This window comes from Hyaena hyaena, unplaced genomic scaffold (genome assembly GCF_003009895.1).
Source record: "Hyaena hyaena isolate Hyena2069 unplaced genomic scaffold, ASM300989v1 scaffold_40, whole genome shotgun sequence".
Taxonomy (NCBI): domain Eukaryota; kingdom Metazoa; phylum Chordata; class Mammalia; order Carnivora; family Hyaenidae; genus Hyaena; species Hyaena hyaena.
Window position 1 is genome coordinate 4,888,932 of NW_024080672.1, and position 62,689 is coordinate 4,951,620.

Consider the following 62,689-nt stretch of genomic DNA (forward strand, 5'->3'; position numbering starts at 1 on the left):
TCTACAAACAACTGGACCAAAGGAAAAAGAAGCCAAGACTCAACAGCAAAGCACACGCAACACTCATAGGAGACACTTTCTGAAGTACCAGACCCTGGGGAACAGGGGACACAGCACTTCAGGGCACTATAGGATCTCTTCTTTGTAAGGCTGTATTATTAAGAGCAAGAGAAGTAGCTGACTTTCCTAACACACAGAAACAGACACAGAAAGTCAGAAAAAATGGTGAGACAGAGAAATATGTCCCAAATGAAAGAACAAGACCAAACTATAGCAAGAGATCAAAGCTAAGTGGATGTAAGTAATATGCCTGATAGAGATTTTAAAGCAATGATCATAATAAAGACACTCACTTTATTATGGACTTGAGAAAAAAGTGGGAGACATCAGTGAGACCTTTAAGACAGAGATAAAAAAAGAACCAATCAGAGATCAAGAACACAATAAATGAAATAAGAAATACACTTGATGGAATAGATAGCAGACTAGATGAAACAGAGCAGTGAATGAATGAACTGGAAGACAGAGTAATAGGAAGTAACCAAGCTGAGCAAAGGAAAGAAAATTATGCAAATTGGGATTAGTCTTCCGGAACTTGGTGATGCCATCAACAGTAATAACATTCACATTATGGGGATCTCAGAAGAAGACGAGAGAATAGGGGGCAGAAAAAGTATTGGAAGAATTCATATCTGAAAACTTTCCTAATCTGGGGAAACAGATATCCAGATCCTGGAGGCACAGAGATTCTCCCAAATTTCAACCCCAGGAGGTCCACACCAAGACACATAGTAATTAAAATGGCAAAAAGTAGTGATAAAGAAAACAATTTAAAAGCAGCAAGAGAAAAGGTAGTTACTTATAAGGAAAACCCCATAAGGCTATCAGTGGCTTTTTTAGCAGAAACTCTGCAGGCCAGAAGGGAGTAGCATGATATATTCAAAGTGCTGAAAGGGAAAAATGTGCAGCCAAGAATACTCTATCCAGCAAGGCTATCACTCAGAATAGGAGAGAGAAAGAATTTCTCAGACAAACAAAAACTAAAGAAGTTGCAAACAAAAACTAAAGAAGTTGATGACCACTAAACCAGCCCTACAAGAAATATTAAAGGTGATTCTTTGAGTGGAAAGATCATAAGTGAGAGGATGAAAAATAAGAAACACAAAAGCAGTAAAAATAAATATTTCTGTAAAAGTCAAGGGATTCATAAAATAAAAGGATGTAAAAATATGACACCATATACCTAAAACATGATGAGAAGAGGAGTAAAGAATGGGTTTGAACTTAAGTACCATCCTCTTAATATCAATTGCTATAAGAGAAGATGTTACATACAAACCTAATGGTGACCACAAATTAAAAAACAGTAATAGATATGCAAAGAGTAAGGAGAAAGAACTCCAAATATATTACTAAAGAAAGCCAACAAACCATGAAGGAGAGCAAGAGAAGAAAGGATCAGAGAAAGTCTATAGCAGCAACAACAAAACAAATGATAAAATGGCAATAAATACATATCTATTGATAATTACTTTGGACTAAAAGTTCCAATCAAAAGACATAGGGTGACAGAGTGGATAAAAAATTAAGACCCATCTATATGTTGCTGATGGAGAAACATCATACAAATGCATGTTGAGAGAAAGCCAGGGGGGCAATACATATATCAGACCAAGTAGACTTTTTTAAAAAAAGTTTGTTAAAACTTTTAAAAGTTAAAAAAATTTTTTTTAATGTTTATTTATTTTTGAGAGCGAGAGAAACAGAGAGCAAGCTGGGGGTGGGGGAAGGGCGGGGAGGCCAAGAGAATTCGAAGCAGGCTCCAGGCTCTGAGCTGTCAGCATAGAGCCCAATGTGGGGATCAGACTATGAACTGTGAGATCATGACCCGAGCTGAAATCGGACGCTTAACTGACTGAGCCACCCAGGCACTCCATGTTTAAAAAACTTTTTTAAAAAAGTTTTTTTATTTATTTTGAGAGAGAGGAAGAGAGAGAGGGAGGGACAGAGAGAGGGAGAAAGAGAAAATCCCAGGCAGGCTCCATGCTGTCAGCACAGAGCCCAGCTCGAACCCATGAATTGTGAGATCATGACCTGAGCTCAAGTCAAGAGTCAGGTGCTTAACTGACTGTGCCACCCAGGTGCCCAGACAAAATAAACTTTAAAACTAAGACTGTAACAAGAGACAAAGAAGTGAAATAGTGAAAAACTGAGACCTTTTCCCCTTAAGGTCAGGAACAAGCCAAGGATGTCCACTCTTACCACTTTTACTTAACATAGTACTGGAAATCCTAGCCATAGCAATTAGACAATATAAAGAAATAAAAGGGATCCAAATTAGTAAGAAAGAAGTAAAACTCCCAGTTGTGGATGAGATGATACTATATATAGGAAACCTAAAAACTCAACCAAAAAACTACTAAAACTGATAAAGGAATTCAGTAAAGTTGCAGAATATAAAATCAATGTACAGAAATCTGTTGCATTCTTATACACTAATAATGAAGTAGCAGAAAGTGAAGTCAAGAAAACAGTCTCATTTTCAATTGCACCAAAAACAACAAAATATTTAGGAATACACTTAACCAAAGAGGTGAAAGACCTGTACACTGAAAACTATAAAACACTGATAGAAGAAATTCAAGACAGTGCAAAGAAATGGAAAGACATTCCATGCTCATGGGTTAGAAGAACAAATATTGTGAAAATGTCCACAATGCCCAGAGCAATATACACATTTAATGCAATCCCTTTCAAAATACCAACAGCGTTTTTCACATAACTAGAATAAACAATCCTAAAATTTATGTAGAAACACACACACACACACACACACACACACACACACACACACACCAAATAGCCAAAGTAATCTTGAAAAAGAAAAGCAAAGCTGGAGGCATTACAACTCTGGACTTGAAGTTATATTACAAAGTGGTGGTAATGGAAACAGTATGGTACTGGCATAACAATAAACATATAAATCAATGGAGTAGAACAGAAAACCCATAAATAAATCCACCATTATATGGTCAATTAATCTTAGACAAAGTAGTAAATGAATATAGATGGGAAAAAGACAGTCTCTTCAACAAATGGTATTGGGAAAACTGGATAGCTACATGCAAAAGAATCAAACCAGACCACTTTCTTCCACCATATACAAAAATAAACTCAAAATAGATTGAAAACCTACCTAAATGTGAGACCTGAAACCATAAAAATCCTAGAAGAGAGCATAGGCAGTAATCTCTTAGTGCTCATTGGCCGTAGCAACCTCTTTCTAGATGTATCTCCTGAGGCAAGAGAAATAAACTTTTGGGACTACATCAAAATAAAAAGTTTTGCACAGTGAAAGAAACAATCAACAAAACTAAAAATCAACCTACGGAATGGGATAAGATATTGGCAAATGACATATCCAATAAAGGATTAGTATCCAAAATATATAAAGAACTGATACAACTCAATACCTAAAACTCAAATAATCCAATTTTTAAAAATGGGCAGAGACACGGACATTTCTCCAAACAACACATACAGATGGCCAATAGACACATGCAAACGTTCATCATCAGGGAAACGCAAATCAAAACCACAATGAGGGGTGCCTGGGTGGCTCAGTCGGTTAAGCGCCCGACTTCAGCTCAGCTCATGATCTCATGGCTCGTGGTTCGAGCCACATGACGGGCTCTGTGCTGACAGCTAGCTAAGAGCCTGGAGCCTGTTTCAGATTCTGTGTCTCCCTCTCTCTCTGACCCTCCCCTGCTCACACTATCTGTCTGTCTCTCAGAAATAAATAAAACATTAAAAAAAATAAAACACAATGAGATATCACCTTACCAGTCACCTGCCAGGATGACTAAACTATAAAACACAAGAAAAACAGGAGTTGACGAGGATGTGGGGAAAAAGGAACCCTCTTGCGCTATCGGTGGGGACGCAAGCTGGTGCAGCCACTGTGGAACACAGTATAGAAATTCCTCAAAAAGTTAAAAATAGAAATACCTTATGATCCAGTAATCATGCTATTAGGTATTTACCCCCAAAACACAAAAACGCCAATTCAAAGGGATACATGCACCCCTGTGTTTACTGCAGCATTATTTACAATAGCTAAATCATGGAAGCAGCTCAAGTGTCCATCAACAGATGAATGGATAAGGAAGAGGTGGTATATATACACAATGAAATGTTATTCAGCCACAAAAAAGAATGAAACCTTGCCATTTGTAACAACATGGATGGAACTAGAGAATACAATGCTAAGTAAAATAAGCCAAATACCACATAATCTCACTCATATTTGAAATTTAAGAAACAATACAAAGAAGGAAAGGAAAAATGGAGATAAACCAAGGCTCGTCAAGTTACATAGTAAAAACTGCCTCTTCTTCCAGCTCACATTCTGTTCTGGCCCTCCACCCACTTAGTAGCTGTGTTACCATAGACAAGTAGTTTATATCTTAGTGCCCTGAATCCTGAACCCATAAAATGGGAATTATTATGGAGTCTATCTCATTGGACTGTGAATAAAATGCAGGAGATAATTTAGAATGCTAATTGCTACACAGTAAACCCTCAATGAATATACTCTTATTATTCTCTTGTAGAAACAGTTTTTTAAGGGAAGCCCTTAGGAAATTCTACTAAGGGCCGTGTGGACCTATTGGAGATGCACAGCTTTGCCTTTTAGAAAATAATTACTCGGGCAGCAGTGGGGAGGATGAACTGGAGAGGGGAAAAACGGATTTGGAGACTAGAGCTGAGATAGTCCTCGCATGAAAATCGATGAGGCATTACGGATCTAGAGAATTTAAAAATATATATATATATATATATGTTTTCAAAGTATACAGAATTTGAATTTTTAATAAAAATTCAAATAAAAGTATATGTACAAATTAAAGTTGTTTTTCATGTTTAAAAATATTAAGATAAATCCAAAATTACCTATTAAAATGAAGCCAAATAAAATTGTAATTAAAAAAATAAAATCTTAAAAATAAAAACCTTGAAATAAAAGTTCTTAAAACACAAATTGTTCAATATTGCAGAGAATTCTTCGGCACTTGACCCGCTTATGCTAAACTGTCAGTACTTTTCCAGAACGGCATATGGGAAGAGGAAGAAGAGAATATGGACTTCATAGCACCGGGACAGGCAACTTCATTCCGCCTCCTGTCTACTTTCCTAAACTCCTGGGGTGGAACTGTGGGTCACAGGGAAGGTGTGTGTGGCTGGCTTTAGAAGGCACCTCCCCACCCCCCAAACAGTTCTTTAAAGTGGCTGTACCAGTTGACACCCCTCTCAGCAGTGTGGGAAAGTCCCAGAGCCTTATTTGGCATTTTCTATAATTTTCATCGGGACATTCTGGTGGGGATGAGCAACGCTATTTCTATAACCAACACTTTCTCTATCTTTAACACTTTGTTAATATCCATTCCCCCTCTGGGAAGGGAATCCAGCCTTGCCAGCCGACCCACCTTTGGGGCCCAAGGGGAGGAAGGGAGTCATTTCTGGAAGGTCGTTAGCTGGGACCCAAGCACAAGGGGGCAGGTGGGCTGAGGCAAGGCCATGCAGAGGGATTCTCAGCTCCACACCCCTGCATTCTCTTTCCGAGTCCTTCCGCCTCTCTCTGCCTCTAGCTTTTCCTCATCTTTGCTGGTTCAAACCCTGCTCGCTCTGCAAAGCTTGCTCAGAACTGACCTTCTCCAAAAAGCCCCTCACCTGTCCTCCGCCTTCCCCCAGCTATTTTCTTGAGGTCGACAAGGCAAGGACGTGTTAAGACGGGCAAATCATTAACCAAGTCTTTTGCTTCCTCAGGTGAGGAACAGGAGAGCTTGAGCAACATTGAGTCTACGTCCCTAAGTCGATGTTTCAGGAACCTTTAAGGCGCTGGGGGCGCAAGAACACACACAGAAGCGTGTATTCCCGTGGGCAAGCCCACATGCCCAAACCTATGTTTTGAAGGTCCTCGGTCTGCAGGTCTCGGATGAGGCTGCGTCTTGGATGGTCCACTCTATTGGGGGGCGGGGGGAAGCCTGACGCATCTTTGTGCAAGTCTGTTGGCGAGGTGTTACCTGAGATCCCACAGCCTCCCCACGAGCAGAAGGTGGAGCGAGCCCTCTCCGGTCCCCGAAGAACTGCGGGTTCTGTGTCGAATCTGCTGGCCGTCACCCGGCGCGGGGAATGTGCGGCTGCGCGCGCGCCGCGGCGTTTACGCGGCGATTTCATCATGCTCCGGGCCGGGCCGCGCGCGCCGCTTCCGCTGCCGCCGCCGCCGCCCGCCCTGGACCGCCCAGGCCCGCCGGCTCATGCCCTCTCTGCGCCCGGCGCTGCTTAGAGCCGCCCGCGCCGTCCTGCTGCTGTCGCTGCCGTCCCAGCTCCCGGCCCAGCCTCTGTTCCAGCCGTGCCGGCTCCTCAGCACGCCCGCCCGCACCCCGATCTCATTCCCCGCCGCAGCCTCCCGGAGCAGCATGGACGGCACCGGGGCTGAGGAGGTGCTCGCCCCTCTTAGGCTTGCAGTGCGCCAGCAGGTACCGGCATTCTGCGTCTCCCCCTCGGCCCCGGGCTCTTCTCCCCCGGATCTGCTCTCCGTCATCCCCTCTCCTTCTCGGGCACCCGTCCACCTCGCGAGTTGCTCCTCTCCTCATCCGCTGGAAGCCCTTGGTTTCCTGGCATCGTCTTCGCCTTCCCCATTTCGGATTCAGGTCCCCGCGTGCGTTGGCCACCTTCCGTGTCGTGGACACGAGTCCGAGCCTCTCCTTGGGAGACTCCCTTGGATCCCCCTTCGACATCCTGCGTCCCTCCGCTCGCGATCTGCTCTCCTTCCCCAATCCTTGCTAATGTCTGCGCCTCTCCTCTCTCGGATGGGGCTGGGATCTGTGACCTTTGGTTCTTCTCCTGGCCTAGCTCAGTAACCTCAACTTCATTTTTCCAGTCTCTGCGGTGTTCTTTGTACCACCAAGGGTGGCGAGGTTCCTAATTCTTCCCCGGGCAGAGGCGAAGCTGTCGGTCTGTCTTTTTTTTAAAACCTTCAGGATGCTTTGAATAGTGTTTCCTCCTTGACACCTTCCTTCCTTCAGTGCTTAGTTTGCCGAGTGATCGGCTGAAAAAATAAAAAAGTTCGAAGCGTGGATGTGAGGAGGTGTTGAACTTCTTTTTCTAATCGTGATGTGAGTTCACCATCCTTAGCTAGCTCATCGTCGTTCGCTCCTGTCATCTTCTCTGGGTTCCCAAAAGACTAGTTGGAGCGAGTGAGCTTGCAGATCGTAAGCCTGGGAAACCGTAAATATTGTTGGGTTACTGGGTGAAGTCAGCCATCCGCTGTATGGAACACGTTGAAATTTGATTTTGCGGAAAGGGGGGAACTTTCGTGGACTGGAGTGCTTGGTGATTATTACAGGCCTCCCTTTCTAGGGTACTGCATGAATATTAGAATTTAGAAAGGACAAGGAAAAGATTAGTTCAGGTGGATTCCTACACCCAATCAAGCAGAGCCAAAAGGAATAGGACCCCAGAATCGATGACCTGGGAGTAAACACCAAATAGGATTCTCCTGCACGGGTGCCTGATGCAATAACTTCCCTTAGCTAGGGAGGGTGGAACCCTCTCTGAAATAATTCATTGGGATACAGTTGCCAAAAATTCGGCAAATTTTGCCACTTTTAAATGTCTGCTTCTCTGTAGGCTGAGCCTGACTGATTCAATAGTATTTTGAAATTTGACTAAAGGCTTGATTTTTCTTATTCTTGGCATCAGAAGGCTGTGTATGCTTATTCTCCATCTCCCTCCACCCACCCTACCCAAATAAATTAGGTGTGGTTCCTTTGTCTTTCCTATAACTCACATTCTTCCCCCATATCTTTTACTTGAAGAGGGAGAATACATCTAATTTGGGAAAACACACACCCAAACCCCTCCCTCTGCCACGTTAGCCTGAAACTGCAGTGCAAATTATCCATGTGTAGTAAGACTGAACTAGTTTAACAGAAGTAAACTTTGATCATGGAACAACTTTCCGATGCAGTTACTATTCAGTGTATTGTTTATGTTAGCTTGTTTGTTTTTTGTTTTGTTTTGTTTTTTGTTTTTGTTTTTGGTACTTTCAGATTTTTTTCTGAAAATGTAAGTTAGTTTATGTAAGTTTGTTCTAGTTCTTTTCCATTTCTCCAGGACCACACATTATCAGTTAGTCACCTGGAACCTTGAATCACACAGATTCTAGTGTCAGCTGGAAGGGAATTTAATACTTAAAGCCTTTTTTTTTTTCTTTTTTTGGCTTATGAGGGGATAAGACATACTATCACATCTATCCATTTGACATATTTTCATTGTGCAGTTTGTGCAGTTGAAGACATTCTTGGAGTTGGATTTTTAAGGCGCTTAACAACTGGTCTTGTTAGTGGCATGTGTTTCATATAAATGTGCTACTCTGCTAGACTGCATTGATGCTGCTGCTTTTTCGTTTGTTGATTGACTGAAAGGTATTTTCCCATGGCATAGTCTTAGCCATTTCCTGGAGAATTAGTTATGGAACTTATAGGAGGGCTTCAGAGTATCTAGAAAATGGATTAGTTGTTTGATGGAGGGCCCCCTAAGGCAGTTGAAGTTTCTAAAATTTTTATTAGTAGTAGTAGTAGTAATTTCTACCCTCAACTTTGGGCTCAAATTTACATGCTCCCCGAGCTAAGACAGCCAGGCACCCCAGGGCAATTGAGTTTAAAAACAAGTTGGGTATTAGCACTCTATGGCCAACCTTCATTTTGCCAAATAAGTGTAATTAAAAAATCAGTATAATCCTCAGACTACCATCTGCTTTCCCCTTTCATTTTATTCATTTTTTTTTAAATATTTTTATTTATTTCTAGGAGAGAGAGAGAGAGACAGACAGCGTGAGCAGGGGAGGGCTAGAGAGAGAGGGAGACACAGACTCTGAAATAGGCTCCAGGCTCTGAGCTGGCAGTCAGCACAGAGCCCGACGCGGGCCCGAACCCACGAACCGCGAGATCATGACCTAAGCGAAAGTCGGACGCTTAACCGACTAAGCCACCCAGGCGCCCCTCCCCTTTCATTTTATAAAAGAAAGTATATTTTAATACGAGAAAGCACGTTATAACTCAAAGAGCAGTCTTTTTTTTTTTTCTTTTTTTTTTAAGATTTTATTTTTAAGTAATCTCTACACCCAGGGTGGGGCCGGAACTCACAACCTGGAGATCAAGTCACATGATCTACCAACAGAGCCAGTTGGGAACCCCATTTTTAAACTTTAATTATTTATTTTTAATATTTTAGTTAATATACAGTACAGTATTGGTTTCAGAAGTAGAATTCATTCCTTACATACAACACCCACTGTCATCACAAGTGTTCTTAGTTACCCATCACCCATCAAGCCCATCTCCCACCCACGTCCCTCTATCAACTGTCAGTTTTTTCTTTATTGTTAAGAGTCTCTTGTAGTTTGTTTCCCTTTATTCTTTCCCCCTCTTCCCGTATGTTCATCTGTGTTGTATCTTAAATTCCACATATGAGTGAAATCATTTATTTGTCTTTTTCTGATTGACTTATTTAGCTTAGCATAATAGTAATATAATAGAGTTAAGCTCTAGTTCCATCCATGTTGCAAATAGCAAGATTCCATTATTTTTAATGGCTGAGTAGTATTCCATTGTGTACATATACTACATCTTTTGTATCCATCCATCAGTTGGTAGACATTTGGGCTCTCTCCATAGTTTCACTGTTGTAGATAATTCTGCAGTAAACATAGGGGTGCCTGTACCCTTCAAATCTGTGTTTTTGTATCCTTTGAGTAAATACCTAACAGTGCGATTGCTGGATTGTACAGTAGTTCTCTTTTTAGTTTTTTGAGGAACCTCCATACTGTTTTCCAGAGCAGCTGCGCCAGTGTGCCTTCCCACCATTAGTGCAAGAGGGTTCCCCTTTCTCTGTATCCCTATTTTTAAAGCAGTCTTTTATATTTATTATTTATTAATTAATATTTACTTTATTTTTAATTAAAAATTTATTTTTATTTTGTTAAGCTTTTTTATATTTAATAGGTTTAGGTTTGAAATAAGATCTAATACATTGTCCCTTTTATTTTTTACCCTTTTACTGTGTGTTGGAAAACCTCTGTCTTGGAGTATTTGGAAACTGTTGCTGTAGGGCAGTGGTCCTCTGGTCTGCAAACCCTTGGTCATCCTCAAGGTCAAAGCCATTTTCAAAATAAAATTGAGATGTTATTTTCATTTTTCACTGTGTTGTTATTTGCACTGAAAATGCAAAAGCAGTAGTGGATAAAACCGTCTGCCCTTGCTGCGAATCCAGTGAGGACACCAAACCAAGTCATAGCCTCTGTCATACTCTGACAGTTAAAAAAAAAAAAAAGTCATAGGGGCACCTGGGTGGCTTAGTTGGTTAAGCGTCCGACTTTCGCTTAGGTCATGATCTCGCGGTTCGTGGGTTCGAGCCCCGCGTCGGGCTCTGTGCTGACTGCCAGCTCAGAGCCTGGAGCCTGTTTCAGAGTCTGCGTTTCCCTCTCTCTCTCTGACCCTCCCCTGCTCACGCTGTCTCTCTCTCTCTCTCTCTCCTAGAAATAAATAAAAATATTAAAAAAAAAAGTCAGTATTGCTTTAGAAGGTCCTTGGTGGAACAGTAAAAATGATTAATTATTATTAAGTCCAGACCTTTGTTCGTACATCTTTTTAACGTTCTGTGTGACAAAATGGGAAATGTACATAAAGCATCCTGAGATACAAGGATTGTGTCAGAAGAACACATGTATAGTTGAGTTGCAAGCTGAACTATCTGCTTATTTTCATGGAACGCTATTTGTAAAATTCAGTTTGGGTAATGAACATTCATTTTCTGGAAATTGAGTGACGTGAGTCTGTCATTTCAAGAAAACAACTGATAATGCATATAGCCAATAATAAAATCAGATGTTCGGTAAATTTTAGAGTTTTGGAAAACTTACCTGCTGTGTGAACTTGACAGCTTCACAGCACTTAGCGACTTTTCTGATGGGATGAGTGGTGACAATTACAAATGTACCAGTTTTGATACAGTGTAATACACAGGTCAGTATTTAGAAGATCTACATAGCTCAGTTAACTAGTATTTTCCAAATGACCTATACGTGATGTTATGGAATCAATATTGGTAAAAGATTTATTCAGAGAGTATGATAAGATACGTTAATGAATTTAATGTAACAGTATAAAAAGTTCCTTGTTACAGTTTCAAGTTCCACATTGCTGCTAACCTTTAAGAAACTACCACTTGTCAGAATTTTGGTATAGTCTAAAAGAATATTCACAATTATTTGAAAAGACTTTTAAAATTCTCCCTTGACTTTCAGTATTCTTTGTATACTTTATCATCAAAATGTTATTTTGCAAAATACACAGATATGCAAATCTAGCTATCTTCTTTTAAGCTAGAAATTAAAGGATTTGCAAAATTATAAAACTCGTTCTCTCTATTTTCCGTTTTGTTTTGGCAAATACAGTAATTTTTACAAAAATGTTATTTTTATTCACGTTAGCACATATTGAGCTTTTATTGTTCAGTTTAAATAAATTAATATTTTTACATTTGTACTTCAATTTTTTTGAATTGAGCCCCCGTTCAGCTTTTGACTTTTTAAAAAAAAATTTTATTTAAATTCAAGTTAATATGTAGTGTAATAATAGTTTTAGGAGTAGAATTTAGTGATTCACCACTTCCATATACACATAGTACTCATTCATCCCAGCAAGTACCTTCCTTAATGTCCGTGGCCCATTTAGCCCATCATGCATTTTAATTTGTAATATATATATTAATATATAAGATATATTAATTATATATTTAATTTTTAACATATATACATATATAATTTCTAGTATATATTTCTAATATAGTATAAATAGGTAGAAATAACCCACAATAACAAAAACTGTTTGGGATCCTCAGTATTTTTTTTAAAGTTATTCTTTTGCCAGAGAGAGAGAAAGAATCCCAAGCAGGCTTTGCACTCTCAGTGCAGAGCCTGATGTAGGGCTCAAACTCATGAACTGTGAGATCATGACTTGAGCTGAAACCAAGAGCTGGTCCCTTAACTGACTGTGCCACTCAGGTACCCTGGGATCCTTAGTAATTTTTAATGGTATAAAGGGGTTCTAAGACCAAGAAGTTGCAGGACTGATACGTTAAGGTAACTTACTTATAGAAAGACAGATTTAGGCTCATGTCTGGAATGCAGCCCCCCAGAGGCTCCCATTCCCCTGGCCTGTTTTTCCCTCTACAGCTAAATGTTTTCTCCTATCTTCTCATTGTCTCCTTGAGAGTCAGATAGGGAGTATGAGCGGGGAAGAGGCTGAGAGAGAGGGAGACACAGAATCCAAAGCAGGCTTCAGGCTCTGAGCTGTCTGTCAGCACACGGGGCTCAAACTCATAAACCACTCACGAACCATGAGATCATGACCTGAGCCAAAGTTGGCGCCTTAACCAACGGAGCCACCCAGGTGCCCCTCCACTTTCTCATTTCTCATTCATTCCTTTATCCACTGCACTCTGCCCTTGGCCTCTACTACTGCCCTTGCCTGGGACCCTAAAGGGTACTTTTCTGTGATCATCATTTTACCTGTCTTCAGCATTTGATTGTGTTGATCACATGTACTGTCAAGAATGCTCACCCCACCCCCACCCCTAGCCTTGTGTAAACATTAAGTGAGATTCTATAGCTGAAGAAATACATTTCTCAAGGTCTCAGTGCAAACAGGACCTGTTGAGATGACTTTCACTTGAGAGGTGACTTTCACTTGATAGGGAGGTTTAGGAGAAGAACTGGTGTAGAGATTTGGTGATATTTTCAGTATTATTGCTTGGTCACTCTGAAATGATTTCAGTGGCTATAGCTTGATGCTGTAACTAATTAGTATGGAGAAAAATAACCAAGAAAGACTTTTTTTAAAAACCTGTAGTAAAATTTAATAACTGTCGAGATAGGAGAGGTTTTGAAGAATTGCGAGATGCACTTTCTTTTATACCCTTGCATTTTCACGTTGATGCTCCTAGTCATAGAAGTGTAAGCTCTGAAGTTGTTATTGCCAGAGTTTGGATCTGACTCCACTGTCTCCTAACTGATGATGTTCAGCAAATTATTTAACCTTTCTGTAGCCAAACTTCTTCATCTCTAACATAGGAATGCAATTATGAACATTAAAATGAGCAAGTTCACGTAAAGTGCTGAGAACGCTGGCCACAGTGATAGTACACTCTTGGTAAAATGTCAGGTATTGTTCTGAAAGGATTGTGGCTATAGGAGCACTAGTGTTACCAAACAAGCCATTGCTGGCACGGAGCTCACATTTTCTTGGGATTGCCAGTTTGATAACATTTTGCACCTTTACAAGAGGATCAGTATCTCCTGAATATGGTGAGAGAAGATGATAGAAGAACCGTTTTAGTGCTTTCTTCGGAGGTCTTTAATAATGATTTACTGTCTGAAACACTAATGGTTGGAATAGACATGTGAATAACACTCTTTGTGTTTCAGTGTTTCACATTTTCTTTTGCTGCGATGGGGAAGACACAGATGAATCTTGGTAGAAATAAGAAGTCTTAGGGCGAAGAGCCCTGGATTTGTCTCTGCTTTGATTTTCTGGACTTAGAGTATACATCAAAGCTCTTGCTTAATCCACAAAGGGCAAGTGAAAAGTTTATGATGTTTTTGTGAATAATTGTAAAACATTTGGGAATCTGAGATGAACGCAGCAAGAGTCCTCTACTTACATATGTGTAAGCCAGCATCTTACAAGGTGAGGTTTTTCTTGGCCAGCTGAATATGCACCATGATATATATGAAGAGTCCATGAAGAAGATCCCTAAGAATGATTTCTCATCTGATAACTACTCTGATTTATAATCAGAGGCTCTTAGTTCTTAATATATGTCTTAATAGGAATTTACCTGGGAACTAAGCTTCTTAAGGATAATTTAGAGATGTTGATGATATTTCATGTCAGTTTCATTCAGTACACACATAAGATGGATGCGTGCATAACCCAAAATATAGTTGATTGGTGAACAAAGAAGGAAGAAAAATAATTAGAAATTAGGACTCCTTAAGTACCTTCATTCCATGTTTACATCACCTCCAGTTCTTTTGTTTTCTTTTTTTTTTTTTTTTTTATTTTTTTTTTTTTTTTTTTTTTTTTTTAATATTTTTATTTATTTTTTTTAGGAGAGAGAGAGAGACAGCGTGAGCAGGGGAGGGTCAGAGAGAGAGGGAGTCACAGACTGAAACAGGCTCCAGGCTCTGAACTGGCAGTCAGCACAGAGCCCGACGCGGGGCTCGAACCCACGAACCGTGAGATCATGACCCAAGCGAAAGTCGGACGCTTAACGACTAAGCCACCCAGGCGCCCCTCCAGTTCTTTTGTTTTCAAGATTGGATTATTATAAATCTTGGTTTAATTATTCTGTTATTCAGAATAAACGTGATTATTTCCTTTCTTCACTGCATTTTACAAGTGATTAACTCAGTGTGGGAATCCTCACTCACATACTGCTTCTTTTTAATAGCTGCACTTTCTCTGATATATATATTCAAAGCCTGAGCTTTTAAAAAAACAAAAAAAGGGGCGCCTGGGTGGCTTAGTTGGTTAAGCGTCCGACTTTTGCTTAGGTCATGATCTCGCGGTTCGTGGGTTCGAGCCCCGCGTCGGGCTCTGTGCTGACTGCCGGCTCAGAGCCTGGAGCCTGTTTCAGAGTCTGTGACTCCCTCTCTCTCTGACCCTCCCCTGCTCACGCTGTCTCTCTCTCTCTCCTAGAAATAAATAAAATATTAAAAAAAAAAAGTGCTTCAAGGGAATTTATTTTAAATTCTCCCTGCCTTTACTTTTATTTGTGGCCTTGCTTGCTAGTGTTCTATGAGAAATTCCAAAGAAAAAGTATATGAAATATGTGGGAGTGCTAATACTTGACATATAGGGGATAGATATTCAGAAGAACTACTTGCTTACTTATTCAGATATTCATGAAGAAGCACCCTTTGCGAATATCTTTTCAGACAGGTTTCCACAGAGTTCTTATCCTCATCAAAAAGCACTGTTAGTAAACATTTATGAGACAGGTGTTCTGGTAGGTAGAGGAAAGGAAAAGAACCACTGAGTGAGTAAAGAATAAGTCAGTAGATATTGACTGAATACTAAGTGCTTTGTACCTTGCTAGGTTTAGTTTGTATCAGCCAACAAATATTTGAATGCCAGAATTGCCATGCCAGAATTCCCATCTTAAAAGAGCCTACTTTATACTGACAGAGCCAAATAAAATGTGTGTAAATAAAGCACAGTATTTGATAGGGTGACTTCAGTTATTGTAAGTGAAATGAAGAAGCTAAAGTTAGAAGAAGATGACTGAGGGTGTTGCTTTAGCTAGAAAGATCAGGATAATAGAATAAAAACTGCTAGTATAATCACACACAAGACTCATTTACATAGGGTAAGAGAAAAGAGGACTAACTAATTAAGTGGCTCTCAATTTTCAGACCAGATATTTTGGAATTCCCCATTACTATCCAATAATGAAATTCATACAAAATATCTATAAAATCTAATTAGAGAAAAGTATGTGTACATATAATGTTTTAAGCGCAATACAAAGAAATAAAGTAATTTATACTAAAATAATTTGTATGTCTTTTTTCTTAATGTTTATTTATTTTGAAAGAATATGGGCCTTGCTGAGGAGGGCCAGAGAGAGAGAGACAGAGGGGCAGGGCTTAGGGGTGGGAAGAGAATCCCAAGCAGGCTCTGTGCTGATAGCTCCAACTTGGAGCTCAATCCCGCGAATCATGAGATCATGTCCTGAGCCAAAATCAAGAGTCGGACACTTAATGGACTGAGCCACCCAAACGCCCCTAAAATAATGTGTATTTCAGTGTGTAAATTTTGGGGTATGAATCCACTGGAAGTTATGCAGAAGTAAGCAGATGCTTATACCTATACATAGATTTACAGTGAATATAACTGTAATGGATAAACATCGATAAAGATACATCCTGTTAGTTGCTCAGATACCATGACAACATTGCCATTGGTCACATGTTGTTTGTTTCAAATAATAACTTCGTAAAATTGTGAACAAAACAGTATATAGTTTATATGGTCTTCTTTTAAATTATATTTTCCTGGCATTCCCGGGAAACTCAATGTATGTTAAAACTGGAAGAATACTTCTTATTATATGTAAGCAAAGTTAGGTTCTAGGTTCAGATGATTATAAACATCTCTGTCACCTCCTGACCAGGACATTCTAAAGTAGAGTGAATTGCTGAGAGAGGGAAACTCACTGAAAGAGGGGAAGTAAGAGGGAGATTAGAAGATGTTAGCAACAGGGGGAAAGGCCAGTGACAGGCACTTCAATGGAGCTTGTGTTTTAGAAGACAGAAAGAGAAATCAGTCTGAAAGTGCAGAGAGGAGTAAGGAAGACATGATACCATTTCCAGCCTCTGAGGATCAAAGGGATGGGGTGGAAAACTCAAGCCTGTAGTCAAACAGTGTCAAGAGGGAGGAACTATTGTAAGGTTGGAGTATTTGGGAAATGAATTTCACTAAGTGAAGGAAAGTGCTTTGGATAAGAGGATAAACATTATTGAAGGCATGGGGGTAGGAACAGTCACCAAATTAAGAATGCTATGTGTTTGTGAAAAGTTTACAAAGGTGGGAGAGAAATGACATGAAGTAGGATGGTTTGGGGTGAGTGTATCTCAGTGTAGACACCTTTGGATGAGAACCAAATTGGTCATCTCTTTTCTCAATCTAGTCTATGAGGTGTGAAAGGGGGAGAATAGATTGAAATTTGAAACTGACCAGATATTGGAGGTAAAGAGGAATAACTTGATGTTTCTTCTTTGGAAAGTGGTAGATGTTGTTAACAAATAGACAGCAGTACATAGGAGAAGGGACAAGTTTAGGGCAGAGAACAATAATTCAGTTATAAACAAGTTGGGTGTGAAGTATTTGAAAATAACTCAGCCACAACCAAGTTCGGGTGTTTTATAGCATGATAACAGCTATCAGTTTTTGTGTGTCTGCTGTTTGTTAGGTACTGTTGAAAATATTCTACTTAAATTGTTTCATTTACTCTTTATAACAGTTCAGTGAGGTATTATCATCCTGATTTTATAGGTGAGGAAACGAGCTCAAAGAGGTTTCTGCTTGCTCGTGGTTTCACAGCTGATGAGCGCAGAAAACCCAGGTCTTGAATCCCTCATAAATACTGTGTTTTACAGACTTGTCTAGAGATGTGGGTTTTTGTTTCTTATGTCGTTTGGATTTCATTGTGCTTCCTAAACCTGAGAATGCATGTCTTTGAGCAGTTACAGAAAAATTCATAGTCATTATCTTTTCAAATAGAACCTCTTACAGATTTTCTTTATTTTCTTTGAGAATTCTGGTTGGATGAATGCTAGACTCTCTTTTTTCTGTGTCTCATTACCCTGTTTACATTTTTAACTCTTTGTCTCGCTGTTCCGTTCCATGGGTTACCCATGGATAATTTATTTAGGTCTGTACTCTTAAGTCACTAATCTGTCTTCAACTTTGATATGCCATTTAACATGTCCAGTGAGTTTTTAATTTCAGTGATTGATTTCTAGATGATCTATGTGATTCTTTTTCTCCCTTTTTAATTATTTATATTGAAGTGTAGCTGACACTGTGTTACATACATGTACAACATAGTGATTTGACAAGGTTATATGTTATGCTGTGCTCACCACAAGAATAGCTACCAGCTGTCACCACATGACACTATTACAATACCACCGACTATATTCCCTGTGCTGTGCCTTTTATTCTCATGACTTATTCATTCTATAACTAGAAGCCTATATCTCCCACTCCTCTTCACCCATATTGCCCATTTGTCACCTCCTTGGACCTGAACTTGTGCGATTCTTTTTCAGGCTTTCTGATGGTTTTTGATAGTCTCTTATTTTTTGCTCATGTTTTTGACTCCTTTTATTATTATTATTTTTCAAACTGTCTTCAGCATTTACAAAGTATATTTGATCATTCTAATACTTTGGAGGCTCTAATTCTGTTATTTGTCATTTCTGCTGAGTCTCCTCTATGGTGACTGGTTTCCTCCCGGGTTTTTAAATTTTGAGTTGAGTGCTTATTATTTTGGTGATCTTGATCTTTGAAAATCCTGAAGAGCCTGTGTGGAAGGTCTAGAGAGCAGTTACTTCTGCTGGAAACCCAAAGGCTCTATCAAGTTGACAACTTTTAAGTGCTCAGCTTGAAGTTTCCCAGACCATGTAAGTAATGTTTGTTTGCTTTCTCAGATTACTTAGTCCACCACATTACCCTAAGTGTGGGAATCAGTGTACAGGTGGTAGGTTGTTGAAAGTGAACCAGGTATTCTAGAGAAATTAGCAAGGAAAAACCCTAAGAATTAAGAAAGGGGCAGAGGAATATGAGTCAGTAGTGACCAAGAAGAAAGGGGGCGCCTGGGGGGCGCTTAGTCCGTTAGGCGTCTGACTTTGGCTCAGGTCATGAGCTCGCGGTTCATGGGTTCCAGCCCCACGTTGGGCCCTGTGCTGACATTGTGGAGCCTGCTTGGGATTCTCTCTTTTTCCTTCCTCTGTCCCTCCCCAACTCACGCTATCTCTTTCTCGCTCTCAAAAATAAAATAAATAAACTATTTTTTTCAAAAAAAAGAAATGGCCAGAGAAGTAGGTGGAAAAGCAAGATGGTCTTTTTTTTTTTTGTAAATAGGAGAGAGATTCAAGGGGAGGGTGGTTTATTTATTGGCTCCTTGTGTTCTCAGTACTAACCTGTTCTTGCGTACTTTTTATCAATGTTTTTTCCTCCTTTTCCACTTGTCCCTTTCCCCAAAAGGAAAAAAAAAGCACACTAGTACTAATCTCCTTACAACATAGTTATTTGTATAGTTATTTGTGTGTTTTGCCGAGGGCAAAGACCTTCAGTTATTTATAATGACCTCTCACATAATAAACACTTGAATTGCCTTTTTCTTACATAGATGCTTTTTAAAAGGCACGCTTATAACACATTCAAAACTTTTCTTGACTTCTGAAACCAGTCCTGAATACACATTCTCTTTGTTGGCCAGGGAGACCTTGTGCGGAAACTGAAAGAAGATAAAGCACCCCAAGTTGATATAGACAAAGCTGTAGCGGAGCTCAAAGCACGGAAGAGGGTTCTGGAAGCAAAGGTGAGTCTTGGGATCCTAAAATAGGAACGTAAATAGGTTGAGGATTGTTAATCTCTTTGGGTGGGAAGACCTAGAAAAGCTTCTGAACGAGCATCATATGCTTTATCTCTGTTTATTCAGAATTTAAATCCAGTATTTATCCAGAATTTCTCCTCTCCTGCTACCCAGCAGACTTCTCATCCTTTCAAATTGCATCTCAAAATGTCACCTTTTCAACGAAGCCTCCCTGACTTCTGACCTACCCCTCCTCCAAATCCTAGACTCCATATGCTCCATGAATTTCTTGGAAGACTTTGTGCTTGCTCTTCTCTGTGAACTCTTTTATGCCTGGAAATAGTGATTTTGTGTTAAATTTTTTCTTTTAAGGAAAAGGTATATCCAACTGATACCTGCTCCCAAATCTTTCAGACAATAACTCTCCCATCACCAAACTAAAATCATTGGACTTCTAATTCATGGTCTCCCTACAGTAATCCACTAAAAATTGGGATATTGCTTGTCAGTGTCTGCATCTGAATTAGCTTAGTCTTGTACTCTTGGAAATGATCATTTACTTTCCTAAATAATTAAGTAAAGGTATCTTTTCTGTAGCTCAAAAGGGAAAAACCCTAAGGCTTCTATTTTTTAAAGGTATCAAAATCTTGCCTGGTAGATTTTATATTGAATTTGGCTGAGGAATAAACTGAATTCACATAGGTAGATTCATATTTCCACTCACCCCTCCACTCACATGTTTTCTATCTAAAAACCCCTTGCAGGAGCTGGCATTACAACCCAAAGATGACATTGTAGACAGAGCAAAAATGGAAGACACCCTGAAGAGGAGGTTTTTCTATGATCAAGCTTTTGCTATTTATGGAGGTAGGGGATTAATGATAGAGCCGATATGTTGTTGTTGGCTTTAATATGTGCTTAAATAAAAAACATGGCTTTTCAATTGATGTCTAATTGTATCAGGTCATGTAAAACAGAGACTATTTTGCTTTTGTTCCTTTAAAGTTGGCCATTTGGTCTCATTAGTACTTGATATTATTTCACTTATATTAACAACCAAACTCATTCATACAAGCACAATAGATGCCCAGGTAAAACCTGTTTATTTCTTTCCATCCTACTTAATTTTGAAGACTGCTCTTTTCCATTAGGATGTAGGGAATTGTTAGGGGCCCAGGTATTAAGCATTTAATATGTCCATGTACCTATCAAATAGACTCTTCTTTGGGGCATTTGAGGGCCATTGTAACACTGACAAGCTGTACTGTGCACTTCCACACGAGGACAGTGATAAGCCAGGGTCCGCAGATTATTCTTTATGGCAACTGCCAAGAGAAAACATTCTTTATCGGTATGTAGGTAAATCTCTGTAGTTATATTTGCCTATATGCCTATATGTAGGCAAATATAATTTACTGATTAAATGTACAATGATATTTTATAGTTAGTGGAGATCATTGCAATAGTATTAGACTTTTAGTATTTTGCCACTGAAACTTGATTCGAGTTTGGCTAAGCAGATCTCTAAATGTTTAACTTCTTGAGGTTTAAATATAGTGGCTCATATACCCAAGAATAATTTAGAGAATTGGGTGCTAAAATTTTAGATCACTTTTATCAACTGATGGAACAAGTTATATCTGTGGCACAGAACTATAATCTGTTTTTTCATTCTATTTCTCATATATGGAGGGACATCTTTTGCTTTTAGTATTTTCCTAAACCTACTTGAAATTCTTAATATGGAAATAATAAAAGGGAGTAAGAGCTTTTAAATTTTACTTCTGTCAGCTAGCTGGAAGTAAGCTCCTCAGTATTGAGGGATTTGAGTTGTTGACTTTAATTTTTCAAAAAAATTTTTAAAAATGTTTATTTGCTTTTGAAAGAGAGACAGAGCACAAGTGGGGAAGGAGCAGAGAGAGAGTGAGACACAGACTCTGAAGCAGGTTCCAGGCCCTGAGCTGTCAGCACAGAGCCTGACGCAGGGCTCAAACTCACAAACTGCAAGGGTGCCTGGGTGGCTCAGTCGGTTAAGCATCCCATTTCGGCTCAGGTCATGATCTCACAGTTCGTGGGTTTGAGCCCTGCGTCGGGCTCTGTGCTGACAGCTAGCTCGGAGCCTGGAGCCTGCTTCAGATTCTGTTACTCCCTCTCTGTGTGACCCTCCCCTGCTCACGCTGTCTCTGTCTCTCAGAAATAAATAAAACATTAAAAAAAATAAAAACAAAACCCCTCATGAACTGCAAGATCATGACCTGAGCTGAAGTCAGACGTTTAACTGACTGACCCACCCAGGTGCCCCTAATAGTTGACTTTAATACCTTTTTAGGGAGTATGTGAAGTATTACAGTTTCTCATGTCTTTTTGCTTTCATTTGCTCAGAGTGACAAGTTAAAGTCCATGTTTTCCTTGTTCGTATTTTACAGGTGTTAGTGGTCTGTATGATTTTGGACCAGTTGGATGTGCTTTGAAGAACAATATTATTCAGACCTGGAGGCAGCACTTTATCCAAGAGGAACAGATCCTAGAGATTGATTGTACCATGCTTACCCCCGAGCCAGTTTTAAAGTAAGATATCTACTTTGGGGGCTGAAATTGTTTAATATTCATATTTAAGTAACTTCTCCTGCTAGTAAAAACTACCCATATTCTTTATAAAAATCTGGAAAATAAAGAAAAAGAAAGAAAATATGTACCTAATGTCCACAGACAGCCATGTTAAAATTACTGTATTTAACCTTACTGTGTTCTTTCTCTGAAGTCCCCACATAGGCATCAGTGTTAGCAGCACACTGCTTTTTTCATGTAATGTAGGTGAGCATCTACTTACAGTATTAAATATTCTTCTAAAGCATTTTTAATGACAGCATAGTATTTCCTTGTAGATGTGCCATAATTTAGTTAGTGCTATATTGTAGGCATTTAAATCGTTCCTCATTTTTTGGGGCGCCTGGGTGGCTTAGTCGGTTAAGCGTCCGACTTTCGCTTAGGTCATGATCTCGCGGTTCGTGGGTTCGAGCCCCGCGTCGGGCTTTGTGCTGACTGCCAGCTCAGAGCCTGGAGCCTGTTTCAGTCTGTGACTCCCTCTCTCTCTGACCCTCCCCTGCTCACGCTGCCTCTCTCCTAGAAATAAATAAAACATTAAAATAAATAAATAAATCGTTCCTCATTTTTGAGTTGGCCGAACATCCCGATAGATGGATTTTTGCAAATATATATGATTATTTCCTTATGCTAAGTTTTTAGAACTTCTGGGCAAAGGTGTGTATACATTTAAAATTGGATACTATTATTTGTGTTGAAGTTTCAGTGCAGAAATTTAGATTATCCCTACTAACACTGTTGAAAGCAGGGCAGGATTTCTTGAGTATAAAACTGAAAGAAGAATTCTTACCGTTTTGTATCTGATCACTTTCTTCATTTCATGTTGCCTGGTAAAGAGTTAATTTTCTTTTTATTTTTCTTTTTTTTTAAATTTTTAAATATTTTATCTTTATTTCTGAGAGAGAGAGACAGCATGAATAAGGGAGTGTCAGAGAGAGAGGGAGACACAGAATTCGAAACAGGCTCCAGGCTCTGAGCTAGCTGTCAGCACAGAGTCCGATGCGGGGCTCGAACCCATGAACTGTGAGATCATGACCTGAGCCGAAGTCGGACGCTTAACTTACTGAGCCACCCAGCCGCCCCTAAAGAGTTAGTTTTCACTGTTTGCATCCTTTGGGCTCTCCCAATAATTTCAGCCAACTAGAAGAAAAAAACTGGTGATGGATCTGAAAGATCAGGACACCTGTACTTTAGCCATACTTGCTCCACAAATAGGGACTGTGTAAGAGCTAATACCAGCATCCATCCAGGTTTCAGTGGCCGAAAACTCTTAAGATTCAAGATCTACACTGAGTTATCATGAATTCTTGCCTCGTCAGATTCCCCATGGTTTTGGCTTTTGCTTAGATCGTTTTTAATGAGATAGGCATGGATTAATTGATTCTGCAAAATAGCACATGCTTTATGACAACTTGTGAAAAAGTATAATCCTAGTCGATGTTTTTTTCCAATGGGAAGAAAGAACTTAGGGAAAGGGTGAGGATATATTTGAGGAAGAATTTTCTCTGGCATATATTAAGCTTGATATACTCCATATAAAAGGAGGATTGTCTTATAAGGTACAGTTTATGTATTAATTTGTATGAAAGTGACTTTTGTTAACAAAGTGGCATTTGTTAACTTAGGACCTCTGGCCACGTAGATAAATTTGCTGACTTCATGGTGAAAGATGTAAAAAATGGAGAGTGTTTTCGTGCTGACCATCTATTAAAAGGTATGGTTTTTCATCTCAGATAAATATTCTTCCAAGTTGAATTCATCAAAACAAGGGGTTTAGATTAAACTTTTCTCATATTTTTTCTCTTAAAAATTTCTTGGTACATCTGAAACTAATTTTACTATATATGTTAACTAACTAGAATTTAAATAAAAACTTGAAATAAAAACATTGGGGGGCATAACATACAAAGAGTAAACCAGATCTTAAATATACAGGCGTACCTCATTTTATTGCATTCCACCTTATTGTGCTTGGCATATATTGCATTTTTTTTCAAATGGTAAGTTTGTGGCAATCCTGTATCAAGCAAGTCTACCAACGCTGTTTTTCCAACCCCTTTTACTCACTTTGTGTCTCTGTCACATTTTGGTAATTCTCACAATATTTCAAACTTTTTCATTATCATTATATTTGTTAGAGTGATCAGTGATCAGGACTTGCTGAGAGCTCAGATGAGTTAACATTTTAGTAATAAAATATTTTTTAATACGGTGTGTGCTTTTTTTCTTTTTTAGATGTAATGCTATTGCATATTTAACAGAGTACAATATAATGCAGACTTAACTTTTATATGTACTGGGAAACCAAAACATCCATTTGACTTGCTTTATTGCAATATTTGCTGTATTGTGGTTTGGAACCGAACCCACTATGTATCTGAGGTATGCCTGTATAGATCAAGCCCCTTATTTAACAAGAAAAAGTTATATATGATAATTAGAAATTCTAAGTCCCACAAAAGAATCAAGACGGTATCATGGTTCTCCCTGTAAAATCAACCACGGGGTTTATATAAAGTAAGAACATTATCCTTGGATTCATTTTCTTACCACTTCACTGAAACTCAAAATGCGTGGTCCTTTTTCCCGTTGATTGAAATTGACATGTACCAACACTGTTCTTGTAGCTCATTTACAGAAATTGATGTCTGATAAGAAGTGCTCTGCTGAGAAGAAATCAGAGATGGAAAGTGTCTTGGCTCAGGTGAGCACTTTAGAGATGTTATCATAGTAACTCAGGCAGGTGCTATCTTTCTTTCAGTGTTTGGTGACTGTTGAATTTCACATTGTGCTCACCGTGGCCACCATTGTAAAGAAGTACAGTTTACCTTCCGTCTCTCTTTTCATTTTCATTTTCTTCTCTCTCTACCTTTTGTGGCTAATACTTCATGTTAGCCCAAACTAGCAATTCAGTGTAAATTGGCATGAAATTTGTTCTATCTCCTTGGAAACCAGTTTTCTGGATTTAATAGCAAAAACCAGAGGAGTGACTGAGATGAATAGTGTTCAGTCTTGCCGTAGAGATTTGGGGGAAGATACCTTTATGAGCACTGTCACATCAGCCATTTGATCTGCTTCTGGTTACAGTGTCCCTGACTACATGCTCATATTCTTAAAACCCAAAGAGCAGGCCCCTGCTTTTCCTATAGACTGAAAGTTTTATAATTTCTATTAAAGTTGGCAAAGTTTAGGGAAGATGAAAGAGGCCGTAGAGATCGATTCTTTTACCAGGTGCTGGAGTACCTTCTGTATCAGAAGTAGTTCTTCTCCTTTTGGGTCACAGATCACTTTAAGAATATCATGAAAACTGTACCTCTTTTCCCCAGGAAGATGCATATGTCTACGTATGTATGTTATTGATTTCTCACGTCGTGTACTCGTTTAAGCAAAGTACGTTTCTCCAACACCATGTTTGATCGAGGTCCATCAAAGCTTACCTCTTAAATTTTATGTACTTCCTTGGGTAAAAATACATACATACACACACACACACACACACCCTACCACTATGTTTATACATATTTATATTGGGGTGTGTGTGTGTGTGTGTGTGTGTGTGTGTGTGTGTGTATGAGGCTGAATGTAGGAATCCCTACCTCTTTGCTTTTTACTCATGAGAATTTATTGGATACTTCTCCACTGTTGTCTTATTTTCTAAAAATATGCTGATTTTTCCTTATGATATCTAGCTTTCTAACAGTAGCTGAGAAATTTTCTCCCTCCTCATTTAAATTGAAAGAAAATCTTAATTTGGCTGTTGACTCATCTACCAATTTATTTTAGTCTTTGTGAGGTATATTTTATCCTTTTATTGAAGCTCATTACTTTAGTATTTTGTTCATGGTTTTAGTAAATCAGTTCTTGGGTTTTGACACTGTTGTAACCATACATTCATTTCTCATTTCCTTCCTTTTCCAAAGGCATGACCTTTAATAGAAGAAATGAAAAGCACTTCCAGTTACCCCTAAATTACTGTTTCCCATGTAGTATGTTAGACTTACTAAGCTTTTGTGAGTATGTGTCTTTGATCTTAGTAGTTTCATTCATTTCCGAGTCAAGTGTCAGGCCAGGAAGTAATTAGCTGACTTGTTAAGTCATTTGTAGTTTGAAATCTGACCTTCTCTCCCATCTCACATCCATGGTCTTAGGAGGGCAGTCTGTTTTTTGATTTGCCATATCAGGTACACATACAAGCTGTCAATGTAATGTTCAGTGCAAAGTTGGGGACTGTGATCTAGTGCTCAGAAATGGTCCTGGTGGATTCACAGCCAAAGGCCCATCTGTTTGCTTGCGCAAGTAGTAACATTTTCTCCACCTGTTAGTGCCTGTGATTCCTTTATGAAGCATGATGGTTTCTTTAAAAGGCACCGATTTACCCTCTGAGTTAGGATGAGCATTATTTCTGTTATGTGGATTCAGTAGCTCAGAGTTCATTGTTTTTCTTCTGTATACCATTTTTGCTGACCCATTTCTGAAGGTGCCAGTTTTTAAAGTAATTTTTTAACTTTTTGTTATGAAAAATTCAAAACGTATACAAATAGAAAATAGTATAATAAATAATATTATTCTAATATTAATATTAGAATTAGCCTGCTACAGTATTATCAGATTTGGTTGAATCCATGCCTGCTTTTCTGTCTTCATCTCTGGAATTATTTTGAAGCATATCAGAAACATCATTTTATTACATTGTCTTCAATGTTAACCAGTTTTTCTGACTCAAGAGCCTCAGTTCTTATTTGTTTCTCTTAGGAGGTTTTGTTTTTTTTTAAGTTTTGAATATTCTTCAGTATTAGATGGCTTGTCATAGTCCTCTGAAATTTTTGAATTGGAGGGTCATACATCATTTTAGAAGGTTTGGCATTGATTATCAATGTATGAAATGTGCAGTACACTGGAACAAGTAGACATGAATAAGAAACAACTTCTGCCTTCCAGACCTTAATATCTAGTGGGAGAGAAAAGGTATATACACATTTAATGAATAGATAAGGAAGTGAACCTGACTGAAATATGCACACAGTGGTAAAATTCAACTTGGAACACTGATTTATATGATTTCAGGTGCTTGCCAGTCAGTAACTATTATAATTGAACCAGAGATACTTTTGCTTTATCTTTCATTGTGAAGTGGTGAATATGTGAGTTTTAGATCAGTCCCAGAAAGAAACTCCATTTTTCTAGAATGATAAATGATAAATTGATAAATGGAAGTGTGTGAAGGATTACAGTTTTAATTTGGATATCTTGGGGGATAGGTTAATTCTGATGTTCGTATTTTGGGTGACTTTCAATGTTAGATGGGCTTTATATGTAATACTCTTCTGCCCTGTTTTTTCCCTCAATCTTTTACATTAATTATTTTCTTGACCTATCCTTTAGCTTGATAACTATGGACAGCAAGAACTTGGGGATCTTTTTGTGAACTATAATGTAAAATCCCCCATTACTGGAAATGATCTGTCCCCTCCAGTATCTTTTAACTTAATGTTCAAGACCTTCATTGGACCTGGAGGAAACATGCCTGGGTATGTATCACTTAATCTTTATGTAATGAAGTTATTAAAATTGCTCGTAATAAAAAGCAGACATCAATATCAGCCATGAAAGAAAATTTTTGATAAGTGATATGTAGAACGTGCAGGTAAATATGTTAAGGAGAAGTAATGACAGACATCTTCTTAAGTTTATTCCTTCTGATTCTTTCTGAATATAATTTTTTAGTGTATGTGATAATTTTTTTTTTTTGGCCACAAAATAAACAAAAGTCTGTGATCATCATATCTTGTGATTATAGCTGTATAGGGCAAGAGAGATAGTTGAATGATTTTGAAAATCATTGAATTTATTGCTGAAGGAGACTTTAGAAACAATTTTGTCTAGATCAGCACTGTCCAATAGAACTTTCTGCAGTGGTGGAAATGTTCTGTAATCTGTAGTCCAGTATGGTAGACATCAGCCACATGTGTCTATTGAGTGCTTGAAATGGCGTTAGTGCTTCTGAGAGGAACTGAATTTTGAAACATATTTAATTTTAATTAGTTTAAATTTAAATAGGTATTTGACTAGTGGCATACTATATTGAACAAAATAGGTTTAGCTTATTATTTTACAAGATGTGGTTTCCACAGTAAAGAAAGCTAAACAGTCTACAGTATGATCCAGAACTAGAATCTGTATTTATAGATTCCTTCTCCATGTTAACAAACTTAGCCAAAGTATTATACTTCATAGCTTCAGATACTTTTCTTATGGTCTCATTGTAGGATAATGGAAGGTAGACATTGCTGAAGCTAGATAGATCACGTTTCCTGGAGTAGACACTAAAGAACAATGAAAATTAATTGTGATAGAATGTATTACTGGAATTATTTTAATCACACACTGTGTTGATTTCGGATATTTTATGGAGAGAGGCCAAAGGCAAGCCTTTCGTTTTGACAGTACATACAGAGAGTCCTTAAATGGGCCAAACCCTCTGACCCATCATCCCACTCCTGGGAATTTATCTGAGGAAATAATTCAAAAGGAAAGGAAGCTATATTTATCAAGAATATATAAATTAAAAGTAGAAATAATCAATTTATCTAATAATTTGAGACGGTTAAATAAATTATAATAAAGTTCATTTTAGTATACTCTGCAACTGTTAAATGTTAACTTTTTATGATTATTTAGAAAATGGAAAAATAGAGAACACCTCATTTTACACATTCTACATATAAATAATGCATATAGGGGTGCTTGGCTGTCAGTAGACAGCTTGTCAGTCAGTAGAGTATGTGACTCTTGATCTTGGGGTTGTGAGTTTGAGCCCCAGGTTGGCTGTGGAGCTTACGTAAGAATAAATTAAATAAATAAATAAATAATCTTACAGCTTAGAAAAATGCATATAAACTGTAGTTCTACCTCTATCTGGATTAAAACTGGAAAGCACCACCAAGATGAAAAGTTGGTATCTTAGAATGAGAGGAAGGTGAAATTATATTTTAATTTTTCTTTTTTTTTTTTTTTTTTTTTTAAGTTTATTTATTTTTGAGAGAGAGAGAGGCTGCATGCCGGGAAAAAGCAGAGAGAGGAGGACAGAAGGTCTGAAACAGGCTCTGTGCTGACATTAGAGAGCCCAATGTGGGGCTTGATCCCATGAACCATGAGATCATGACCTGAGCCAAAGTTTTATGCTTACCCTACTGAGCTACTCAGGCATCCCTTTTCTTTGTTTTAAAGTTCTTTTCATAAAATATTTATATTGAAGCAGGCTGTTGGGAAAGTTTTCTCAGTTGATGCTTTTGCACAGAATACTGTCGGTACAATAGAGAAGAGAACAGTGATTATCCTGGGGTAGTTGCTTGGCTATATCTTTAAAGCATGGAGGAAATGAGAAGAAGGCTCTGACTGGACATGCAGAACACCACAGGGAAGAAAATGATGGGGAACACCTGGAAAATTGCCTGGCTTGTTGTGACGATTGTGATGAGTGAGCTCTAATGTTAGGTGTTAGCCCACAATGGATTCTTTCTAGCCACCCAGCACCGCTCCCCTGGGTGGGTTTGTAGAGGTACTCTTAGGCAGGGTCTTATTTTCAGAAGGATCCAAAATTGTTGCCTGCCTCCAAGTAAATGATTAACCAGGTTTTAGGGACATTGAGAGGTGATATTTGACGCACTAGAGGGACACAATAAAATGACATTTCTGACAGTAGTTTTACCATACCAACTGCTTGATACATTCTCTAACATGTGCTTGAGAATGTTTGCCACCAGGAAAAATGTGTATTCCTAAACCTTTTCTTTAGGGCGTATCTGTACAGTTTTGTGCAAAAATAGCGTAGTATTGAGGACTTTGAGGGTTTGTATCTAGAGTTTCAGATTTTTGGAAAACAATTTCTTTCCTTCTAACCAACTGATGTGTTTCAACTCATAGGTACTTGAGGCCAGAAACCGCACAGGGGATTTTCCTGAATTTCAAGAGACTTTTGGAATTCAACCAAGGAAAGTTGCCTTTTGCTGCTGCCCAGATTGGAAATTCTTTTAGAAATGAGATCTCCCCTCGATCTGGACTGATCAGAGTCAGGTACTGCCCATATTATTCTGCTAGTAAAACTCATGAAAGACCTTGGCATTGAATGGGAAAGGAAAGCTTGTTATGTTGAAACAATTCTGCTTCATTTTTACATGGGTAAGAATTTACTTTTGTCCTCCAAAAGATGATGTTTTACATTTGTAATCTTTGGGACATCAGGTAGTTTTGAGTGACTAATGTGAACCCATGGGGAAGGAAGCGAGGTGAAGAACAGATCACATTTCTCACCTGCTCCAAAATGATCTTTCTCCCTTGTTCATCAGATGTTTAGAGAATGGCAGGATCTTGACTGTGTAAATTAAGGCATCTTCTGGCAGTGGTGATATATGTAAGTGTAGGGTGAGGTGGGGATGAGGTGATGGTTATGAGAGGGGAGTCCTTCTCATAACCAGGAAGGACTGGGCAAACCAGGAGACCAGGGCGAACAACAGCGCTGGACTTGGGCCAAGAGTGTGCCCATAACCAATTGACATTCCTCCAGATACTTAAGGCGTCTGTATGACAGAAAGGCCAGCTAGCAGGCTTATTTCTGTCTACTGTAGTTCTACTCACTTTCTTCTGTTCGAATAGCCTCCCTTTGCCAGATGTATCCAGGAATGTGTGGGATGGCATATTAGCACTTAGTTACATTTTTCTTTAGAAACGTACTGTGGCTTAGCTGTTTGTGACTTAAGCTTTTTGTGATTTCGGTACATTTTTCTTACTGATATTATCTCTTGGGGTAATAAATTCCATATAAAAAATAGGATATGTAAGTAAACTGAACTTTCTCAGCCTCCAAATGATTTTCCACAGCCCCCACCCCATCCTTCTCCTCTCTTTTCTTACTCACTGTAATTACAGACTTCAGTAATAGCATATCCCAGCCACTGACTCTACATCAAAGCACCCAAACCACCTGCCTAATCTTGTTAGTCCCCGTGACACCCACTGAGAAAACACCCCTGTGTATTGACCAAACTCTGTCTTCCGGCCTATGATTCCTTCAGCCTTCTGGTCTAGAAAGGGGAGGCTACACAGAGGAAGGGGCTTCAAGACTTAGAGAAAAGGGGTGGGAGGAACCTCTTTGGGCCTTCGTGCAGAAAACAGAGGTGGTCAGAAACTTTAGCCAGCTCTGATAACAGTGCAAAACTTGTCAGGTTTGAGTTTGTTTTATTTCCCTGGCTTTTCTGTCTCTTTTTTTTCCCTTTTGTTTTTTGGCTTTCTTTCTGCTCTACTCGTTATCTGCAAGCATGCTTTCAAAATACTGAGGAAGCTGGGTAAGACTAACTTTGTCTAAAGCCAGTGTTTTAGTGAGGATTTACATCATGTAGAGTAGCTCCTGGAAGTTATAAAGGATCACAAAGTAAGGCCCATGGAATAAAAAGTGGTAAATTGGAAAACCAGCTCAGAACTGAGGAGTGATTCTAGGAGTTAACCAGTAAAAGGCCTATGGGGCTTACTGACATTTTATTTCTTGGTCATTTTCATTTTATTAATTACAAATATTTTTTTAATGTTTGTTTATTTTTGAGAAAGAGAGAGAACAGGGGAGGGGCAGAGAAAAAGGGAGACATAGAATCCAAAGCAGGCTCCAGGCTCTGAAACTATCAGCAAACAGCCCGACGTGGGGCTCAAACTCACGAACTGTGAGATCATGACATGAGCTGAACTTGGACGCTTAACTGACTGAGCCACTGAGGTGCCTTGGTCATTTTCACTTTAAAGCATCATGTCTGGGTTTTGGCTGGTATGTGGTGTAATCCCCTGTAAGATCCTGACAAGAAGTCTGTTCTTTCTTCCATGAGCCAGTAATCCTGTGGTTTTTGTTACATGGGTTGGGGAGGGCTAGGATTTGTTTAGTGTTGTGATTTTTCCTTGATGACATAGAGTTATTAGGTGATTAGTCTGTACCTGGCTGTGATTTCTTTAGGTTGAGAGTATTGGACTATTCATATGTAATTTTTTAAAATTTATTTTTATTTGTTTGTTGTAAGTTTATTTCTTTATTTTTGAGAGAAAGAAAGAGAGAATCCCAAGCAGGCTCCACACTCTGTGCTGAGCGTGATGTGGGGCTCAGTCCCACCACCCTGGGATCATGACCTGAGTTGAAATCAAGAGTTGGATTGGATTTTTTTTTTAAGTTTATTAATTTATTTTGAGAGAGATAGCACAAGTGAGAGAGGAGCAGAAAGAGGGAGACAGAGAATCCCAAGCAGACTTTGCACTGACAGCTCAGAACTGTGAGATCATAACCTGTGCTGAAATCAAGAGTCAGAAGATGTTTAACTGACTGAGGCACCCAGGCGCCCCCTAACAATTTATTTTTACTTTGATTAGCTGATTCTGTCTTCTAGAACCTATATGTATTTTAGTTTTCCACAGTTGCAGGTACAGTCTCTGAACTCAAAAATAAGAGACTGCTGGTAAAATCAGATTTTAGTGTTGATTTCCATCTCTCGTCTGTGAGCTGACAGATGGAAAGACTTTGGCAGCAGAATATTTTGGGATCCTGGGCAGGGCCCTTATTTTGATATGCCCTGCATTTTAGATGTTCTATTGCTAACAGCCCAGCTCTGAGCTATGTGAGGACAGACATTGTGCTTCTCTGTCCTGTTTCAATGCACACAGATGTTTGAAAGTGGTGGAGAGACCACAGATAGGTGCTGTGGGGCCAAATAAATACTATTTAAAAATAAGACTTAAAAATCAGCTCTTTTGCAATGCATTTCATGTATTTTTAGAACCCTTTTAAGCAATTTTTCTTTGATTCTAAAGCATCTGAGATAATCATGAAAGTGCACTAGTAAATGGGTGAGGGGGGGGAGTGTGTTTAAAGAAGAGTTTTGATTTTGACTCATAGCTTAAAACACTTTTCCACCAGTAGCTACTTAATTGCCTTTCAGAGAAATCTCTCTGGGAAACCATTACTATATCCATATTTATTTCAGCATTATGCAGTTAGCTTGGCGTCAGCCTGTTCAATTTATACCTTATGTCCTCAGCCTTGAATAACACTATTCAAGAAGCTGTTACTCTAAAGAAGCCAGCCGTATGGTGCCATTATCTGTCATTTACTTGTTCAGAGCAAAAAAAAAAAAGGAAGAAACCAAACTGCCATAAAAGCTGAAGAATAATTTCACTTCACTTTTAATTTCACATTGGAACTTCATTTAGTGTGTATTTGTTAGACTTGCTCGTGCTTTAAGGAAAACCATTTTATTTGGAAGTCACTATCAAGTATCCCATTTCTTTTTTGCGTCCGACTTCTGCAGAAAGTTTCCTAGTATTAAAAACCATATCAATCTGTTCTTTAAAAACAATTTTCCATTGCAAGTAAGAATCTTTTGTTGTGGTGATTAGTATCAAAGGAAAAACAGAGATGGACAGTAACTAAAGTGGTAGAAAGAGATTTTATTGCAAGATTATTATGGTAGGGGAAAGAGATCTCAGTATAGAACAGGGCTCAATTTTTGACTATAGAAAGGATTTATAGCCAAGGTGCATGGTGGGGGTCAGTGGTTAGAAAATTGCTAAGAGAGAACATCAGGGGAAAGGGGACTCTGGCTAAACCAGCCTGACAGGGTCTTGCTGATGACCTGCCCAGGTGATCAGACACCACCGGGGATGGGGGTTGGGGGGGTGGATGATGATGAATCCAAAAAGATACCGGAAAGATACCGGAAGTGGTCACGTGTAGCAAAGGGGGAGGGGTTCTGGTTACACTGACTCAGCAGGGTTCTTGCTAAAACTGAATTTTACAAGGAAGCGTACAGATGCGCCTAGGAGGAGGTTCAGGAGACTGATTAAAGTTTGGCCAAGCAAAGAGTCTTTGCCGTTAGATAGAAGGAGTTAACATTTGAGAGAAGGTTGATTGTATTTACATATTTAAAATGCTATTTAGCAAGTAGTAAAATTTTCATTCATGTGTTTAAAAGTAACAACTACCTAGACAAACATAATCCTTTTTTTTTTCCATGCCATTCCCTGAGGAAATAATTTTCTGGTTTAGTGATAAGAGACTCCTGTAGTGTGAGGACCTATATCGTTGTAGAATGAAGTTGAAAATAAGGGCCTCGTTTATTTTTTTACGGTTAAGTGCCCAACTTTTATGTTTTTGCTTCCAGAGAATTCACAATGGCAGAAATCGAGCACTTTGTAGATCCCAATGAGAAAGACCACCCCAAGTTCCAGAATGTGGCAGACCTCCACCTTTATTTGTATTCAGCAAAAGCCCAGGTCAGCGGACAGTCTGCTAGGAAAATGCGCCTCGGAGACGCTGTTGAACAGGTAAGATTCCGTAGTTAACTTCGTTTAGGTTATTCCTATTAAGGGTCTCTAGCACTTAACAAATTCTGTGTACTGCATGACAAAATATTTATTTTAGCAATCATTGTATTATTTTATTATATTTTAATGTTTATTTTTGAGAGAAGCAAGAGAAAGTGTGAGCAGGGGAAGGACAGAGAGAGGGGAGACAGGATCCTAAGTGGGCTTGTGCTGACAGAAGAGAGCCCAATGCAGGTCTTAACTGCAAGATCATGACCTTGATTGAAGTCATGTGATTGACTGACTGAGCCACTTGGGCGCCCCAGTCATTTTATTTTTTTTATATGGTGTTTGTTTTTATTCAGTATTCTATACTATTGTTATAGTGGGAGGAAATTATGCAAACATGCCAATTTGTGGGCCATCGGGGCCAACATGAAAATATTTAGCAGAGCACTTGGGAAAAAGATCTTGGTTTGAACTGTGCCTTATCAATCCAACTTTTTTCAATATGTACTACTTTTGGGGAGACATGGTGATTCACAGAAAGCAAGCCCTCTGGATTTTAATCTTTTCTATATTACCCGTAGCAGTTGGGATAAAGATTTATATAGAATAGAATTTCTCCAATCGTTTGAAGAAATGAGTGAGTGAAAGCTTTCTAATATAGCTGTGGCCTGATAGTGGAGCGAATTGCCTCAGGAAGCAATGAACTTCCTGCCTCTGAAAATACTCCAGTGGATGCTGGGTTATAACTTGGGAGCTATTTTGTAGAGAAGAGCCCTGCGGCAGGTTGGAGTTGGGGCTAGATGATTGCTAAGATCCTTCTGGTCCTGGGATAGTAAGATGATATGTTCGGTGTGGGGTGTACAGACTTCAGTGAATAAGGATCATTAAAATTCCCTCAACGTGTCTGATTACTTTTGTTAATTCAGAAGAAATATATATGCCACTCCATAGGGTCATTATTATGAATGTCATTTTTAATACTATAGATTTAGAAGGTATGAGGTATTGGACTGAATTTTTGCTGACCTAGTGAGTATGGCCGAAAGATTTTGAATAACTCCGTTATTATCAGCTTGTTAACCTGACATCAACTCCTTTAAAAATAGCCACAGTCACATTCTGGGTATTTGAGATTGTTCTGAAAGCTTGATAAATTAGCTTACTTTGTGTTTCGAATGTTTTTCAGTAGACTATGAATAAATTGAAAGTGGTACGTTGGCCTTTGAAAGAGCGTGTATGTTTTTTCCTTCTTTTATGCTTATTTGCATGTTTGCTTGCTTATTTATTTACTTGTTTATTCATGGATTTTTTTTTTTTAGGGTGTGATTAACAACTCAGTATTAGGCTACTTCATTGGCCGCATCTACCTCTACCTCACGAAGGTTGGAGTATCTCCAGATAAACTCCGCTTCCGACAGCACATGGAGAACGAGATGGCTCACTATGCCTGTGACTGTTGGGATGCCGAATCTAAAACATCCTATGTAAGGAGAATGGAAGGGGTGTTAGCATGTGACTGTCACACTGTTAGCTGTGTGGTTATAAAGATTGCCTCTTGTGTGTCTTATGTCAGAGTAGAACAAAGAGAAGAGAGTTTTTCTGAAGCAAAATGGGACACACAGTTGCCTCCTGCCCCTTATAAGGAAGCTCTTGTGTCCTAAGAGCCCTTTGTAGACTTAGATGCTTTTCCAGAGACGGAGAGTTAGGGAGACAGACAGACAGAGAGATGGAGGGAGAGTGAAGGTCTATAAGGGGGCAGTGTTGGTGTGTACATTCTTGGGGCATTTTTGGTACTATCCCTGGGTGCACCTAAAATGGGGTGGTCTCTTCCAACAAGGACCCCGGCAAATGTTGGGAATGGTGGGAGGGCTGAGGAAGGAAAGACATGGTGCTCTTTGTTTAGAGAGCTGTTGGTAGGTTTTGGCAATAGTAGATTATGATCTCTTGTTTAAGAGCTCCCTTTCCTCAAATTCTGTGTATTTAGTAATTATGCATATAAGACCCCCAAGTACTGCTTCACCATACCATCCCACCCCCACCTCCCAAACACGAACATTCGCACTGGAGCTCGGACGTGACAAACATTTGGCCATAGGAGGGGCGCCTGGCTGGCTTCAGTCAGAAGAGCGTGCGACTCCTGATCTCAGGGTCATGAGTGTGAGCCCCACACTGGACGTAGACATTACTAAAAATAAGCATTTTTTTAAAAAGTTAAAAAATAAATCTCTTAACCAACTGAGCCACCCAGGCGTCCCTTATTCTTTTTTTAATAACCCTTAAAACATCTAAAAACCATTCTTAGCCCCGTAGGTTTTTCATCCCCTGTTCTAGATGACTACATGCATCGCAAAGATGCACACATGTATACATGCATAATGGTGTGCAAATATCTGTAGTGGCTGTCACTGATGTTTTGTGGATTTAGGAAAGAATTTCTGTAATCCGTTAAGATTTTCTTGTTTTTTCTTTTCCTCAAAGGCTTGCATGACAGACTATATGCCAAAATGATAGTAGTCATTATTTTTGGATTACCTTCTTCACAGGTTTTAGATTTTCTGGAATTTCTTATTTGCAGATCAGACCAACAAAATATTTTCTGTTTTGTGTGAGGAAAGATCATTTCTTTTCTCTTTATTCCATCCATACCAGTTCCCTTTCTTAATTTGCCCTGACTCTAATTTCATCAAAGCAGATACAGATTCTTGTCTTGCAGCCTCCCATTTAAATTCTGACTCTGACCTGGATTATATTTTATTTATTTCATCTGTTTACTCATTCGACATGTCTCATTGGTAAGGGCCATGTACCATTCTGAGTGCTTCTTATGTGTTGTTTTGTGTAATCCTCATCATAGGTTCTGTTTCTGAGGAGACTGAAGTGCTGAGAAGTAAGTTGCTTGAGCCTCACAGGTGGCGAGGGGTAGAACTGGGATACGAACCAAGGGCAGTCTCACTCAGGCCCCTGCTCTTCACCATCATGCCACACTGCTTTCATAAAGCCTGCTGCTTCATGCTCCTCCTTTTCTGAGGGCCACCACAAGCTGTGGCTCAGCCACGTATTGGGAATCAGAGAGGTGATGGACAGCATGGTGACTAGTTAATAGCGCTGTATGTATTGTATGTTTGAAAGTTGCTGAGAGAGTAAATCCCACAAGTTCTGTAACCACGTCTGGTGCCGGATTTTACCTGGACTTCCTGTGTTACTCATTTTGCGGTGTGTACAAATGAATACTGAGTCATTACATTGCACACCTGAGACTAACACAAGCCTGCATGTCCTCTGTACCTCAATTATTCTACAAATAAAGAAAAAATAATTTAAAAAGGAAATATGGGCTCAGCATTGAGATTAGGCTACAACAATTTATGCAAAGTCATTGGAAGACTAACCAAAACTAGAAGCCTGAAAGTACCAGGAACTTCTAAGAGGAGGGGAGAACTCCTTTAAAGATTTTTTTAATTATTGTTTTAAGTCCTCACAACAGTGATTTTATTAAATTAGCTTAATTGTTAACAATTTACCAAACTGTAGGCAACTGGTGCAGTTTGCTGGGCATGTTGTATAAAGGAAAGGAAATGACGAAACCCTATTAAAGTTCTCCCATTGTGTCTTGCTCACTTAAATCAGGGAAATGGAGCAGATGAAGATCTTCCCTTCCCACCTGAAGCACTCCATCAGTACATCAGTCTGATCTGTAGAAACTAGACGGTCTCTGTCTTCAAGAAAAGACTTTTAACCTTTCTTTTTGTGTGCTTCATGTTTTATTATTATTTTTTTAATTAAAAAAAAAAAGCTCCTGAGACCGCTAATGCTCCACCCTTTCCTTCTCCTTCCTCAGAAGTGAGCACTGTCCCAGAAGGGTCGCTCGCCATCCTCAGGCGTGTTTTTGTAATTTTACCTTTTAGTGTAGAAATAGTCTGACACCTTCTGTGATTGTCAGATGATCAAGTTACGGGCTTTTAGGCTTCCGTCTTTTCGTTACCTCCTGTTTTGTTGTGGCGGGCATGTACTGGGGCGTCGGAGCTTGCGAGGTTTGTATTTGGCCTCTTTCATCCCCACACCCCTGGTGGTAACACAGGCTTGGGAAGTTGAGTTGGGATGGTTGCATTTTTCCATTATCTTTGGGTCAAAAGCAAAAAATAAATATGAGAAGGACTAACTAGATATCTACTAAAGTAAGCCTTTTACCTCTTTAGCTCTTACTCAAATAACAGGTCATTAAGGGTTTTGAAAACAATGTAGATTGTGCTTTTTTGCAAAGCATCGCGGGTATTAACAAGAAATGGCCCTGACATCTCTACGGTGGTAACGCTGTGAAGTTTTATCCTATGACTTAAATGCTACCTGTGCTTTACCAAGATTTCTTTTGTCAGGTAGGAAACCGAATTGAACACTAATGCCCACTGTTCGTGGCCAGCCAAGGTGTGGGTTTTGCACAGCCATGTGATGCCAAGTTGTGACAGCCATGGACACTTCATCCTAAGAGAATAGTGGTTTCTGCCAGATTCGTTTTGAATCCTGGTCACAAATTTGAAACACAGCTACTGGTTTTGTCTGGGTTCATGTTTTAGTTCCATTATGCAATCCTAGACTATAATAGTTTACCCCACATTCACAATATGGCAAATCTCTCCAAAAAATAAGACAGTTTTGTGTACATGTGTGAATTATATTTTATAGGGTTGTTAGCTGCTGGACATATAAAACTGTTGCCTTTTCAAACATTTATAAAAGTTGAGTGACGATGCTATAATTGAATTATCTTTGGGTATGTTAAAGAGTTACTTATGATATGCATGAATCTGTGAATGAATCCAGCGTAAGTAATAAGTATTTTTATCCGTTATATCTTCTTAGGGCTGGATTGAGATTGTCGGATGTGCTGATCGTTCCTGTTATGACCTTTCTTGTCATGCTCGAGCCACCAAAGTCCCACTGGTAGCTGAGAAACCTCTGAAAGAGCCTATATCCTTTCTGGTCACTTTGACAACTCTGGACTCAAGTGTACACATCCTGAAAATGGATAAGTCCATTTCTGTACACTCAATGGATAAACTGAGATGTTTTGGATATTGGGGTAACACTTATTTAAACCTGTTCTACCTATGTCATTGCATCTTTCCTGTTCTCATTTTTGTAATCTGGCACACCCATCCGATGTTCGGTCTTTAAAAGAAGCATATTCAGAAAACTGCTCTGAACATCTTTCACAGTTTTGGCCAGTTTTTCTCAGCTATTTCCAAAAGGTATTTCCCCACACCTGCACCCACCTACATGCTCTTTAAATAAAGGGCACCTGGTGACTACTTCCTCTATTAAAAGATGAGTGCCATTTAATGGTAGGTGAAATAATAATTTAGCTCACTTGATCCGTAAATCAGTAAAGTAGAAATTTCCGTTCCTTACCAGGCAGTGAGGTTGTGAGCTCACCTTAGGGCTGCGCCAGTGACGGGAAATAGATCCGGTTGTGTTCAATACATTTCAGAGGTCAGTAAATGGTTAGCAGAGGTTATTATGCGGTGTATCGGGGTATGTTGCTGATTAGATAATATCCCTTTTATCTCACTATAACCCTGTAAAAGTCTCTCGACAGTGTTTACCTATTTTGAGTGAGGTTTGTCTGAATGATTTTGTGGGTAGTTATTTCATTCGACACATGAAGTCAGTATAAATAGTATCTAGGATGTCAATAGAGAACTAGTCATTGTTTAAATAGACAATGGATTGTTCTCAAGTTCACTCCCCGAAATACTATGGCAGTTCTGCGTTTTTGGATTCCTTGACTACTTCATACAAAACAGTCAATGTTGTTCAGTTTGAACCCAATAAGGGAGCAATTGGGAAGGCGTATAAGAAGGACGCCAAGCTGGTGCTGGAGTACCTTACCATTTGTGAGGAGTGCTACATTACAGAGATGGAAAAACTACTGAATGAAAAAGGGTGAGATTTAACATGTGGGCTTTCTTGGGCAGCTGGGTGGCTCAGTCGGTTAAGCGTCCGACTTTGGCTCAGGTCATGATCTCACGGTTCATAGGTTCGAGCCCCACGTCGGGCTCTGTGTTGATGGCTAGCTCAGAGCCTGGAGCCTGTTTCGGATTCTCTGTCTCCCGCTCTCCCTGACCCTCCCCTGCTCGTGCTGTCTCTCTCTCTCTGGGAAATAAATAAAACATTAAAAAAAAAAAAAGGAACTATCTTAAAAAAGATGTGGAATTTTTTTTAATTAGAGAGAGAGCGAGCGTGTATGAGTGGAGCAGGAGGCAAAGGGTGAGAGAATCTTAAGCAGGCTCCATGCCGAGTATGGAGCCCAATGTGGGGCTCAATCCCATGACTCTGGTATCATGACCTGAGCCAAAATCAAGAACTGACTGAACTACCCCAGGCGTCCCTAAATTACGTACTTTCATGTGCTTCAGTTAGAGATGTTCTTTCTGCAGGTTCTGAAAGGGTAAGATCATTTTCTTTAGAAATTTTTTGCAAGCAAGTATTAACTCTTGGCTGTATTTATAGAACTGTGATTCCTGAGATTTTGGCATTAGAGCCTGGAAATAGATTTGAAATTAACTGTAAAGATCTTTTTTTCCCCCAATAACTTTCTTAGAGTAGGTGTCCAAGGAAGTGGCTGAGGAATAATTTGAAATGACATATATCTCTCAGTCATTGCTCTTTTTTTGAACTTCAGAGTGGTCTCTGTAATTGTTTTAAGCATAAATATAAAAACAATAGAGACAAATCTGTAAAGGAATATGATAATATCTATTACTAAACAATGTAAAATATACCATGTTTGACAAACAATAAAAAATTTCTAAGCATATGAAAAAGCATGAAAACAGCCCATATTGAGGAGGTCAATCAAAAGAAACACCTAGAAGTGACAAACATGATGAAATAAATATATAAGGATGTTAAACCAGTAATAAACACGCTTCATATGCTCACAGATTTAAGGGAAAACATGAACATAGGAGGTGAGAATTGGAAATATATATTAAAAAAAAACAACCAGTGGACATCTAGAGGCAATTTTACAAATGAAAATTCACCAAATGGGATTAACAGTAGATTAAACATCGCAGAAGGAAGATCATTGAACTTAAAGACTTAGCAACTATCCAAAAAAAAAAAAAAAAAGGCAGGGGAAAAATGTCCTTTGGATCAATATGAGACTGTCTAACATATCTGTAATTGGGAGTCACAGAGAGTGTATACAGAGAAAATATCTGAAGATACATACGGTTGCTCAACAATTTCCAAATTTGTTACACACAGTAAGCCCAGATTTAAGAAGTTCAAACTCAAACAAAATAAACACAAAGGACACCACATGAAGGTACTTCAGAATCAAATTGCTGAAAACCAATAATGAAGAGAAGTCTTTAAAGTAGTCGGGGAACGAAGGCTCATTATGTTGAAAGGAGCAAAGATAAGAATGCAAACCACAGAATGGAATGAAATCTTCTAAGGTGCTTAACAACCAAAAATCCTCTGCCAAGCAAAATGCTTTCATACAGACAAAAGCTGAGAGAATACACTGCCAGCAGACCTACACTAGGTGAAGTGTTAGAGGAAGCTATTCAGGCAGAAGTGTGGAAATTTAGCTACCCAAAGAAATCAAGAGCTCTAGAAACAATTCACAACGTGGGTAATATAAATGGCATTATCTTGAATTTCTCTGAAAGATAATGTACTGTTTAAAGCAGAAACATTAAGAATGAATTGTGAAATTTACAACATACAGAAGTAAAATGTGTGTCGTCTGTAGTTCAAAGGATGAGAACAAAGAATTGGGCATATACTGTTGTAAGGTGTGTATATTATATGTGAAGTGCTTTAATCCTATTTGAGGCTAGACTATGATAAGTTTGAAAAAATACATATAGTGAACTCTTGAGCAATTACCTGGAAAAACACAAAAACCAAAGGGGTGTAACTAATAAACCAATAAGGGAGATAAAATAGAATAATAAAAAAAAAACCCAGAAGACAGGAGGAGAAAAATGAACAAAGAAAAGTTGGGATAAATAGAAAGTAAGTCATGAGATGGTAGCTTCAAGTTCAGCAATATCAGTAATTATATTAAATGTAGTTATCTAAACACTTGAATTGGTAGCCATCAGTTGTCAGACTAGTTAAAAAAATCAGGACCCAATTAAGTGCTTTTACAAGAAACTTGCTGTAATTGTAATAGATTTAAAAATAAAAAATATTTCCCATACAAACATTAATCATTAAGTTAGGAGTGGCTGTATTAATATCAGACAAAGTCCATTTAAAATAAGGGAAATTAGTTACATTTCATAACGTTTAAGGGAGGAGTTCATCAAGAAGCCATATTACTTCTAACTGTACCCAACTAAAAACAGCCTCAAAATATGCAAAACAAACCAGACAGAACTAGAAGGAAAAACAGATAAATCCACAATTATAGTCGAAGATTTTAAACCCCTCTCTCAATAATTGGTAAGCAGACAAAACAAAAATAAAACAATTGGAGTTTGAAGGTATAAACAGTTTATTGCCATTTATAGAATACCTAATAACAGAAGAATACAGTTGTTTTTTTTTTAAGTTTTTTTATTTTCGAGTAGGGCAGAGACTGAAGGGGACAGAGGATCTGATGCAGGGCTTGAGCTCATGAACCATGAGATCATGACCTGAGCCAAAGTCAGACGCTTAACCGACAGCCATCCAGGCACCCCCCAAGAGTACAGTTTTTCAAGTGCACTTGAAAAGTCTTCTATATTCTTTTTTTGTACAGCCCTCCCACTAAGAATGAGTTTTTAATTTTCAAAGGGTTGTTTAAAAAAACAAAGAGTACAAGAGACTGATTATGGCCTGCAAACTCTGAAATATTTCATATTTGGCCCTAGACAGTAGGCTGAGTAAAAGAAAGCTGACACAAATATGCAAAACTCTAGGAAAATTGAAACTACTTTATGTGATAGAAAGCACGTCACTTGTTGATTGAGAGTGGAGGGCATTGAAATAGAGCCTTGGGGTGATTGATGGTGGTTGCATGTGTACTTTCATTTAGTCAAAAGAACTATCATAACAGGGCACCTGGGTGACTCAGTTGGTTAAGCGTCTGACTCTGGATTTCGTCTCAGGTCATGATCTTACCGTTCGTAAGATCAAGCTTCACATCAGGCTCCATGCTGACAGCACAGAGCCTGCTGGGGATTCTCTGTCTTCCTCTCTCTTTGCCCCTCCCTTGCTTGTGCCCTGTCTTTTTCAAAATAAATAAACTTAAAAAAAAAAAAAGAACTATCATAAGAAGAATGCTTATAACAAGTTGAAGATATTATCCATTTCAGTAGGAAAATCTTAAAACATTTTGGTCTCCCAGGGTTAACATCTGTTTATGCTAAAACAACATCACATCCCATTAAAATGGACAAGTTAGAGCACTAGTTAGATGTCATTATCTGTCACAAACTTGACCACTTCCTTTATTAATTGTCTCAAGCAATGGCTATCTCTTTGCTTATTTCAGCTTTTTTATAACTGTTACCTATTCTACACTTAGACTGTACTCACAGAGAGAATATATATGATAATGTTTATACAGTGGAATTTTAAGGCACTTACAAACTTCAGACAAAACACTAAAAATGGAGGAAATCCGTGAAAACCACTCAAAAATGCATGAGATTATCAGTGCTAGAAACTAGCAAAACACAGTGCAGTGTGTGCCACGTACACAGCTCCAAAGAAAACCACATGAGGGCTCTCTTTTCCTGGCCCTGAGCTGCTTGTGAGCCAAGATAAATCCAAACCAGTTACAATGTGAAGAAGTACCTCCCAAGCTGAAAAATAGGTATTACACGAAGTGCTTTGTAAAGGCGAATTCGTGTAACCTGAAATGGAATGGGCAGACCTGAGGATTGGAACACAGTGCAGTCAATGAATTTTGGAGGGATATCAGACAGAATCATTCAACTTCTTTAAGCTGATCTTCATCAACAGAAGGGTCGAAGTTTATTTTGGAATAGTGTGGGGGTTTTAAAATGACTTCCTATTAGATGACAAGCTCGTCATTTTACATTTGTTGGGACAACAATGAGAACGGTCTTTTTGCCAGCAGCCCTGTTTCCGACATTTATTGTAACTATTCTAAAACTGATTTTTTTTTCTTTAAATTGGTTTTGGCTTTATTTTCATCTCAAAACCAAAGGAATTAGTCATGGCATCACTTGTGGAATTTTATAAGACAAGTCATGTTGTTTTTATTTGACTTTACCTATTTTATCTGGAGAGTTGACCAAGCTGTATTACACTTAAATGAAAACAGTATAGCAGTTGGTAGAACTCCTTTAAATTAAGGCATAAGGATGCATGTTTTCACTAATACATGATGTGTTTTCTTTGTAGGGAATTCACTATTGAAACTGAGGGGAAAACGTTTCAGTTAACAAAAGACATGGTCAACGTGAAGAGATTCCAGAAAACACTACATGGTAAATTTGTTAAAATGATTAAACAGACACAAGGGGCACCTGGGTGGCTCAGTCAGTCAAGCGTCCGACTCTTGTTGGCTCAGGTCATGATCTCAGGGTTCATCAGTTCCAGCCCCATGTCTGTCAGATTCTCTCTCTCTCTGCCCCTTCCCCCATTTCACTTGGTCTCCATTAGCAGTTCTCTCTCTCTCAAAATAAATAAGTAAACTTAAAAAAAATCATCACAATCCTTGAAGTTTTTTTTAAGTTTTATGACATAACCATTTTACAGAAAATTTGAAGAAAAATAAATCTTTAATGCCACAACCCTAAATCTGATGAATATGTTTAAGGCATTATCTTTTGCCTTTTTAAAAAAATTTAATTGTATTAATACTGAAAAATAGCTTATAATGCCACCTTTATGTTTCTTATGACCTGAGGTGCATATGAAGACTACTTTGATAAAAACCATCTTTTTTTTGTTTCTTCATTTTAAGGAAAAGTCCTTTTGTTTCTTAAGCAACTCACCCCTTCTGTCTTTTGTGGCAAATTTAACCTATTAAAAAGTCCTTTAGATTAATGATCTTTCATGCTTTTTTAAAAGACAAGGAGATGATTTTTTGTAGAACAAATTATATGAACTGGGATTATGAGTGTTTTGGAGAATATACAAAGGATGCTTATGATTAATTGTGGCTGAGTAGAAGTTTCTGGAAACTGAGAATAGGAGATGGGTATTTGAGAAGGTACTGCTAATGGAGAGAGCAGGCTTACTTTTCCATTTGTGTTTGGCCTGCCCTGTAGCCAGGCTTCCGTGAGCTATAAACGCAGTCTGAGCAGTGATGGGCGCATTCAGGGGATACTTCTTGCTCTGGGACATTTTAGCCACCACTCTGGCAGCTGGTTCAGAACTGTACTTTACCACTGCCTGGATGACCCAGAAGGATGGACGGAAATACCTTGGTCTTATTTCTAAAATGTTACTCTTTATCCCAGACAAAAGAAATAGCCTCCCTTTGCCTCTGCATATGTGAATTTTTGGTTCTACTTCTTTCCCTTGAAACAAATTCTCCAAGCGTAAGGTTCAGTTACCTTAGACCCAGCACTTTCTTTGTGAATAGTAAGTAATGACTACATTTCCTATGTGTACCACACGTATAGCCTCACCCACGTGGGGGCTCTGGTCAGTGTCTTTGATTGAGTACAGATTCCTGAGCAAACTCTTCTCTGAAGGCCTCTTTGCCCCAGAACCTTGGAAGTACAGTGGCAGTAACTTGGTTTCCTTAAAGAGTTCTCATCAAGATAGCAAGATAAAAACACAAAGCATGCAATACTTGTGTGTAGGAATTGTTCCTGTTAATCTTGCCAGCTCTGGTGGTAGATTTTTGATTCTAGCAAAGTCCTATAAAAGCTCGAGAGTTTTTATGTTTTGCGCAAGGCAAGGCAGATGATGGAGTAGCTGCTATTCATAGCTTACCAGCTGTGGTATACTGTGGAAAGGATACTCTGGTACCTTGTTTCATTTTTGTTGCCCTATAAACAAAGAATTAAATTTGGTGAAAAACTTTCTCACTCCAGCTTTTCTCTTTAAAGGCATCGTGTTTCCAGTCAGCGAATAGCTTTAAGGAATGTTCTGATTTTTTTTCTGATGTATGGGCTCAATCAAATCCATCCAGAATAGAGAGATTTTTTAGTGCTAGTAAGACCTGGTAAGAGAGGACCTGCCATGAATGATACAGGGTTTGAGAGAATGTTACTGGATTTCTATCTCGTTTGCAGTGGAAGAAGTTGTTCCGAATGTAATTGAACCCTCCTTTGGCCTGGGCAGGATCATGTATACGGTATTTGAACACACATTCCATGTACGTGAGGGAGATGAACAGAGAACGGTAAGTTGTCCTGTGCGTACGCTCTTCTCTTACAGTGGCAGAGGATGAAATTGACTCCAGTACATTATTAACACGACTCTGGAATGACTGGTTAGTTATTGGAATGCCCTGGTGACAGTAACTTTCCTCTTGGCATAACTCTTCACAAAGCAAAAAACTTTCTTAGGCTAGCTCACTTGAGCTTTAGGATATGCAGGTTATTCTAGATGCCATTCTTTTGGTTGCCTGGTGCTTTTTATTCTGAGACAGAACATACTACTTTGGATAACTAGCTGTATTGCATCAGTGGAAGATACTGGTACATATTTTCAGAAAATTGGGAAGAAGGGAATGGCTCAGAGAATTTAGCCAAGCGACATAACTGTATCTGTGCACTGGGGAAGTGTTAAAGGGAACTTTCTCAAACAGCATAAAATTGGGGGACCTTGGAGTTCTAGTCCAGAAATACTGATTCACAGATCTAAGACACAGGGATCTATGTTTTTTTATAAGAACTCCAAGCGATCCCAGTGCAGGAGATTGACAGGTAGCAAATTGGACAGCAGTGTTTGCGGTGTAGCCCTCCTCGCATTCAAGCAGTGCTGAAGATAAATGTTTCTCAGAAGTCTTCATTAACTCCCACAAGCCTTCTTTTGACCCTGGTGCTTCTGAATCACTGCTCCATGCCTTCCGCTTTATCTCTTCATTCCACTTTAATTCACCTTTCTTACCTCGCTACTGCCTGCAGAAATTATACTCCTTTAATTTATAGGCACAGATTTCCAGGAAATCAATCAGAAGACTGGCTAGAGTGGAGAGACTGTATGTCAGATTAACTGAATGAAACATTCTTATCTGCGTGGCCATTCTGCAGCTGCGTGTACGTGATGTTAGACATCAGCTCTCTAGTTCTTTCTAGCACATTTAGCCTTGAATAATAGACTGACGAGTTCTTGGTGCCAGTATTTTAAAAAGGCTGATATACTCTTGGTAGTAATGTAGCTAATAAACTTACTATTTTATTTTCTGCCTTCATTGCATCTTCATTTCCTGACATTTAAGGAATAGCTTTTCATTCGTTCAACAGTTAGAACCTGGTCTACACACCAGACATGCAAATATAAGGCATGGTTATTCTTGAGGATGGCAGTATACAGAAAATGTTCTTTTTAGATACCAAGTTTGCTTCAAGCCTTTTCTGTTTATTTTTCTAATAAAAATATTTTTTAAAAATCTTTTAGTTGTTTCTTTGAATCTAACATTACTTATATAACTAGAGTTTTAACAGAAATTTTATAAGAGCTAAGCAAGAATAAATTAGTGGCATGTTTTATGAATTGCATAGGGATTACCCTCATGAAGAGAAATTTGAGTAAGCTCTGGGAAGCCAAAAATGTTTCTAAATTATTATCACATAGTCCCTTAATCCATTTTCCTATAAATTTGATATAAAAATGTTGCCAGTGAGATTTAAAAACTTATTTTTCTAAAAAGGCAGGTCCTCGCTTCTCTCTCACATTAAATAGAATTATCACAAGATAGAGGAGAGGAGGGGTGCCTGGGTAGCTTAGTGGTTAAGCATCTGACTCTTGATTTTGGCTCAAGTAATGATCTCACAGTCGTGAGATCGAGCCCCATGTGAGGCTCCATACTGAGCATGGAGCCTGCATGGGACTCTTTCTCTCCCTCTCTTTCTCTACCCCTCTGTTCTCTCTCTCTCTCAAAATAAATCCATTAACATTTTAAAAAAGGGAGAGAAGAGGGTCGCCTGGGTGGCTCAGTTGGTTAAACATCTGACTTCAGCTCGGGTCATGATACCACATTTTGTGAGTTCTAGCCCTGCTTCAGGTGAACCCTGCTTCTCTCTCTTCCTCTCTCTCTCTCTCTCTCTCTCTCTCTCTCTCTCTCTCTCTCTGCCGTTTGGGTGATTCTGTCTCCCTCTCTCTCTCTGCTCCTCAATCACTCTTGCCCTCTCTCTCAGAAAAAAAGAGAGAAGAGGAGTGGGGTGCAAATGTTCTAGCACTTGGGCAGCCATGGAGTCCAGGGTTTACTTCCAGCGGGATGGTCTCCATTGCTTGATATTCAGCATGTCAGTCATTTTTATGGAACCTATTCATTCTGAGGTCCGTATTCTTGCTTTCCCGTGGCCCTTTTATACAAATATTACTTAAAAACTGGCCTCAGCTCTTATTTCCAACTCAAAATGGTAGACTAGTTTGCCTTCCACAGAATACCTTTGCTTTCTTTATTTCTGAGTAACTCTAGAACCTATTTCAGGAGCAGTTTAGGAGGGTTGTACTTTTTCTTACAGGTATACAAAACGTCTCTTTCTGTTATATACTATTTCTTTTGGATATACATTTGTGAGGTGATTAAACTTGCCTGTTTTACCTGGTCACTAAGACTTATAGATCCTTTGACTCTGCTGAATTTCTTAAAGGATAGAATTGGAAATTGTGTTTCGGCACTACTGCTAACTATTTGACGATTTAGAGGGAGGTTCCACAGAAAGAAGTAAGGCTTTTTTATGTGGTACCAAAAAATAACCATCTTTCATAGTAGCTTTCTGTTTTTAATTTAATTTTTTTTTTTAATTTTTTTTTTATTTATTTCTAGGAGAGAGAGAGAGAGACAGCGTGAGCAGGGGAGGGTCAGAGAGAGAGGGAGACACAGACTCTGAAACAGGCTCCAGGCTCTGAGCTGGCAGTCAGCACAGAGCCCGACGCGGGGCTTGAACCCACAAACCGCGAGATCATGACCTAAGCGAAAGTCGGACGCTTAACCGACTAAGCCACCCAGGCGCCCCTTTAATTTAATTTTTAATTTTGAGAGAGAGCGAGCATGAGTGGAGGAGGGGCAGAGAGAGAAAGGGAGAGGGAATCTCCAGCAGGCTCTGCACTGAGCCGGGGCCTCAACTCATGAACCGTGAGATCCTGACCTGAACTGAAATCAAGAGCCAGATGCTTAACCGACTGAGCCACGCAGATGCCCCTATGGTAGCTTTCTGAATGCTTTCACATCATTCAGCCTTTTATCACAGAGCTGTGAGGTAAGCAGCGCAGATGGTAAATGTGTGCTCTTTAGATGAAAAAACCGAGATCCAGAGTTCACTAAGACCGTTCGAATTCAGAGCTAAAAACTAGACCCTTCTGGCTCTGACGGTCTTGTCTTTTCTCATTTGTCCCACTTCTTTTCGTATCATGTTTTCTGGTATTTTGAGAATGAAGTTTGGACATTAATGTTTATAAACTAATGTCTTCGGGGTTTATTTTCTTTTTTTTAAACCATGTAGTTCTTCAGTTTCCCTGCTGTCGTCGCTCCATTCAAATGTTCGGTCCTGCCACTGAGCCAAAACCAGGAGTTCATGCCATTTGTCAAGGAGTTATGTAAGCGAATCCAGTTGGGTAATCTCCAGGGGAACGCTGTCAAGTAGACTCAATATTAGGAAGCATCTTTTTTTTTCAGTAAAAATACATATTGAATAAAGAATATATCTAAGTGATGTTAGCCTCTGCTCGTATTTCTGAAAGAGCGATGTTTGCTTGTTCGGGATGTCTTCTGGCACTTGAGTGAGTTAGAGTAGGACCCAAGTGTCAGATTTTAAATATCCTTGCTTGTCTTTTTGGCCTCGGTGCGGCTCCCTACATCAGGGGACCCTGGGGAGTATTAACAACCCTAGTGGGCCTGCTTGCACTGGACCCACAGCCTGAAAGGGCTCCTCCTGGTCCTCTGGGGGGCTCACTTATTTCACAGTTGGGAAACGGGAAGAGTTCATTGAGTTATTTGGGGTCGTGCAAGTAGAGGTGGCGGAGCCTGGACGGGGCCTCCTGGCCTTGGCTTTGGATTAGATACTTGTTCCCCTGCAGCTGTATGAGGTATAGGTAGGACTGAGGGGTTGGGCTCCAGCAAGCAAGCCACTTAGCAAACTGTGGGGATTTTTCTTTCTTCTGCAGCTGTTCCTTACTGCTGTCTTGTCTCAGGCCCTTTTACAAGTTTCCTGAGCTCATATTGACAACATTTAGATGACCCTGGGACTCTGTCCACTTTTTATGTTTAACGTACTTTATACATTTCGGACAGCGGAAGCCCTGACCAGGAACGGCGTGTCTCACAAAGTAGACGACTCCTCTGGGTCTATTGGAAGACGCTATGCCAGGACTGATGAGATTGGCGTGGCCTTTGGCATCACCATCGACTTCGATACAGTGAACAAGACTCCTCACACGGCAACTCTGCGGGACCGAGACTCCATGCGGCAGATTAGAGCAGAGGTGGCTGGCCCTCTCGTTGGCATTTTTTTTTTTTAACATTTTTATTTATTATTGAGGGACAGAGAGAGACAGAGCATGAGCACGGGAGGGGCAGAGAGAGAGGGAGACACAGAATCTGAAGGAGGCCCCAGGCTCTGAGCTGTCAGCACAGAGCCCGAAGCGGGGCTGGAACTCAAGACCTGACGTGAGATCATGACCTGAGCTGAAGTCAGACGCTTAACTGACCGACCCACCCAGGCGCCCTGGCATTTTTAATCTTAGAAATATGTGCTGGTGCCTTCTGATTTGAGCTGGATTTTGTTGTATTTATGGTCCCCCCTCCCTCTTTTTTTTTTTCATTTGAATTTTAATCATAGGCTTATATCAGAGCGCAGATTCCCAAAGCCCCTTGGTTTAATTATGAAAATACCCATTAACAGTTATCTAATATTTTATAACCATTTGGCTCACTCTGGGCTCATTCTCCAGCAGTTTGCTTTTATGTACTTTGTTCATTTGACAAAGAGAAGTATGATCCCAGGTGGTTGCTTCCATAGTTTTATTGGCAGGTTTTGCGGGGGGGGCTTAGACATTTTATCTTTCTTTGTCTGTATACATGTACACATGTGTATGTCTAAACTCTTCCTGTTAATCTATTCAAAACAGCCAATAATGTTTCAGTAATTTTACTTAATGAGAAGGGATAATGGAGATAATAGGAGAAGCATGAAAGGGTAGGGAAAGAACAGCCACTTTAACTGACAACTGCCTGACTCATTTGTTAATTTTGAGCAGAGATTTTATTTAGAGAACCTATTGTGTGCTCAGCTCGCTACAGAGAGTTATTAATAGGGAAGACAAAAGTAAAAGATGGCTTTTTTCCAAAGGAGTTTATAGTCTAAGTCCTGGATTTCTGGTTTGTCTTTTTATAAAACCAGATCTGGCTGCTCTGGACCTACATTCCCATCTGATAGTGATTCTCAGAATGGGGTCCCTGGACCGGACCTAGGATTTTGTTAAATAAGCAAAATCTTCACCCCAGGCCCACTGAATCAGAAAAGGGGGTGGACTGGGAGGTCGCAGATGGATAGAGGGTGGGCATGACTTTTAACAAGACCTCTGGGTGATTCTGATGCACGTCCAACATAAGACCTGCTGCTGTGTGGTAGCCGGTGTCCGTATGGCTGAGGGACAGCCGGCCCCCACACTTGGGGCTCTCCAGTTTGCCAGTCTCCCCTCGCCCGTGTTACTTGACTAGCTCCTCTTCTCAGGGGTAAATTTAATGAAGTAGCTTCAGGTGACACAAATGTAAAATGATTAGGAAGGGCCCTGGAGTGGATTGAGTTATCCACGGGGAGCTCGTAGGCATTCTGGACTGGGAGAAAGGCATGAACGCAGGCCTAGGAGAGATGTCAGTGTGACTCGGGGCTTCAGTGGGAGGGATGGAAAACATTCTGTGGGGGCCAGTCTGTAGAGGGACCTTGTCATTACTTAGGCACTGATTTGGGTCTCTATCCGGTCACCTGAGTTCAGGGTGAGTCTTCTTTCTGACAGTCTAATCAAGTTGGTTAATTCTTGGAATTCTCCTTCCCTTTACTCCAGGTCTCTGAACTGCCCGGGGTGGTCTGCGATCTGGCCAATGGCAGCATCACGTGGGCCGATGTGGAGGCCAGGTATCCCGTCTTCGAAGGGCAAGAGACTGGTAAAAAAGAAACGATCGAGGAATGACGACAGTTTTGGCGACTTTTGACCACTTGCCCTAATAAAAAAAAATAATAATAATAGCTCTTATCATGTCCACGTTACAAACAGCATTGCATTTGCCTCGGGGACTGCATTTTATCCTCAGTGGCTGCCTGACCTTACCCCACAATTAAAGTCGAAGGAATTCTGAACAAACTTGTAATCCATTTGCTCACGTTTCTGCATTTTCAGCAGAGCTGTTTTTCCCACCTTTGGGTAGACACGCTCATGGCTTAATGGTAAACACAGTTAATACATTTGTTTCATGTAACAGCTGTATGGGGGTAAAAGTTACACACCATACACCTCACCAGTTTTAAGTGTCCAATTCAGTGATGTTGAGTGTGTTTTACAGAGTTGTGCAAACCATCACTGCAGTCCAATTTTAGAACATCCCCATCACTCCAGAAAGAAGTTAGCTGTGCGCTCAGCATCGCCATCATTCCAGCCCCAAGCAACCGCATATCTACCTTCTGTCTTTCTAGATTTGCTCTTCCTGTTCTTTCCCTTTTTCTGAGGAAGTGATGCTTTGTGCTAGACACACAGCATTCCCTAAGCAGCTGGACCAATGACGTGAAGCTGAGATGGGGAGGGGCAGGCGTCAGGGGCAGTGGAGGGGGAGGCAGCTGCTGCCGTGGGGGCTCTGCTGAGTCTCTGGGAGGGAGCGCATTAGCAGAAACCTGCTGTTTTAAGGTGTGCTTTACTTGGCTTCTCAGGTGGCCCTGCAGATCACTGACCTCCTGATGCTAGAGGAGCCCCACCCATCGTGCCTGACTTGGCAGTTCTTCACTGTTAACGGTGTCATGATTCTAGCCAAGCAGTTCTGGGCTCAGCTTTTGAGGGACTTTACTGACATCATGTTTTTGCACAGAACACTCAGAATACATGTATTGATTTGTTAGGAAAATATTCAAGGATGTGTGAATTTGAACAACTCTCCCCAGGGTCAGCATTTTGTCTAGTGTCTCAGCCTCATCTCATACAGTGTAGGGTGGGGGCGGGGTGATCTCCAGAATGTTTCCTTTGCCTTGGGTATGAAGAACAGTTAACATAGTGGGGTCCCCCCACCCAGGGTTTCTCTCATTTTTCTCTCCTCTCCGATGATGCCTACCACAGTACTGTACGTAGTAAGTATTCAGTGAATAGACTTTGGATGAGTCTTGAATTTTTGAACGAACCTCTTAGGGAAGAAAGCCTTTTACTGAAGCTTATTTCTCTTCTGCCTGGTGCTTTTATTAAGCACTTGTTATTAACTTAGATGGAACAGGATTTTGAAAAAACTGAGTGTCCATTTTCTAAGGATTTCTGTCACCTCCTATTTCTTATAGCTCTTGACTTGGTGCATATTCTAGCATTCTCACCTTGGGGCTGGGGGTTGTTTTTGCTTTCTCTCATGGACTTCCTTTTACAGCAAGTACCTCCATAGTCAGTCGGTCATCACCACCTCAGACGTTGTTACAAGCTCATTAATAGTAAAGGTACGTGTAATCCACAGTGGGATCTGCCTACTCTGGATCATAAAGGGATTAGAAGTAAAGCTCTTTTCACTTTTCACTGGCAAATACATCTGCCATGAGTTCAGTGCTGGATATTAGTTCTGGGAGCCCTCCCTTTCTCTGTTCTCCCCGCCAGAGCAGTGCGTGACTGCTCCTGAGAGAACACACGTGGTCTCTGAAGTGATTGATTAGCTGAGGGGGGGATGGTGGGCCAGGAGCAGAGCTCGATTCGGAGCACAAGCAGGTGAAGAGCCGTCTTCTGAATGAAGAGGCTCTTGTTACACATGCGAGTTTTGTGCGTGCACACACACAACACACCCCTCTTCTCTTCCAGCTCAGTGTGTATTTAAAGCCAGGGTCTTTCTGGATTGATGCACTGTGAGGCCTTTTTATTACTTAATGTATTTATATGTATCAGACTGTGGGCTAGTTCAGCAAGAGCTAGATCAATAGCACTGCCTCTCAGAGAAGTTACCCTTGTTCATCACTTTCTCCAAAAGCAGTGATGGGGAAGGGTCAGATTTGAACTGGATTTCATGGAATATAAATAAGAACGCAGTAGTTTTGAAACTTAGGTTGGATTTGAGGGCATTCGAACACACAGTGAGGAGTTATGTCCAGAGAAGTGGCCTGTGCCTGACTTCTGCAGTAGCTCAGAGCCTTAATATGGCTTCACAGCTCATAATAATGAAGTACTGAATAGAGATGGATGTTCCGGAAAAGGGATTTATTGCCACGTCATAAAAATACAGGAAAGATCTTACTACTTGGATGAGATGGTACTAGAAATGTCAGATGTCAAATGGCTGTCGGTGACAACAACTTGCAAACTTATTTTGTTCAATAAATCACTTGACATTGATTCATTTGCAACCTTTATATGCTTTTCCCTCAACCAGTGTAAACTTAGGGGAATGGTACCAACTGCCTTAGCCAGTGGAGTCTATTCATAAGAGAACTGGATGCCCTGGAAATAAATCCAAATTCTCTCTGGATATAGTTGCACTTAACCTTCTATCACCAGGAAAAACTACAAATCTATATCTTTTGGTTGGGGCCAAGATAGCTTTTGATAGCATTGCTCACCTTCAAGAAACTTGCACTGGCATCTTTGCTGATAGTCTGTTTAAAGGCAGTTTTTAATTTGGCATTTGGCCAATACCACAAAGAAATTTAGTTGATTCAGTAAGTGAATAGATGAATAATTTTGCTGTGCCTCAAAATTCACCTCTTACTGCCTCTTCTATAATTCTTGCTTTATTGGGCAGTCTCTAAGCAGTAATTGTGTTAAAACCATGTGGATGGAATTAAGTTCTCTTCAGAAACTGGCATATAATTTGGGAGAGAAGCAGCCTGTGGCCCCGCCCTCCCGTCCAGGAGCGCCTCTTGTGTTTGTGACATGGTGTTCTGCTATCTGGACGGTGCATCTTCCCAGCATGGTAAAGGGCATCTCTTTAAATCCGTTGCAGCAATAAAAGATGTTAACCCCAGCTGCACATTAGAATCACTTGAGCTTTAAAAAAAGTACTCATGTCTCTGTCCACTTCAAACCAGTTTAATAACTTTGTGCAGGGTGGGCCTGCACAGCAATATTATTTTTAAAACACCTTGGAAGAACCATGGCTGAAATGGATACTTGAGCGCAAACCATAAAGAGCCTGAGACCCTGCCCTGCCTCCAAACCGGGGAAGGGTCTTCTGAACGTAGGGTTTCTTCTGACAATAAGGGTCACGTCAACACCTAAGTTTCCAGAAAAGATGAATTTCACAGACACTGTTTTTGTGATCCTCCACTGAGATGTCTCTCTAAATGTACCCTCACAAACCCTGAGCGTCTTGTGTTGGGAAATGAATCCCCCCCTCCCTCCGTCCCATTTGCCCGCCTGCTCTGATTCTGTCCAGAGACTCCAGTGAGATAGCACAGGGCTTCCAGGGGGAAAGGCACTTTCGTAGGGTACCTGGCATGTGCCAGGCGGTGTTCAAAGAGGGTTCCTATGTGTTCTGTCTTCTCATCCATATAATAATTTAAGTAGTGTTGTCCTTTCACATAAGAGGAAAAGAAAGCTAAGCCTTTGCAGGTTCACTCAGCTAATTGAGGGCAGAACCAATTTTGAAACAAGTTCAAAGTACACGATCATGTCCCTATGCTACCATCTGTGTTTTGCTATTTTGTATCTTTTGTGACTGTGGACGAAGATAACTTGAGAAAGAGTGTCTTGAAGTGCCTAAGAAAATCTTGCCTTTAAAGAAGGGGTTCAGGATACTCAACCTCAGAGAATGAGAAAATCCAACAGCAGCGGGAACATGTGGGGAAAGCTTGAGCTCTTGCAATCAAAATGGCTGAGCTTGAGCTGAGAGCCAGCTTGATCAGGGTCTCAGAATCTCGGAGTTTGCGTTGTGGCTAACCAGATGGGCTCATAGGTCTGTAAGGGACGGGGCTTCTGGAGAAAGAAACCTACTAACTTTACATCCTGTCCTGGTCACTATCCTAACTGCGCCCGAGCCGTACTCAGTCACTTATTACAATGTTCAAATCGCCTGTTGCTCTCAGAACATGCTTACTTGCGTATCACCTTGCCCTACAACTCAAGGCCGTTCCTTCCAGTCCCACACTTGCGAGTTTGTGAACGGTGATTCCCAGCCAGCTTAGAAAGTCTAGTTCTGTCAGTCATGACGTATCTTAAAGAGAGCTGTCTGTAGGTCTTGCCTGGAGCAAGGGGTTGCTAACACTAGAGAAGATGAGAGAAGGTGCAAGAAGACTCTTCGTAGGCTCACTGTGTGCTACTGAATTGCTATTTCCTGTCTCCACGCACCTCACTTTCTGTCCTCAACCCCTGACATCTTAATGCCCCAGCTAGAGGCTTTCTTCCCTTTCTGTCCTTCCTTCCCATCCCTTCCTCTCCCTTCTCCCCCCACCCCTCTCCCCTCCCCGCCCCTCTCTGTTCCCTTTCTTTTCTCTCTCATCTGGCATTTGCTCATATTGCTGCTTTTACCACTTGTTTGCTGTTCATCATTAGCCCTTTTGGGGATATTTGCCAAAAAGAACATACAGTTTTTACTTGGCATCAGGAACTTCTTTCAGAGCATTCCTGTTTGCCTGGATACCTGGGTTTACCCAAACCATTTAGGTATCATTTGTCAGACTGTTTAGGATTCTTTTTGCCCAGGTCAGGGCTCGTGTCAGAGAACCGAGTCAGGGGCCCCGGCAGTTAGTTTGGGCATAAACCTGTGCGCAGCTGTGTGACACAAAGTGCTGTGATGGGTGCCAAGGGAAGTATTATAAAAGGGACCAAAAAGTAGGGCCTTTGCTTGGAGAGCGGAGAGGTGAATTGTCACTTGAGTCACTCAGTCCTTTTGCTACCATCCTTGGGGGTATTTCCTTTCCTGAAAGCTGGTTGAACAGAATGAGTGCAGTTTTTTCTAAATCTGTCCGTGAGACCGCCAGCTGTGTGTCTTTCCCGCTCACTCCTTGAAGTCTGCCGTCAGAGCTGGTTGAGGGAAGAGTTCCTGTCCTTGGCCTGAATTCTCACACTCATGTGGGAATGGGCTCTGACACTGCATACAGGTAGTGTTACCTTGGGCAGTTTGGATAACCTAAAGCTGTCAAGCCTTCACCATTACAGAAACTTCATGTCCTCATTTAAAAAGAAGGAAGCAGCCCTCTGCCAGCAGAGCTTCAGGTAGATAGATGGACCTGTGCAGGGCCCAGTGGGGTGGCTGGCACTAGTGTTAAGTGGAAAAAGCCAATGAGTTAGCCACTTCTGGCTTGAGTTTTAAACCTAAGCCCACTCCAAGCTGGCCAGAGAGGAGATCGCAGAGTGATAGCCCAGGTCTGGCTCGAGAGGCATCCGTCCTCGTTATGTGCAGTTGGATTTCAAAGAGCAAGAGGGCTGTTTGAATTGGCAAATGTCCATCTACTCTGTGGGAGCCCAGAGTCTGTAATGCATGTGTTCAGAGCAGGGACAACATTGTCAAGGTGAGCTGTGGGGGACCCCTCCGAGGGGATTGTGGTTTGTTTACCCTCTATCATTGTGAACTTTCTTACCATGTGAAATGCTGGCCTTCTCTTGAGAAGGTGAATTTATAAGAACCTTGTGCCCGATGAGACAATTAGACAAGGGGGCCAGGTAGGGGGCAAGCGTGCGGTGGGTTTTCAGTTTCGCCGAGTGATCTCATGGAGCCACGGACTTGCAGGATGCCGGTGGGTGGGACTGTACTGGATATAAGGTAGAGTGCATTCTGGCCCTGACTCTTCCAGAATCCTGTGCTGTGATGCTGACTCTTCCAGAATCCTGTGCTGTGATGACCTGCTGTGATGACCCCCTATGCCTCTGTTCTAAGCCACAGCCTGAGCCTGAACCTAATGGAAGCTTCATGAGCATGGGGCTGGGAAGAGAGAGCCCCTCTGGCTTTAGGAGCCAAAGCTCTCTGCTTCCTCTTGTAATATTCTGGACTTGGTGCAGAAGTGAGCTCGTGCAGAATTTTCCCAGGCAGTATCTGCATTTGTTACCTCTTAAAACTCAATCACCAACAATTAACACAAAAGCAGTTATGCTACCTAAAACAGCTTAGGCTAATTAAAACCTTTTTTGGGTCATCAAAACCCACTGTTCTGCTTTTGGGTGCAAGTTAATTGATAGTGAGCTGAAGCACAGCGAGATTGTGGGAAAGGGAAGAAAAAAAACCACTGACAAACTTTAAAAAAAAATCCTTATTAGCATTCTTTTTTAAAATTTGAGATCTGGGGCATCTGGGTGGCTTAGTCAGTTAAGCGTCCAACTCTTGATTTTAGCTCAGGTCATGATCTAGTTCATGAGTTTGAGTCCCTCATCAGGCTCTGTGCTGATAGCATGGAGCCTGCTTGGGATTCTCTGTCTCCCTCGCTCTGCATCTCTTCTTCTCATGCCCTCTCTCTCTTTCAAAAATAAATGGAGTGAAGTGGTCACGGTGAGAGATACAGCGAGCCAAGGGCCTTGTGTGCCAGGGAAGGAAGTGGGGGAGGGAGAAGGGCCTTGTGGGCTGGTGGCTCCCAGACCCTTTCTGTGTGAGAAGCTCTCCTGGAGCCTGTTAAAAGTGTGAATTCACACCTCCTGAGATTGTGTTCCAGAAGGTCTGGAATGGGCTCAGAAACCCCATGTGTTACAGAACGCCCCGTGCTTCTAACATACAGGCAGGCCTGAGCACCGCCAATGTAGAAAACTCTTCAATTGAGCTACATTAGAGCCCTTTTATTTTCTCTTGAGGTCACTGGCTCTCGTGGGTCTGTGGTTCTTTTGAGGATTTCTGTAGAAATTTTGTGCACTATTTCATGCAAAGTATTTGTACATTTTATACACTTATGTTTTCCTTTAAAAATTTTTTTTAAGTTTATTTATTTTGAGAGAGAGACAGAGAGAGCGAGTGGGGGAGGGGCAGAGAGAGGGAGAGAGAGAGAATTCCAAGTAGGCTCCACACTGTCAGCACAAATCCCGACGCAGGCCTTGAACTCACAAACAACGAATTCATGACCTGAGCTGAAACCAAGAATTGGATGCTTAACCGACTGAGCCACCCAGGTGCCCCTATATTTTTCTAGGTAGGGAAAAGAATCCATTACAATTCCAAGGAAGGGCCTTGTTCTCCTCATTCCTTCAGATGTAAATGTTGAGAAAAACAAAGGCAGGAGAAATATGACTAAGAATAAATCATCTTACAGCTTGCGGCCCACCCATGCGCCTCTGAGACATGCAGAACATGACATTCTTCAAGGGTCTCATGACTAATGTCTAGATTTACTAGATAATACAGGGTAACCTTATCTTGACAATAGCCAGACCTGCAAGGTCCTATAAACCTCACCTTCAACATACACAAACTCCTTAGAGACTCACTTATCCTTCGCCCCCACTAACCAGAAAGAATCTAATCAGTCACTCCTTGTAGTCACAAGAGCAGCTCTCTCGGCCCGTCGGTCCTGTCCCCATGCTATATAATAAAAGCACCTTTTTTCTCTGGGAAATGTCTCCAGAATTCTTTCTGGACGCTTACATTCCACAATCCCACATCACAAGACCTTAACATTTAGGTGTGCAGTGTTGAGGAGGCGGGGGTGGGGAGAGCCAAGAATCTGTTTCAAACTGAGGACTGAGATGGATTTGGAGCCACAGGGCCGAGGGAGTTCATGAACCAAGAACGAGAGGCCCAGACTCCATAGTGCATGATTTGGAAAGCCCTGAAAGGACAAGATATTGGGGCCAAGCGGGAAGAATAAGGACAGGAGGCATCTGCTCATGGGTCCACCGCCAGCCTTGTCCAGGAGACACGGAGACCGGAACTGGGCAGAAGCAGGAAGGAAAGACAGGTCTTTGGATTTCCCTGTCTTCTTGGGCGGAGGGGCCTTCGTGGGGAGTTACGATGCTGGACTCTGCTGCACGTGGTTGGGCCTCAGTGAGCCAGAGGAGGCCTTCCTCGGTGCCCCGCAGATCCGATTACAAAGCACAATTAATTTCTTTCTTGTTTTCACAGCAGAAGCAGGGTCAGTTTTCTTCCAGGGCTGGCATCAGCTCCCCCGCCCCTTCCTGCTCACTCACATGCCCATCAAGACCGGATGCGGGACTTGGCCTCGGAAGGGCCCTTTGCTTGGGGTTGTTTTTCCTAAGTGCAGTAGCTAACCTTCTGGAGTTTCTGTGTCGCTGGCTTTCATCCTTCATTTCTCCAGGCAGCATTTGTGGCCCCTGCTGCGTCCTCAGACAACTGTGTGGTTTCAGCAGGGCGATCATGCAGTTAATCGTCTAAGCCAGGACGTGTGCTTAGGAGAGGCGCTTCGATTCCTCCAGGACAGGACGGCAGGCACAGCCCTAGCTGAGTGGGGCACGGGGCTGGCCGGCCCAACTGTAGGAAGTCAGGGCCCATCAAGGCCTGGGGGCCCCTCGGCGTGAGACTAACGGATGGACACCTGCACGAGAGTCTTGGAAGGGTGTGGAGGGGCTCTTCCAATTTCCTGCCTGCATGCGGAGAGGCAGATCCCCGCAGGCCGGGCCTGGCCCCCGGTTCTGGTGGTGAGGGGGGGTATGGAGCTGCAGAATAGATTTTCTCCCCCTTGCAAAGCCAGTAGATCTCTGGGATTCTTTGTGTCTTTGGTCTGTCCTGCCGGCACTGAACACTAGCCAGTGAGTTACTAGCTCTGGGTGGAGCAAATACAAAAGGCCAGTTTATTCAGTGGATATTCTTAGAGCTCCTACTGTGTGCAGAGCTCTTGCTACAGTGGGGGGGGGGGGGGGGAAGTAAAAGCGCATGCCTCGAGCAGTTCCCAGCCTGGCGGTGGAGCCTGGGGAGGTTTGCCCTGGGGGCTCCCAGCGGGGATGTGTCTGACACTGGCAAGAAGGCTTCCTGGAAGAGAGGCTCTTCGGGCTGGGTCCTGTAGGATGGGTGGGATTCACTAGATGAGGTCCGCTGTGGTGGTTCTGGGGGAAGCCCAGTCAACTCAGGGCAGTGGCCTCAGTGCGCTCTCCACCCATTCTTCCTGCTAACCAACTTCTCTACTGGGGGCGGCTCCCTCAGGGGGATTAGTGGCATCTCCGGGGCAAAGCCTGGAAGTCATACAAAGCATATTGATGGGTAACTTTGCATGTTTTGTACCTGCCTCCTTCCTTCCCTCCAGCTATGGCTGCCTTCCCTTAGAGGCTTCCAGAAAGGCGGTCAGTTCACTCACCTTTCCAAAGTGGTACGTGAGAGTGTGTGCGTGTGTGTGTGTGTGTGTGTGTGTGTGTGTGTGTGTGTGTGTGTTGGAAACAAGAGACAAGTTGTTTCCTTGTTCGACGGCTCCCACACCAGACAGCAACAGAAGCACCTGGGAGGGGCTTGTTAGTGTGCGGGTCCCCACATCCTGCCCAGGCCGGAAATGAGGGTTCCCAAAGTCTGCTCTCAAAGAGCAGCCCAGTCGGTTCCGATGAACCACCCAGGCGCGTTCTCAAAGCTGTGGGCCCCTGGGCAGCCTCCCTGGCTGGAGACTCTGCTCTTTTCCACAGATTTCCTCCTGACCCTGGCTGCAGCGTCACTGTAGAAAAGGACTCCCCTTGGGCCTTTCGGCCTCCAGGCACACCCTGTGTCAGCCTCACACAGGTGAAGGGGCATCTGTTATGTGACAGTCCCCCTCCCACCCTGCTGCCTCACTGCCCAGATGCCCCGGGCTGTGGGAGAGGGGAAAGGAATAGGGGAGGGCGTCTGAGGTTCTTACGGCCCCAAACCTTGTCCGGCTTGGGGCCACCGTGGGCGTGGGCTCAGAGGTGGGGAAAAAGCAGGGAGCCGAGGAAAATGCCGGCCACAGAACCTGCCTTATTTCGGTTCCCCTCTCCTCCCCTCACCCCAACACGTAGAGCAGACACTACACATCCAGCCAGGCAGGGCCACAGCACGGATCCCTTCTGCTGTTTTTTACTTCGTACAGTCTGGGGGCTGTTTCTTCCCAACTAGGTTCTGAGTTTCTTGAAGCAGGAATCTTGTGCGATCTGTGGTGCTACTTCCATACCTGGCACAGACGGGGGCTCAGGAAATGGGGAATGGCCGACTGATGGGCACATGTGCATCCAGCATCTGGGTGCAGCTGTGCAGGACTCCGAGGGTCTCTCTGTGTCCACCTGGGCCTCCCCGTGTGGCCCCAGGAGTGTTTGCCTCCACGTCTGTGAGCCTCTGAGCGTGTCTCCATATGTTGGCGGTCAGTTTCTGTGAGCCTCTTAGTTCCAC

At 40.9% G+C, this 62,689-nt stretch overlaps 1 protein-coding gene across 1 annotated transcript; it reads left to right on the plus strand.

The window, feature by feature from the left end:
• Positions 1 to 6,265: 6,265 nt before the first annotated feature.
• On the plus strand, positions 6,266 to 52,636 carry GARS1 (glycyl-tRNA synthetase 1). Its single transcript, XM_039229911.1, has 17 exons — positions 6,266 to 6,539; positions 19,135 to 19,236; positions 19,995 to 20,097; positions 21,657 to 21,798; positions 23,460 to 23,548; positions 24,462 to 24,538; positions 27,217 to 27,362; positions 29,758 to 29,907; positions 34,023 to 34,185; positions 35,493 to 35,657; positions 39,031 to 39,138; positions 39,968 to 40,113; positions 44,545 to 44,630; positions 46,392 to 46,501; positions 49,773 to 49,866; positions 50,561 to 50,751; positions 52,333 to 52,636. The coding sequence occupies exons 1-17, from the start codon at positions 6,318 to 6,320 to the stop codon at positions 52,456 to 52,458; spliced, it is 2,220 nt and encodes a 739-aa protein (XP_039085842.1). The 5' UTR covers positions 6,266 to 6,317; the 3' UTR covers positions 52,459 to 52,636.
• Positions 52,637 to 62,689: the final 10,053 nt, after the last annotated feature.

Coding starts and splice junctions, on each gene's coding strand:
- GARS1 (XM_039229911.1), top strand. CDS start 6,318: ATGCCCTCTCTGCGCCCGGCGCTGCTTAGAGCCGCCCGCGCCGTCCTG. Junction 27,363..29,757: donor CCTGGAGGAAACATGCCTGG/GTATGTATCACT, acceptor TTCAACTCATAG/GTACTTGAGGCCAGAAACCG. Junction 29,908..34,022: donor TCTGGACTGATCAGAGTCAG/GTACTGCCCATA, acceptor TTTTGCTTCCAG/AGAATTCACAATGGCAGAAA.